The sequence below is a fragment of the Ranitomeya imitator genome, chromosome 4 (genome assembly GCF_032444005.1).
Source record: "Ranitomeya imitator isolate aRanImi1 chromosome 4, aRanImi1.pri, whole genome shotgun sequence".
NCBI classification, from domain to species: domain Eukaryota; kingdom Metazoa; phylum Chordata; class Amphibia; order Anura; family Dendrobatidae; genus Ranitomeya; species Ranitomeya imitator.
In genome coordinates, this window is record NC_091285.1 from 337,251,053 (window position 1) to 337,323,141 (window position 72,089).

Below are 72,089 nucleotides of genomic sequence, written 5' to 3' on the forward strand. Positions count from 1 at the left end.
TATAATGTGTGACTAGTGCTGTAGGATAAGTCGGGCGCTAGGTAGCAGCCATACACCTTCCGCGAACAGTCATACTATAGGGTAGGGGTATCCAAGGACGACTTGCACTCACAACATACACACATTAGCAATTGTTTGACAATACTAGCGCATGGCCGTGCGGTCATGCGCAGTTTGTATAACTGCAGCACAGGAAGTGGCCACAGCACCTTTGCCCTTCCAAGACCTGCCAAGAGGACCAATGGAATGTGCTGCAGAGCCTGAGCACATGACCCTCGATCTCCAACGGGAGATCTTACCCTGGGCATGCTCAGTACGTGCAGACAAGGACTTAGTCCCAGAGAAGTCCGCTCGCTGCTGACCAGCACTGACTTTAATGGCAGAGACTGGAGAAGCAGCAGTAACTCTCAGAACAGAGTGAGAACGAGCAAGACGCTGGGACCGACGTCCTTGCTGAGCAGGCTCCACTGCGGCTGGACAAGAATGGGAAACCGCAGCGGAGGTGGCTCGAGATTCCCCCTGTGCAGAAGCGGGAACTTGACCCCTAACAGTGGGCCATAGAAAGCCTATTTATTATTTTTTTTATTGGGTTTATAAATTTTCCCTGAAAAAAAAAAAAAAAGTGGGAGAATAATATTGGCCTCTGGGCTTGTGTGCCAGTCCTGAGCGTTCCATCTCTCTCACAAATAGTGGGCCATAGAAAGCCTATTTATTTTTTTTTGTGTGTTATAAATTCTCCCTGAAAAAAAAAAAGGGCGATTAATATTGGCCTTTGGGCTTGTGTGCCAGTCCTAAGCGTGCAATCTCTCTCTCTCAGATAGTGAGCCATAGAAAGCCTATTTATTTTTTTTTGGTTGATTTGGGTTCTAAATTCTACCTGAAAAAATCAATAAATCAATCAGTGGGAGATAAATATTGGCCTCTGGGCTTGTGTGCCACTCCTGACTCCTGTGTGCGTCATCTCTCACACAGTGGGCCATAGAAAGCCTATTTTTTGTTTTATTTGTTTTCTAAATTCTCCCTGAAAAAATCATTTTATTTTATTTGGTTTCTAAAATCTTCCTGAAAAAAATCATTTTTTTTTATTATTTTTTTTTTCTAAAGTCTTTCTGAAAAAAAAAAAATCAAATCAGTGGGAGATTAATATTGCCCTTTCTGCTTGTGTGCCAGTCTTGACTCCTGGGTGTGCCATCCCTCTCTCTCTCCAATTGTGGGCCATAGAAAGCCTATTATTTTTTTAGCTTGATTTGGGTTCCAAAATCTACCTGAAAAAATCACTACATCAATCATTAGGAGAAAAATATTGGCCTCTGGGCTTGTGTGCCACTCCTGACTCCTGTGTGCGTCATCTCTCACTCAGTGGGCCATAGAAAGCCTATTTTTTGTTTTATTTGTTTTCTAAATTCTCCCTGAAAAAATCATTTTATTTTATTTGGTTTCTAAATTCTTCCTGAAAAAATCATTTTATTCTATTATTTTTTTTTTCTAAAGTCTCCCTGAAAAAAAAAAAAAATCAGTGGGAGATTAATATTGCCCTTTCTGCTTGTGTGCCAGTCTTGACCCCTGGGTGTGCCATCTCTCTCTCTCTCCAATTGTGGGCCATAGAAAGCCTATTATTTTTTTAGCTTGATTTGGGTTCCAAAATCTACCTGAAAAAATCACTACATCAATCATTGGGAGAAAAATATTGGCCTCTGGGCTTGTGTGCCACTCCTGACTCCTGTGTGCGTCATCTCTCACTCAGTGGGCCATAGAAAGCCTATTTTTTGTTTTGTTTTCTAAATTCTCCCTGAAAAAATTATTTTATTTTATTTGGTTTCTAAATTCTTCCTGAAAAAATCATTTTTTTTAATTATTTTTTTTTCTAAAGTCTCCCTGAAAAAAAAAAAAATCAAATCAGTGGGAGATTAATATTGCCCTTTCTGCTTGTGTGCCAGTCTTGACTCCTGGGTGTGCCATCTCTCTCTCTCTCCAATTGTGGGCCATAGAAAGCCTATTATTTTATTAGCTTGATTTGGGTTCCAAAATCTACCTGAAAAAATCACTACATCAATCATTGGGAGAAAAATATTGGCCTCTGGGCTTGTGTGCCACTCCTGACTCCTGTGTGCGTCATCTCTCACTCAGTGGGCCATAGAAAGCCTATTTTTTGTTTTATTTGTTTTCTAAATTCTCCCTGAAAAAATCATTTTATTTTATTAGGTTTCTAAATTCTTCCTGAAAAAATCATTTTATTCTATTATTTTTTTTTCTAAAGTCTCCCTGAAAAAAAAAAAAAAATCAGTGGGAGATTAATATTGCCCTTTCTGCTTGTGTGCCAGTCTTGACTCCTGGGTGTGCCATCTCTCTCTCTCTCTCCAATTGTGGGCCATAGAAAGCCTATTTTTTTTTAGCTTGATTTGGGTTTCAAAATCTACCTGAAAAAATCACTACATCAATCATTGGGAGAAAAATATTGGCCTCTGGGCTTGTGTGCCACTCCTGACTCCTGTGTGCGTCATCTCTCACTCAGTGGGCCATAGAAAGCCTATTGTTTGTTTTATTTGTTTTCTAAATTCTCCCTGAAAAAATCATTTTATTTTATTTGGTTTCTAAATTCTTCCTGAAAAAATCATTTTATTCTATTATTTTTTTTTTCTAAAGCCTCCCTGAAAAAAAAAAAAAATCAGTGGGAGATTAATATTGCCCTTTCTGCTTGTGTGCCAGTCTTGACTCCTGGGTGTGCCATCTCTCTCTCTCTCTCCAATTGTGGGCCATAGAAAGCCTATTATTTTTTTAGCTTGATTTGGGTTCCAAAATCTACCTGAAAAAATCACTACATCAATCATTGGGAGAAAAATATTGGCCTCTGGGCTTGTGTGCCACTCCTGACTCCTGTGTGCGTCATCTCTCACTCAGTGGGTCATAGAAAGCCTATTTTTTGTTTTATTTGTTTTCTAAATTCTCCCTGAAAAAATCATTTTATTTTATTTGGTTTCTAAATTCTTCCTGAAAAAATCATTTTTTTTTATTATTTTTTTTTCTAAAGTCTCCCTGAAAAAAAAAAAAAATCAAATCAGTGGGAGATTAATATTGCCCTTTCTGCTTGTGTGCCAGTCTTGACTCCTGGGTGTGCCATCTCTCTCTCTCTCCAATTGTGGGCCATAGAAAGCCTATTATTTTATTAGCTTGATTTGGGTTCCAAAATCTACCTGAAAAAATCACTACATCAATCATTGGGAGAAAAATATTGGCCTCTGGGCTTGTGTGCCACTCCTGACTCCTGTGTGCGTAATCTCTCACTCAGTGGGCCATAGAAAGCCTATTTTCTGTTATATTTGTTTTCTAAATTCTCCCTGAAAAAATCATTTTATTTTATTTGGTTTCTAAATTCTTCCTGAAAAAATCATTTTATTCTATTATTTTTTTTTTCTAAAGTCTCCCTGAAAAAAAAAAAAATCAGTGGGAGATTAATATTGCCCTTTCTGCTTGTGTGCCAGTCTTGACTCCTGGGTGTGCCATCTCTCTCTCTCTCTCTCCAATTGTGGGCCATAGAAAGCCTATTATTTTTTTAGCTTGATTTGGGTTCCAAAATCTACCTGAAAAAATCACTACATCAATCATTGGGAGAAAAATATTGGCCTCTGGGCTTGTGTGCCACTCCTGACTCCTGTGTGAGTCATCTCTCACTCAGTGGGCCATAGAAAGCCTATTTTTTGTTTTATTTGTTTTCTAAATTCTCCCTGAAAAAATCATTTTATTTTATTTGGTTTCTAAATTCTTCTTGAAAAAATCATTTTATTCTATTATTTTTTTTTCTAAAGTCTCCCTGAAAAAAAAAAAAAAATCAGTGGGAGATTAATATTGCCCTTTCTGCTTGTGTGCCAGTCTTGACTCCTGGGTGTGCCATCTCTCTCTCTCTCTCTCTCTAATTGTGGGCCATAGAAAGCCTATTATTTTTTTTGCTTGATTTGGGTTCCAAAATCTACCTGAAAAAATCACTACATCAATCATTGGGAGAAAAATATTGGCCTCTGGGCTTGTGTGCCACTCCTGACTCCTGTGTGCGTCATCTCTCACTCAGTGGGCCATAGAAAGCCTATTTTTTGTTTTATTTGTTTTCTAAATTCTCCCTGAAGAAATCATTTTATTTTATTTGGTTTCTAAATTCTTCCTGAAAAAATCATTTTATTTTATTTTGTTTCTAAAGTCTCCCTGAAAAAATAAATAAAATAAAAAAAAACAGTGGGAGATTAATATTTACATTTGTGCTTCAGTGACAGTCCTGCGTGTGTGGCATCTCTCTCATTTGTTGCCACCAAAAACAGAGTGTGTAACATTGTGCCTGATTTTCGTTGTGGTCTCACCCACCTGCAAAGGGGTAGCTAAATCATACTGAAGTTATAGCTCACCGTGTAAGTTGTGTGACAGCAACAAATACCGTTAGTTTGGTTACGTTTTTAAAACAATGAGGAAGTCTGGTGGAAGAGGTCGTGGCCGGGGGCGTTCATTGTCAGCTGGTAATGAGGGTAGTGGTAGTGGTGGAGCATCAGGTGGTCGTGGGAAAAAAAATATTCCACCTAAGTCTGGAGCTGTGGAGCCAGGTTCGTCGTCTGGCTACACAAGGCCTCGAACGCTCCATTTTCTGGGAGTAGGAAAACCGCTTTTAAAGCCGGAGCAGCAAGAGCAAGTTTTGGCTTATCTTGCTGACTCAGCCTCTAGCTCTTTTGCCTCCTCTCGTGAAACTGGTAAATGTAAAAGCAGCGCGTCGTTAGTGGATGTTCACGGTCAGGGACAAGTCGCTTCCTTGTCCTCTTCAGCAAAAACAACAACAGAGAAGAATGCAGAAGGCGACACAACGGGTTACTCCATGGAGCTCTTTACACATACCGTCCCTGGCTTAGAAAGTGAAACAGTTAACAGTCCATGCCCATTACAAGTTGAATCTGACATGGAGTGCACTGATGCACAGCCACAGCCAGACTACTATGCTGGTCCTTTGACTCAGACCACAACATTGCCCTCGCAGGGTAATGATCAAGAATCAGACCCTGATGAGACTATGTTGCCCCATCACGAACGCTATACCACCGACCGACACGGTGACACAGACGAAGTTGCACACGAGCTACAAGAAGAGGTAATAGATGACCCAGTTGTTGACCCCGATTGGCAGCCATTGGGGGAACAGGGTGCAGGCGGCAGCAGTTCTGAAGCGGAGGAGGAGGGGCCGCAGCAGGCATCAACATCGCAACAGGTTCCATCTGCCGGGCCCGTATCTTGCCCAAAACGCGTGGCAAAGCCAAAACCTGTTGGAGGACAGCGTGGCCATCCGGTTAAAGCTCAGTCTGCAATGCCTGAAAAGGTATCCAATGCTAGAAAGAGTGCAGTCTGGCATTTTTTTAAACAACATCCAATTGATCAGCGCACAGTCATCTGTCAAAAATGTTCAACTACCTTAAGCAGAGGGCAGAATCTGAAAAGTCTCAATACAAGTTGCATGCATAGACATTTAACCACCATGCATTTGCAAGCTTGGACTAACTACCAAACGTCCCTTAAGGTTGTAGCACCCTCGGCCAATGAAGCTAGTCATCAACGCAACATCCCTTCCGGCAGTGTAGGGCCACCATTTTCCGCACCACCTGCAGTATCTGTGCAGGTTTATTTGCCAGGCCAAAGCAGTCAGGGTCAGGGAATCACCAGTTTCGTAGTAGGAAACACTGCATCTAGGGCACCGGCGGCAACAATACCATCTCCCACCGTCTCTCAGTCTGCCATGTCCACCGGCACCCCCGCTAGTTCCACGATCTCCAGCTCTCCAGTCCAGCTCACCCTACATGAGACTATGGTTAGAAAAAGGAAGTACTTAGCCTCGCATCCGCGTACATAGGGTTTGAACGCCCACATAGCTAGACTAATCTCGTTAGAGATGATGCCCTACCGGTTAGTTGAAAGCGAAGCTTTCAAAGCCCTGATGGACTACGCTGTACCACGCTACGAGCTACCCAGTCGACACTTTTTTTCCAGAAAAGCCATCCCAGCCCTCCACCAGCATGTTAAAGAGCGCATCGTCCATGCACTCAGGCAATCTGTGAGCACAAAGGTGCACCTGACAACAGATGCATGGACCAGTAGGCATGGCCAGGGACGTTACGTGTCCATCACGGCACACTGGGTGAATGTTGTGGATGCAGGGTCCACAGGGGACAGCAAGTTTGGGACAGTTCTGCCTAGCCCACGGTCTAGGAAACAGTTGGCTGTAGCCGTTCGCACCCCCTCCTCCTCCTCCTCATCCTCCTGCAGAAGCGAGAGCTCGTCCACAGACCGCAGTCGCACAACCACTCCATCCGCAGCTGCCACTGTTGCACACCAGGTCTCCCATTATGGGGCAGCTACTGGCAAACGTCAGCAGGCTGTATTGGCTATGAAGTGTTTGGGCGACAACAGACACACCGCGGAAGTTCTGTCCGAGTTCTTGCAGAAAGAAACGCAGTCGTGGCTGGGCACTGTAGATCTTGAGGCAGGCAAGGTAGTGAGTGATAACGGAAGGAATTTCATGGCTGCCATCTCCGACCTGCTCCTCAAAGTGCGTGGACTTTGCTCACATATCCGCCTTTCGCCCGTACACTCCAGCCGTATGCAGACCTATCAGCTTCTTTGAACCTTCCCCAGCATCGCCTAATCATATACGTTGCAACAAGGTGGAACTCAACACTGCACATGCTTCAGAGACTGTGCGAACAGAGGCGGGCTGTTATGTTTTTGTGGGAGGATAATAATATAATAATAATTTTTATTTATATAGCGCCAACATATTCCGCAGCGCTTTACAAATTATAGAGGGGACTTGCACAGACAATAGACATTACAGCATAACAGGAATACAGTTCAAAACAGATACCAGGAGGAATGAGGGCCCTGCTCGCAAGCTTACAAACTATGAGGAAAAGGGGAGACACGAGAGGTGGATGGTAACAATTGCTTTAGTTATTCGGACCGGCTATAGTGTAAGGATCGGGTGTTCATGTAAAGCTGCATGAACCAGTTAACTGCCTAAGTATGTAGCAGTACAGACACAGAGGGCTATTAACTGCATAAAGTGAATGAGAACAATTTTTTTTTTTTTTTAAATAGGCCACACAGGGATCCTTACATTAATGCATTGAGGCGGTAGGCCAGTCTGAACAAATGAGTTTTTAGGGCACGCTTAAAACTGTGGGGATTGGGGATTAATCGCATTAACCTAGGTAGTGCATTCCAAAGAATCGGCGCAGCACGTGTAAAGTCTTGGAGACGGGAGTGGGAGGTTCTGATTATTGAGGATGCTAACCTGAGGTCATTAGCGGAGCGGAGGGCACGGGTAGACCGAGACCAGAGAGGAGATATAGGGTGGTGCTGAGCCATGGAGTGCTTTGTGGATGAGGGTAGTAGTTTTGTACTGGATTCTGGAGTGGATGGGTAACCAGTGTAATGACTGGCACAAGGTAGAGGCATCGGTGTACCGATTGGTGAGGAATATGATCCTGGCAGCAGCATTCAGGACAGATTGGAGCGGGGAGAGTTTGGTAAGAGGGAGGCCGATTAGTAGAGAGTTACAATAGTCCAGACGAGAATGAATAAGTGAAACAGTAAGAGTTTTTGCAGAGTTGAAAGTAAGAAAAGGGCGAATTCTAGAAATGTTTTTGAGATGCAGATAAGAAGAGCGAGCCAGTGATCGGATGTGGGGGGTGAATGAAAGGTCAGAATCAAGGATGACCCCAAGGCAGCGGGCATGTTGCTTTGGAGTAATGGTGGAACCGCACACGGAGATGGCAATGTCAGGCAAAGGTAGGTTAGTAGAAGGAGAGAACACGAGGAGTTCAGTTTTTTAGCATGGGAATCGTGACAATCTGTTGGCAGTTTTTTAGCATCCCATAGCAGGCAGCCTTCCTGGCGACTAATTACCCAGGGTGCAGTACCTAATCTGACCTGAAAGTAAGGGGGCGCCAGAGAGCTGCAAGTGTTAAGTGGAACTGTAAGCGGGATATACATAAATCCCTGCAGTTTGTGGTATATTGAAAGCAGTGGGATACCTAGAATAAGCCCCTGCTGTAAGCAAGAGGTCAATAGCCTTGTGTGTGGTTTTTCATCACATCGTGGAGTGGAGGGATAACTAAGATAAGCCCCCCTGCACATGTGATAGCCGTCTGCTGGCCTAAAGTCACCCCGACCCGTGACGTAGGGGTGACGGTCACGGTGTGAATCCTGACCCATTGGTGACAGCGGTCAGGGGAATCGTGACAATTGGTTACGATCACGTAACAGGGGAATCGTGACAATCCTCATATACTATGAGGATACACATACACGGGCAGGCAGTAGGATGGCAGACATGGAGTTGTCAGGTGTGCAGTGGTCGAAGATTCAAGACATGTGTCAAGTCCTTCAGTGTTTTGAGGAATGCACACGGCTGGTTAGTGCAGACAATGCCATAATAAGCATGAGCATCCCCCTAATGCGTCTGCTGATGAAAAGTTTGACGCACATAAAGGATCAGGCGTCTGCAGCTGAGGAAGAGGAAAGCCTTGATGACAGTCAGCCATTGTCTGGCCAGGGCAGTGTACAGGACGAGGTAGCGGGCGAAGAGGAGGAGGAGGATGAGGAGGATGATGGGGATGATTATATTTTTAATGAGGAAACTTTTCCGGGGCCACTAGAAATTGTTGGCGCGGCAAGGCCGGGTTCTGGTTTTTGGAGGGACACAAGTGACGTGGATTTGCCTGAAACTGCCCCTCAACCAAGCACAACCGCAGATTTGAGAACTGGAACTTTGGCCCACATGGCGGATTATGCCTTACGTATCCTCAAAAGGGACACACGCATTACTAAAATGATGAACGATGACGATTACTGGTTGTCCTGCCTCCTTGATCCTCGCTATAAAGGCAAATTGCTAAATATAATGCCACATGAGAACTTGGAAATAATATTAGCAACCAAACAATCAACTCTTGTTGACCGTTTGCTTCTGGCATTCCCTGCACACAGAGCCCGTGATCGTTCTCACACGAGCTGCAGGGGCCAGCAGACCAGAGGTGTTAGAGGGGCAGAAATCAGAAGTGGCGTTGGCCAGAGGGGTTTTCTGACCAGGTTGTGGAGTGATTTTGCTATGACCGCAGACAGGACAGGTACTGCAGCATCAATTCAAAGTGACAGGAGACAACATTTGTCCAGTATGGTTACAAACTATTTTTCATCCCTTATCGACGTTCTCCCTCAACCGTCATTCCCATTTGATTACTGGGCATCCAAATTAGACACCTGGCCAGAATTGGCAGAATATGCATTGCAGGAGCTTGCTTGCCCGGCAGCTAGTGTCCTATCAGAAAGAGTATTCAGTGCTGCAGGTTCAATACTAACAGAAAAAAGGACTTGTCTGGCTACCCAAAATGTAGATGATCTAACCTTCATTAAAATGAACCACAACTGGATTTCGAAATCTTTTGCCCCACCTTGCCCGGCTGACACCTAGCTTTCCTATGAAAAGGTCTTGCCTGTGGACTATTATGAATGACTTTTCCAATATCGTAATTTGCTGCACCTGATTGTCCAGCATACGACATGTTTACACCTCCCTAAATGGCCAAACTCCCCACACGGGGCCGTGGTATCGCCACTTGGCGCCAGCACCCGTGAGAGTGCTGTTTGTCTGAAGAGGTGGGTGTGCCGCTTTTGGTTGACGGCACTGCCACTGGGTCCCTCATAGTACAATAAAGTGTCTCTGGCGGTGGTGGTGCGCACCCAACGTCAGACACACCGTTGTAATATGAGGGGCCCTGGGCCTGTACCGCCGGCAACAAGACAGTTTCCCCCCCAGCTCAAACAGTGCTCTACCACTTGCAAAATTATCTCTCACAGCTCCACCAATGTTTAGTCTATGCGCTGACATCCTTCAATGCCTGGCACTGACAATACCATTGTATTGACATTTTTGTTATGTTAGGCCTTCGAAGCTTGTCTGTGGTCCCTCCTTCCACTAGGCCTCCACTGACCATTGTACTGCTGCCCGTGTACCCCTGGAACCAATTTTAAATTGCCAACAGCCCAATTTTGTTATGTTAGGCCTTCGAAGCCTGTCTGCAGTCCCTTCTTTCTACTACTACTACACTGACCAGACCACTGCTGCCCGTGTACCCCTGGAACCAATGTTAAATTGCCTGCACCCCTATTTTTGTTATGTTAGGCCTTCGAAGCCTGTCTGCGGTCCCTCCTTCCACTAGGCCTCCACTGACCATTGTACTGCTGCCCGTGTACCCCTGGAACCAATTTTAAATTGCCAACAGCCCAATTTTGTTATGTTAGGCCTTCGAAGCCTGTCTGCAGTCCCTTCTTTCTACTACTACTACACTGACCAGACCACTGCTGCCCGTGTACCCCTGGAACCAATGTTAAATTGCCTGCACCCCTATTTTTGTTATGTTAGGCCTTCGAAGCCTGTCTGCGGTCCCTCCTTCCACTAGGCCTCCACTGACCATTGTACTGCTGCCCGTGTACCCCTGGAACCAATTTTAAATTGCCAACAGCCCTATTTTTTATGTTAGGCCTTCGAAGCCTTTCTGCGGTCCCTCCTTCCACTTGGCCTCCACTGACCATTGTACTGCTGCCCGTGTACCCCTGGAACCAATGTAAAAGTGCCTACAGCCTGTCCAATTTGTTATGTTAGGCCTTCGAAGCCTGTCTGCGGTCCCTTCTTTCTACTACAACTACACTGACCAGACCACTGCCGCCCGTGTACCCCTGTAACCTATTTTAAAGTGCATACAGCCAATTTTTTTTCTCTATTTTACAATTATAAAGCCCAGATGGACTACGCTGTACCACGGTAAGAGCTACCCAGTCGTCACTTCTTTTGCAAGAAAAGCCATCCCAGCACTACAGCATCATGTAAAAATCTGCATTGTCCATGCTCTCTGGCTATCTAATAGTAGAAAGGTGCACCTGACAACAGATGCATGGACCAGTAGGCATGTCCACGAAAGGTTAGATGTCCATTACGGTGCACTGGGTTAATGTTGTGGATGCATGGTCCACAGGGGACAGCCTACAAAGTCTGTCTGCAGTCCCAAATATAAATTGTCCTCCGCTTACCACACCAATGCTGCCTGTGTACCCCTGGAACATTTCATAAACTCCATTGACCAAAATTTGGGGTTTACAGCCTGCTACCAGTGTCTGCCGCTCCAAGGTGTTCCCCGGGTTGCCTTTTCTGAGCTTTGATCTTCAGGCTCTTCTTAAGTAGTTGTTGAAAACAACACTGCATTCGGCCTACAAGTTGGGTCTGGGGTGTAGAGATGGTGTGTTCCACTCCAAGGTGTTCCCCAGGCTTCCTCGCCATTGCTGCGATCTGAATGCTCTCGTTTAGTAGTTGTTGGAAACTACAGTGCATTAGGCCTACAAATTGGGTATGGGGTGTAGAGAGATGGTGTGTTCCACTCCAAGGTGTTCCCCAGGTTTCCTCTCCATTGCTTCGATCTTCCTGCTCTTGTTTAGTAGTTGTTGGAAACTACAGTGCATTAGGCCTACAAATTGGGTATGGGGTGTAGAGAGACGGTGTGTTACACTCCAAGGTGTTCCCCAGGTTTCCTCTCCATTGCTTCGATCTTCCTGCTCTCGTTTAGTAGTTGTTGGAAACTACAGTGCATTATGTTAGGACTGGCGGAACGCACCAAGACAGATGATAAAGGTGCGTTCGCAGTCCGGGGTCCACCGTGCAGGTGAGAACCTGCTGCTAGCAATTTTTCAGACCATATGGCGGTACACTAAAGTATACACGCGTGGGTTAAACCTCACCCAGCGTGAAGAAAGCGATCCTGTTAATTCACAGGACCGCAGTACCGCACTAGTGCGCGAGCAAGTGGTCAGCGGACTTAACCCCAGAAGGGATTGGAGCCCGATTAGACCCTTGCTGGCGTAACACCGCAACTGGGTGTGTAGAGAACCTTAAGAAATCTATGTGCACAAGAGTGCGAGCGATGCCGCACTAACGGACGCCACTAACCACCCAGACTCGGGTATGGAAAGCGCAAGGCAGGCGCACGGCGCCGTACTGGCAGGCACAGCTACAGGACGCTGTGATGTGTGTTTAGTGCTGTAGGCTAAGTCGGGCGCTAGGTAGCAGCCATACACCTTCCGCGAACAGACATTCAATAGGGTAGGGGTTTCCAAGGACGACTTGCACTCACAACATACACACATAAGCAATTGTAAGACAATACTTGCGCATGGCCGTGCGGTCATGCGCAGTTTATATAGCAGCAGCACAGGAAGTGGCCACAGCACTTTTGCCCTTCTAGGACCTGCCAAGAGGACCAATGGAATGTGCTGCAGAGCCTGAGCACATGACCCTCGATCTCCAACGGGAGACCTTACGCTGGGCATGCTCAGTACATGCAGACAAGGACTTAGTCCCAGAGAAGTCCGCTCGCTGCTGACCAGCACTGACTTTAATGGCAGAGATTGGAGAAGCAGCACTAACTCTCAGAACAGAGTGAGAATGAGCAAGACGCTGGGACCGACGTCCTTGCTGAGCAGGCTCCACTGCGGCTGGACAAGAATGGGAGACCGCAGCGGAAGTGGCTCGAGATTCCCCCTGTGCAGAAGCGGGAACTCGACCCCTAACATTACCCCCCCTCCTAGGGCCCCCCCTCCTTGGGCCTCGCTACGTTCGAAGGCAGCAATGAGCTGCGGAGCCGGAATGTGCTCAACAGGCTCCCAGGACCTGTCCTCGGGGCCATAACCCTTCCAGTCCACCAAATAAAATTTTTTACCACGCACCACCTTGCACCCCAAAATAGCGTTCACCTCATAATCGTCCGTAGACGAACCCGATGTCCCAGCAGATGACTCGGAAAACCGGGACATATACACGGGTTTCAAGAGGGACACATGAAAGGTGTCGGTGATACCCAGGCGTGGTGGAAGGGCCAAACGATAGACCACAGGATTAACCTGCTCGAGGACCTTGAATGGACCCAAGTAGCGAGGAGCAAATTTAGTGGACTCAACTAGCAGCCTGATGTTACGGGCGGAGAGCCACACCAAGTCGCCAGGAGCAAAGGTCGGAGCGGGGCGCCGATGAGCATCAGCGGAGGACCTCATTCTCTCCTTAGAGGCCCGAATGGCATCCTGAGTGCGGTCCCAAGTATCCCGTGCCTCCACAGCCCAGTCTGCCACCCTGGAGTCGGCGGAAGACACGGGCCTAGGCACAGGTACCCGTGGATGCTGACCATAGTTGAGGAGGAATGGGGTTTGTCCAGTGGAGTCGGCTACGGCGTTGTTCAGTGCAAACTCTGCCCATGATAGCAAGGATGCCCAGTCATCCTGCCTGGCTGAAACAAAATGTCGCAGGTATGTGACCAAGGTCTGGTTGGCCCTCTCTACCAACCCATTCGTCTCGGGATGATAAGCGGAAGAGAGATTCAACTCAATACTGAGAAGACGACAGAGCTCTCTCCAGAACCGAGACGCAAACTGGGGACCCCGGTCACTGACAATTTTGTCTGGCATACCATGTAGGCGGAAGATATGTCTAATGAACAACGCTGCCAAGGCCCGTGCAGAAGGTAACCGCGGCAGCGGCACCAAATGCACCATTTTTGAGAAATGATCGGTGATGACCCAAATGATGGTACAGCCGCGAGACTTGGGCAAACCCACAACAAAGTCCATCCCGACCATCTCCCAGGGCCTATCTGCCACCAGCAAGGGATAGAGCAAACCAGCTGGCCTTTGACGCGGAGATTTATTTTTGGCGCAGGAGACACACGCCAGAACATAATCCCTGACATCCCGGACCATATGCGGCCACCAGTACGTCCTCGCCAGTAGCTCAGATGTCCTCTTTGTCCCAAAGTGTCCACCCACCCTGGACGAATGAGCCCAAGAGAGAACCTCCGGTCGCAAATTAATGGGCACAAAAGTCTTGCCCGGAGGCACAGACTCTAGCGAAACCGGCGCCACGGTTCTCAGGCTCTCGGAAGGGACAATAAGCCGAGGCTCCTCTTCCTCCTCCTCAGTTGACATAAGGGAGCGAGAGAGAGCGTCAGCACGGATATTCTTCTCCCCGGCGAGATAATGAAGGGAAAAGTGGAACCGGGAGAAGAACAGGGACCATCTGGCCTGGCGAGAATTTAGCCGCTGGGCTGTCTGCAAATAGACCAAATTTTTGTGGTCCGTGTAAACTTGGAAGGGAAACCGCGCACCTTCCAGAAGGTGTCTCCACTCCGAAAAGGCCAACTTCATTGCTAGCAACTCCCTGTCCCCGATGGAGTAGTTCCTCTCCGCTGGCGTGAAGGTCTTGGAGAAGAAGAAGCATGGATGCTTCCGACCTTGAGCATCCTTTTGGTAGAGGACTGCTCCAGCACCAACTGACGAGGCATCCACCTCCAGTAGGAATGGCTTATCCACATCGGGACGATGTAAGATGGGAGCGCTAGCAAAGTGGGACTTAATAGAAGTGAAGGCCTTGGAGACCTCTTCCGACCACAATTTGGGATTCGCTCCCTTCTTGGTGAGGGCTACCAAGGGAGCTACCAGAGTTGAGAAGTGGGGAATGAACTGACGGTAATAGTTTATGAACCCCATAAAGCGCTGCACCGCTTTAAGAGAATGGGGCTCTTGCCAGTCCATCACAGCCTGTAGTTTGGCAGGATCCATAGCCAATCCCTGGGCGGAGATGATATAGCCCAGGAAAGGTAAGGACTCCTGCTCAAACACACACTTCTCCAACTTTGCGTAAAGAGAGTTTGCCCGTAGGAGGTCGAAGACTCTGCCAACATCTCTCCGGTGGGAGTCAATATCTGGAGAAAAGATGAGAATATCATCCAGATAGACTACAACCGAGGTGGAAAGCATATCCCGGAAGATGTCGTTGACAAAGTCTTGAAAAACGGCAGGTGCATTACAGAGCCCGAAGGGCATCACCAGATACTCATAATGCCCATCTCTGGTGTTAAATGCCGTTTTCCACTCGTCCCCCTCACGGATGCGAATCAGGTTGTAAGCACCCCGCAGATCTAGTTTCGTAAACACTCGAGCTCCCCGAAGCCTATCGAAAAGCTCAGATATCAACGGCAAAGGGTACTTGTTCTTAACTGTGATAGCATTAAGACCCCTGTAGTCTATGCATGGACGTAGTTCTCCATTCTTCTTCTGCACGAAGAAGAACCCTGCCCCAGCAGGTGACACTGACTTCCTGATGAACCCTCTTGCCAGATTCTCTTGTATGTACTGAGACATTGCCTCCGTTTCCGGGAGAGATAATGGATAGACTCGACCCCGGGGAGGCTCAGCACCAGGCAAGAGATCGATAGGACAGTCATAGGGGCGATGGGGCGGAAGGGTCTCCGCCGCCTTCTTGGAGAACACGTCTGCATAAGACCAATATTGCTTGGGGAGAGAGGATAGATCTGCGGGTACCTCAGTAGTAGCAACCTGAACGCACTCTCGGTGACACCTACCCCCACATGATTCACCCCATCCCAGAATTCTGCCTGAGGACCACTCGATGTGAGGAGAGTGGTACCGTAGCCAAGGTATCCCCAACAGGACCTCATCAATACCCTCAGGAATGACGAGCAGAGAAATAATCTCCTGATGGGATGGCGACAGGGACAGAGTAACAGGGATGGTCTGATGTGTTATCTGTGCGGGGAGTGTTGACCCATTCACCACTCGTACCGTTACTGGTTGGGATAGCATAACCAGGGGTATTGCGTGACGTTGGGCGAAGGCAGAAGACATAAAATTGCCCTCCGCCCCAGAATCCACGCAGAGGTCTACCGAGTGGGAGGATGAGCCAAAGGTAATTGTCCCCTTAAAGGACAATTTGGAGGCAAACGTCGCAGTGTCTAGTGCACCTCCACCTACTACCACTAGACGCTGACGTTTCCTCGACCGCTGATGACATCTGGTGGCAAGATGTCCTGACTGTTGGCAAACATGGCAACCCTGGAGTGCACGAGCAGTCTGGGACTTAGATCCCGCTCGTGACACCACCTTAGGTTCTTGGAACTCAGGAGCCTGAACTGGAGATTCCAAAGGTTTGGCGAAGGTGGGAGCCAGCCGAAACCTCTGCCTACACTGGGCTCGCTCTAACCTCCGCTCGTGAAAACGGAGGTCAATGCGAGTAGATACTGCTATTAACTCCTCCAGTGTGGCGGGAATCTCCCTAGTGGCCAGAGCATCCTTAACGTGGTCAGCCAGCCCCCTCCAAAATATAGGGATAAGGGCTTTATCCGACCACTCCAGCTCAGATGCCAGAGTGCGGAAATGGACGGCAAAAAGGCTGACCAAGGACGAGCCCTGAGTCAGTGCCAACAGTTGGAGCGCCGTGTCATGGGTGACACGAGGTCCTAGAAAGACCTGTTTCAGAGTGCTCAGGAATAACGGAGCACTCAGCACCACATGATCGCCACGCTCCCACAGCGGCGTAGCCCACTGCAACGCCCTGTCCGACAATAAGGAAATTATAAAGCCCACCTTAGCCCGCTCTGTAGGGAAACGAGAGGCCAGAAGCTCGAGATGTATTGAGCACTGACTCACGAAACCCCTACAGGACTTACTGTCACCAGAAAATTTATCTGGTAGCGGGAGGCGAGATAGCGTCGGTACAGGAGCGGCAGTGGACAAGGTAGCTGCAGCCACACTTGCAGCCTGAACAGCGACAGCAGTAACATTCACAGCTGAGGTTGAACGCTCAAGAGCCGCCAACCTTCCCTCCAGCTGCTGGATGTACCGCTGTAAACGCTGATCGTCTGCCATTTTACTAGCCAGACCCTGGCGCTAGTATTCTGTTAGGACTGGCGGAAAGCACCAAGACAGATGATAAAGGTGCGTTCGCAGTCCGGGGTCCACCGTGCAGGTGAGAACCTGCTGCTAGCAATTTGCAGACCATATGGCGGTACACTAAAGTATACACGCGTGGGTTAAACCTCACCCAGCGTGAAGAAAGCGATCCTGTTAATTCCCAGGACCGCAGTACCGCACTAGTGCGCGAGCAAGTGGTCAGCGGACTTAACCCCAGAAGGGATTGGAGCCCGATTAGACCCTTGCTGGCGTAACACCGCAACTGGGTGTGTAGAGAACCTTAAGAAATCTATGTGCACAAGAGTGCGAGCGATGCCGCACTAACGGACGCCACTAACCACCCAGACTCGGGTATGGAAAGCGCAAGGCAGGCGCACGGCGCCGTACTGGCAGGCACAGCTACAGGACGCTGTGATGTGTGTTTAGTGCTGTAGGCTAAGTCGGGCGCTAGGTAGCAGCCATACACCTTCCGCGAACAGACATTCAATAGGGTAGGGGTTTCCAAGGACGACTTGCACTCACAACATACACACATAAGCAATTGTAAGACAATACTTGCGCATGGCCGTGCGGTCATGCGCAGTTTATATAGCAGCAGCACAGGAAGTGGCCACAGCACTTTTGCCCTTCTAGGACCTGCCAAGAGGACCAATGGAATGTGCTGCAGAGCCTGAGCACATGACCCTCGATCTCCAACGGGAGACCTTACGCTGGGCATGCTCAGTACATGCAGACAAGGACTTAGTCCCAGAGAAGTCCGCTCGCTGCTGACCAGCACTGACTTTAATGGCAGAGATTGGAGAAGCAGCACTAACTCTCAGAACAGAGTGAGAATGAGCAAGACGCTGGGACCGACGTCCTTGCTGAGCAGGCTCCACTGCGGCTGGACAAGAATGGGAGACCGCAGCGGAAGTGGCTCGAGATTCCCCCTGTGCAGAAGCGGGAACTCGACCCCTAACACATTAGGCCTACAAATTGGGTATGGGGTGTAGAGAGATGGTGTGTTCCACTCCAAGGTGTTCCCCAGGTTTCCTCGCCATTGCTGCAATCTTAATGCTCTCGTTTAGTAGTTGTTGGAAACTACAGTGCATTAGGCCTACAAATTGGGTATGGGGTGTAGAGAGATGGTGTGTTCCACTCCAAGGTGTTCCCCAGGTTTCCTCGCCATTGCTGCGATCTTAATGCTCTCGTTTAGTAGTTGTTGGAAACTACAGTGCATTAGGCCTACAAATTGGGTATGGGGTGTAGAGAGATGGTGTGTTCCACTCCAAGGTGTTCCCCAGGTTTCCTCGCCATTGCTGCGATCTTAATGCTCTCGTTTAGTAGTTGTTGGAAACTACAGTGCATTAGGCCTACAAATTGGGTATGGGGTGTAGAGAGATGGTGTGTTCCACTCCAAAGGGGTTCCCCAGGTTTCCTCGCCATTGCTTCGATCTTCCTGCTCTCGTTTAGTAGTTGTTGGAAACTACACTGCATTAGGCCTACAAATTGGGTATGGGGTGTAGAGAGATGGTGTGTTCCACTCCAAGGTGTTCCCCAGGTTTCCTCGCCATTGCTTCGATCTTCCTGCTCTCGTTTAGTAGTTGTTGGAAACTACAGTGCATTAGGCCTACAAATTGGGTATGGGGTGTAGAGAGATGGTGTGTTCCACTCCAAGGTGTTCCCCAGGTTTCCTCGCCATTGCTTCGATCTTCCTGCTCTCGTTTAGTAGTTGTTGGAAACTACACTGCATTAGGCCTACAAATTGGGTATGGGGTGTAGAGAGATGGTGTGTTCCACTCCAAGGTGTTCCCCAGGTTTCCTCGCCATTGCTTCGATCTTCCTGCTCTCGTTTAGTAGTTGTTGGAAACTACACTGCATTAGGCCTACAAATTGGGTATGGGGTGTAGAGAGATGGTGTGTTCCACTCCAAGGTGTTCCCCAGGTTTCCTCGCCATTGCTGCGATCTTAATGCTCTCGTTTAGTAGTTGTTGGAAACTACAGTGCATTAGGCCTACAAATTGGGTATGTGGTGTAGAGAGATGGTGTGTTCCACTCCAAGGTGTTCCCCAGGTTTCCTCGCCATTGCTGCGATCTTAATGCTCTCGTTTAGTAGTTGTTGGAAACTACAGTGCATTAGGCCTACAAATTGGGTATGGGGTGTAGAGAGATGGTGTGTTCCACTCCAAGGTGTTCCCCAGGTTTCCTCGCCATTGCTGCGATCTTAATGCTCTCGTTTAGTAGTTGTTGGAAACTACAGTGCATTAGGCCTACAAATTGGGTATGGGGTGTAGAGAGATGGTGTGTTCCACTCCAAGGTGTTCCCCAGGTTTCCTCGCCATTGCTGCGATCTTAATGCTCTCGTTTAGTAGTTGTTGGAAACTACAGTGCATTAGGCCTACAAATTGGGTATGGGGTGTAGAGAGATGGTGTGTTCCACTCCAAGGTGTTCCCCAGGTTTCCTCGCCATTGTTGCGATCTTAATGCTCTCGTTTAGTAGTTGTTGGAAACTACAGTGCATTAGGCCTACAAATTGGGTATGGGGTGTAGAGAGATGGTGTGTTCCACTCCAAGGTGTTCCCCAGGTTTCCTCGCCATTGCTGCGATCTTAATGCTCTCGTTTAGTAGTTGTTGGAAACTACAGTGCATTAGGCCTACAAATTGGGTATGGGGTGTAGAGAGATGGTGTGTTCCACTCCAAGGTGTTCCCCAGGTTTCCTCGCCATTGCTGCGATCTTAATGCTCTCGTTTAGTAGTTGTTGGAAACTACAGTGCATTAGGCCTACAAATTGGGTATGGGGTGTAGAGAGATGGTGTGTTCCACTCCAAGGTGTTCCCCAGGTTTCCTCGCCATTGCTGCGATCTTAATGCTCTCGTTTAGTAGTTGTTGGAAACTACACTGCATTAGGCCTACAAATTGGGTATGGGGTGTAGAGAGATGGTGTGTTCCACTCCAAGGTGTTCCCCAGGTTTCCTCGCCATTGCTGCAATCTTAATGCTCTCGTTTAGTAGTTGTTGGAAACTACAGTGCATTAGGCCTACAAATTGGGTATGTGGTGTAGAGAGATGGTGTGTTCCACTCCAAGGTGTTCCCCAGGTTTCCTCGCCATTGCTTCGATCTTCCTGCTCTCGTTTAGTAGTTGTTGGAAACTACACTGCATTAGGCCTACAAATTGGGTATGGGGTGTAGAGAGATGGTGTGTTACACTACAAGGTGTTCTCCAGGTTGCCTTTCCTGAGCTTCTATCTTCAGGCTCTCATTAAATTGTGGTTAAATGGAACAACTGCATTTGGCGTACTAGTTGGGTTGGGGCCTACTATCGGTGTCTGCCACTCCTTGCTGTTCTCCTGGTTTCCTGTCCTGAAATTCCATTTTCAGGCTCTCATTAAGTAGTTGTTAATGTTAGACTGCTTTTGGCCTACTAGTTGGGTTGGGGCCTACTATCGGTGTCTGCCACTCCTTGCTGTTCTCCTCCACTGAACAAAGCTGTGCCGCCTGTTTACTACGGTTGCCAATTTTGAACTGCATTTTGACTACTTACTGATTTGGGCCTACTCTCTGTGTCAGCCTCTCATTCCAGTTGTCCTCCACTGCAATGAACCCTGGTTAGTCCTGTGTTACCAATTTTGAACTGCATTTAGCCCACTTTATTCTTTGGGCCTATATCTGTGTTTCCTCCTCATCCTGCCCATTGCCCAGCCAGTGATAGATGAGTCTGCTGGTACATTGACCCAGAATGCTAAATTCCCCGTGCACGCTACACAGCAAGATTGTGACCCTGCTGAAAGTCAGGTTCCTCTTCCCGCATACCATACCACCTTACACGGGGACAAAGAGGAAGGTGCAGATGAAAGTGCAGGTTCCTTCATCAGGTGGGGGGAAGAATACTAGTTGGCGACGTCACTGGCACAGGGCCTCTCATAGTACCCAAAAGTGTTGCTGCCGGTGGGAGGCGCCCCCGCCGTGCAAACACACCGCTGTACTTTGAGGGGCCCTGTGCCAGTGCCAGTGCCAACGAGTGCGCCCCCCTGCTTGCTCAGGATCACAGCACTTGCAAAGTTGAAATACTTTCCTCTCCCTGCTCCACTGCCGTGACGCGTTCCAGATTTCCTGGGCCCACTAATTACTTGAACCAGCCCTACCCCCCACAACTTTAGCCAAATGACCCCCAATTTCAAATGCCTTCCAATTATTATAAGCTAAATTACGATTGACAAGCTTCAGTAAAATGAATGGATGTTTTTGCCATTAAAATGGGCAGTATAGGTGTTTTCCTGGCCTCCACTCACTGCCGACTATGCTCCCCCATTGACTTGCATTGGGTTTCGTGTTTCGGGCGATACCCGACTTTTCGCGATAATCGGCCGATTCCACTCGACTCGACTTCTAAGATAGTCGGGTTTCGCGAAACACGACTCGACTCTAAAAAGGTCAAGGTCGCTCAACCCTAGTGACATTGTGTCACATAACCACTGTGTTAGGGTTGGCGAAACGCACCTAATATATTTACTAAATGAGATAGGTGCATTCGCAACCCGGGATCCACCGTGCAGGAAAGAACCTGCTGCTAAGCAAGGCGGCGAAGCAAATTAGTATAAACTAACTCTGTTAATTCACAGAGCCTGTAATAAAGAGAATGCTGTGCCCTGTTTCGCTCACAGGGGACACAGCTACTGTGTAGAGCCGACTGTGGTCATGCAGTCCAGCCAACACGCAGCTCCTCTCCGGTGGAGCCGGAATTGTAATGGCTATTAGCCAGCCCTGAATTCAGACATAAACTCCTCGCCGGAGGTGCCAGAATTCTAGGGGCTTATTTCAGCCGGGTCCCTGACTCCATAAACAAAACTCCTCGCCGGAGGTGCCAGCATTCTAGGGGCTTATTTCAGCCAGGTCCCTGACCACACACATGACCACACTGGCACTGAGCTCGTACATATTTGATACTAGCGCATGACCGTGCAGTCATGAGAACCTTTTATGGCTGTAGCACCTACAGGACCTTCCAAGAAGGACCAATGGAGGGCTGCCACAGAACTTGATCAGGTACAGGACCTTCCTGGAGGACCAATGGAAGTTGCTGCAGTACCTGAGCATGTGACCCTTGATCTCCACTGAGAGATCTTACCCTGGGCATGCTCAGTCTGTGCAAAGCAGGATTTAGTCCCAGAAAAGCCTGCTCGCCGCAGACCAGTGCAGGGTACAGTAGCAGAGCCTGGAGAGGAAGCAGTAACCCTTTGCACAGTATCAGATTCAGTGAGATGCTGGGACCAATATTAATCTCCCACTGATTTTTTTGATTTTTCCTGGGAGAATTTAGAAACCAAATAAAAAAAAAAATAGGCTTTCTATGGTCCACTATTTGAGAGAGAAAGATGGCACACCCAGGAGTCATGACTGGCACACAAGCAGAAAGGCCAATATTAATCTCCCACTGATTTTTTTTTAATTTTTTCAGGGAGAATTTAGAAACCAAATAAAAAAAAATAGGCTTTCTATGGCCCACTATTTGAGAGAGAGAGATGGCACACCCAGGAGTCAGGACTGGCACACAAGCAGAAAGGCCAATATTAATCTCCCACTGTTTTTTTTTATTTTTTCAGGGAGAATTTAGAAACCAAATAAAAAAAAAATAGGCTTTCTATGGCCCACTATTTGAGAGAGAGAGAGATGGCACACCCAGGAGTCAGGACTGGCACACAAGCAGAAAGGCCAATATTAATCTCCCACTGATTTTTTTTTAATTTTTCCAGGGAGAATTTAGAAACCAAATACAAAAAAAATAGGCTTTCTATGGCCCACTATTTGAGAGAGAGAGATGGCACACCCAGGAGTCATGACTGGCACACAAGCAGAAAGGCCAATATTAATCTCCCACTGATTTTTTTTTATTTTTTTCAGGGAGAATTTAGAAACCAAATAAAAAAAAAATAGGCTTTCTATGGCCCACTATTTGAGAGAGAGAGATGGCACACCCAGGAGTCAGGACTGGCACACAAGCAGAAAGGCCAATATTAATCTCCCACTGTTTTTTTTTATTTTTTCAGGGAGAATTTAGAAACCAAATAAAAAAAAAATAGGCTTTCTATGGCCCACTATTTGAGAGAGAGAGATGGCACACCCAGGAGTCAGGACTGGCACACAAGCAGAAAGGCCAATATTAATCTCCCACTGATTTTTTTTTAATTTTTCCAGGGAGAATTTAGAAACCAAATAAAAAAAAAATAGGCTTTCTATGGCCCACTATTTGAGAGAGAGAGATGGCACACCCAGGAGTCAGGACTGGCACACATGCAGAAAGACCAATATTAATCTCCCACTGATTTTTTTTTATTTTTTCAGGGAGAATTTAGAAACCAAATAAAAAAAAAATAGGCTTTCTATGGCCCACTATTTGAGAGAGAGAGATGGCACACCCAGGAGTCAGGAGTGGCACACAACCAGAAAGGCCAATATTAATCTCCCACTGATTTTTTTTTATTTTTTCAGGGAGAATGTAGAAACCAAATAAAAAAAAAATAGGCTTTCTATGGCCCACTATTTGATAGAGAGAGATGGCACACCCAGGAGTCATGACTGGCACACAAGCAGAAAGGCCAATATTAATTTCCCACTGATTTTTTTTTATTTTTTCAGGGAGAATTTAGAAACCAAATAAAAAAAAAATAGGCTTTCTACGGCCCACTATTTGAGAGAGAGAGATGGCACACCCAGGAGTCAGGAGTGGCACACAAGCAGAAAGGCCAATATTAATCTCCCACGGTTTTTTGTTATTTTTTCAGGGAGAATTTAGAAACCAAATTTAAAAAAAAAAAAAAAAAATAGGCTTTCTATGGCCCACTATTTGAGAGAGAGATGGCACACTCAGGACTGGCACACAAGCCCAAAGGCCAATATTAATCTCCCACTGTTTTTTTTTTTTCAGGGAGAATTTATAAACCCCCCCCAAAAAAAAACCAGAAAAATAAAAAGGCTTTCTGTGGCCCACTATCTGAGAGAGATGGCACACACAGGGATGGCACTCTAGCAGAAATGCCAATCTTAATCTCCCACAACTTATTTTTTTAGGGAGAATTAAAAAAAAAAAAAAAAAAGGGACTGTCCTACAATTACTATCTCCCTGCAGTAATCTCAGCCCGGTATGGCAGGCAGCAATAAGGACTGGAATGATGCACAAATTAAGTAAAAAGTGTGGACAAACAAAAAAGATAGCTGTGCAGAAAGGAAGGAACAACAGGATTTGTGCTTTGAAAAAAGCAGTTGGTTTGCACAGCGGCGTACACACAGCAATGCAGCTATCAGGGAGCCTTCTAGGGCAGCCCAATGAGCTACAGCGCTGAGGGAAAAAAAATGTAGCTTCCACTGTCCCTGCAAACAAAAGGTGGTGTTGGACAGTGGAAATCACTACAGCACAAGCGGTTTGGTGGTTAATGGACCCTGCCTAACGCTATCCCTGCTTCTGATGAAGCGGCAGCAACCTCTCCCTAGGCTCAGATCAGCAGCAGTAAGATGGCGGTCGGCGGGAACGCCTCTTTATAGCCCCTGTGACGCCGCAGACAGCAAGCCAATCACTGCAATGCCCTTCTCTAAGATGGTGGGGACCAGGACCTATGTCATCACGCTGCCCACACTCTGCGTCCACCTTCATTGGCTGAGAAATGGTGCTTTTAGCGTCATTGAAACGCGACTTTGGCGCGAAAGTCGCGTACCGCATGGCCGACCCCACACAGGGGTCGGGTCGGGTTTCATGAAACCCGACTTTGCCAAAAGTCGGCGACTTTTGAAAATGAACGATCCATTTCGCTCAACCCTACTCAGCATAATTAGACCCAGTGATTAGAGGGTCTCCTACGTGTGTCCGTGCTGTAAGAGCTGCTATATTACAGCTAGGCATGTGAGCTCACACTGACTTTTTCTTTTTGACAATTTGTTCCCCACATGACATTAATGCCATACTCATACAAGTTCATCCAAAACACCTGTCTAAGGAAAGACAGATCAGACTTGAATGTGCTCTAATACTAATTCCTGAATACGCCACCCTCAAAAGACATAATGTTCTGAATCCAGCCACTCATCTGCCTGTGGATTCAGAAAAGGGGGAATTGGTGACAGCATTGGCGGGTGGGAAAGAGAACATGACATGACGTTGACAAGATGCACGAACATGACTGCATAGGAACTGATGAGTCAGGAGACAGTGGGTTTTACATATGTTCGTGGGAAGAAAAAACCTGTTCCTAATGCATGTTTTGAGTTTTTTTATTTTTGTAGATGGCTCCAGATACCACCAGGATGGGCAACTCCTCATTGGATATGCAGTAGTATCCTCGCATGAGGTAATCTGAGCTGAACCACTCGCTCCTCACATGTCGGTGCAGGAGGCAGAGTTGAAGGCACTCACTGAGGTGCTGCAGGTAAAGTCGTTAACAGTTACACAGATTCGAATTGTGCATGGGAAATATCCCATGATTATTGCCCTATCTGGAGAAGCAGAACGTTTCTTACATCAGCCGGTAAGCCCATTAAAAATGCAGAGCTGGTGAAACAATTAGTAGTGGAGGCATTGATGTTACCAGTCCAGGTTGGCATCGTCAAGGTAAAATCACACACGAACGGTAATTCTGTGGAGGTAGAGGGCAACAGAAGAGCGGACGAGGCTGCTAAAGTAGCAGCAAGGCGGCCTAGGGAGCAGTGGATGGTGGCGGGGAGTCAGAGTATTCCAGCCACACTGAGCCTAGATGTCCTGAAATCCCTCCAGCTGCCCAAACAGAGAAGGAACACTGGGAGAGAATGTGAGCTGAGCTGAACTCAGAAAGAGTATGGGAGAATAAGGATAAATCATATATACCAAGATCCCTGCTCCCAATCTTGGCGCAAGCAACACATGGCCCCACTCACACCTCAAAATGTCACACGTGTCTAAGGTAGATGCCTTCTGGATCGCTCCTGGTTTCAGTTACGCAGCCGCAAAGCTCGTACAGTCATGCCTCATATGTGCACAGCACAACCAAGGTAAAACAGTAAAAATTCCGAAGAAAGCGACACTCAGGCCTCTCTACATGTTCCAGAGACTGCAGACTGACTACATACAGCTACCCAAGATAGGAGTGTGTGACAAATATCCTAGTATGTGTAGATCTCTTTGGTTGGCTGGAAGCCTATCTGGTAAAATCTGCAAATTCTAAAGCGACTGAAGACAAACTGATGAAAGAGCTGATCTGCAGGTATGGTGTCCCAGAAACCATAGAAAGTGATAAGGGTACACACTTCACGGGAGAAATAATGAGGGAAGTCATGCAGGCCCTGGGAGTACAGCAAGCATAACATGCACCATATAGACCACAAAGTAGTGGGAAAGTGGAGAGACTAAACGGGACACAAACTGAAAAATCAAAGGCCACGGCAGACACAGGAAAGAGCGGGGTAGAGTGCTTGTCTCTTGCACTCTTGTCAGTCAGACACACTCTAAATAGAAAGACAGGCTTGTGTCCTTTTGAAGTCCTGTTTAGTAGTTTGCCAAAGGCTGGTCTGTACTTCCCACAGGTGCTACAAATGCAACACGGTGCTATGACAGCCCATGTCCAGGCCTTGCAGAAAAGACTTAATGTGGTGCATAAACATGTGTTTTCAACCATTCTAGATCCTAATGCCAGTGCAGACGTATATCAGCTGAATCCAGGTGATTGGGTGGTCATACACAGACACGTGAGAAGGGGCCTAGATCCACGGTTTGACGGCCCGTTTTAAAGTCCAGCTGACCACATTCACCTCAGTGAAACTTGAGGGAAAGCCCACCTGGATCCTTGCCAGTCACTGCAAAAAGATCTTTTCACCAGCAGAATGACGGTTCTCCTAATCACCTTGCTGGCAGTGGTAGGATGTTTGCACCTTACAGAGACACTGGATACACTTTTAAATGTTGACAAGGACAACAACTTATTCAACATCTTGCTTTTCTTATAAAAGACGCGGAAGGACAAAAACTGCTGGACTGTTGAATCTGTATACACAGCCCAGTATCTGCAAGGACTATGCTGTACTTAGCCTTTACCCCTGGAGCCAAGGAAGGTATTAACACCACACCGCATACACAATGAGACTTGGACTCAGATTTTCCAGGTCCCTTGAGGTTCTTAATGAGACTAATACGATATAGAGACTCCTTTTTAAATCCAGCTAATTGGCTTAGTGGCCTAGCGGGATGGATTATTTTTGGTATTATACATACTTGTATGCAAATTTTGTTGCTTTGCTTATTGTTTTATGTAGCCGTAAAAAGCGCTAATATATTTATTACCTAAGCTATGGAATAATGTATGTGTAGAAAAAAATCTAAGGTTGAACCTTCTGTAGTGTATCATAGGCCCCGTGTAGCCACTGCTGACGGGGGAGGTGAGTGTCCACACTGAGGGTGGATGGGCGAAGCAGGTAGAAAGCCTCCTTGTGGGTACTAGACCCATGAGACAGTAGCTCCTTTGTGGACATCAACTGACCCGGTAGCAGAGGTTATACCATTTACAAAAGGGGGAAATTGATATAGAAGGGTGAATAGTTTGCCTTTAAGTGCCTTTTGCCTTTAATTGTTAGAATTTCTAGAATCTATTGATGCAGTAGTCTCATAGTCTCCACTTCAAGGAGACTACACTTCTTATCATGTATGTTCTCAATAGTCAGTCACAACATGTTATTTGATAGACATAAAGAAACCAAGAGCTTTTAAATCCCAAAGTATAAAAATAATATATCTATTAGTAAATGAAAATAATCGCAAATGTCCAGCAAATAACTATCAAAATAACTTTTATTATAATACAAAACACAAACTAGACATAAAAAGTACATACAATACAATACAAAAAGAGAAGAGATCACTGGATAGGTCTAATGGACGATAATGCAAACTGGCAGGGGTGAGCAATCCACATAAAGGGAGGCACTCAGCAGTATGAGAAATATATCCCAGCAACCATGTGTTAAAGGCTGGGTAACGCAATTACGTACACATAAAAAGAAGAGTAGCCAAAAAATGACCCTAATATGAATGGGCAAAAACACCAAGGATCATGGGAACCACTACATTACAATATATGCCATGTGGCAGAGTTACCATATCCCCATGAATCCTAAAGTTAAAGTGCCAATAGTGCGCATATTTAAGAACATGTCTTACCCATGGAAGCCAAACACCCACCGCACAGGTACCCCAGTTCTGGTATGTTATTACAACATGTTATTTGGTACGTGAGAGAATAAAGGTCAGTATGACCCTGGGTGATGGTGGTGGCTACATGAATTGCATTAAGAGTTACATTTGTTGTAAATGGTATAAAATACTGCCTTTTGCATTATATCAGATAAAAGTGACTTGCTCACAGAATGTGTGAGGTGTCTTTTTGTCTCCAAGCGCGCTTGTAAAATGACGGGCGTAATTCCACAATTTGGCCTCACTGGTGATCTGTCAGCTGACATTGGGTCAGAACGAAAACAGCTACGACACCTACTAGCTTGTAAATATAATATTTAGGAGACAAAACCAATTAGAAGGTTCCTTGGGTTAACAATAAGTCTGATAATATATTTTGTATTGCTTAGATTTTCTCACTTAGGTGGTGTTAAAGGCTAATGTTCTAGAAGTTTGTATACTGTGCCTCAAATACTAAACTAGTAAGCTCCTAAACTCGAATTCTGGAAACCATTGACACCCCCAAGTGTAGCCCTTTATGTCATCTAATAAAAATCCTTCTGTAAAATGATTATGTCTCTGAAAATAGGTTGTTTTGTTACAAAATTAGTTTACTTTGCCTTCTTGTCATTTTCTGATACTTTCCATATTTTTAATCCTCTTATTGTTATTATGTTTAGCTGAAGCACTTGATATTTTTTCTAGGGCAAGTTACTTTTTCTTAATAATATTTTATTTATTTGGAATGAAACACTTATTGGAGCAATTTTCAAGTCCTGTGCATCAAAACCTATTGATATTTGTACTTGTAAAAAGCTTTTTTCAGACATTGCACATATTACTGTAAAATACATAATGTTGGCAATTCATAATTGATGCATCTGATAAAGTAAAAGGTTTATAATGTTTTATGCATACAATTATAGTGTTGTCTCCAACTTTTAAATATCTAATGCCATGAATTCTCCTGCGCATCAAGTACTGTACATCACAGTAGCTACTGGGAGCAATTTAAAACAATGAGTAGGAAATAAGCCTCAAAATATCCATCTATAGAAGATGCAAATAAAAGCTTTTACAGGAATACTGCAGTGTATTTGGAAGCTAACCTTTAATGACATATTTGAACAGTGGCATCATATGGATGCTCTACCAAGAAAACTGCAAAGATGAGACCTCTGAAGTGAAGCATCAAACCTCAAAGCAATTGCATTATCACTATGCTAATGCTTATATTATACCATTCTTTCCACAATGTGTTTTAACACCATTATAGAAAAAAACCACATTAAACATCTAGGATACCGACCGATATTTTTTAAACTTTATTTAATTACATTTTATGATTGTTTTAGAATTTCAGATAATAGCACTTCAATAACCCACTATTTGCAATTAAAACTCAATTTTGTGTTCTGAACTCAAAAAGATTAGTTGTCATTATATTACTATGGCTCCTAATGCTCCCATTTGTATTAGACTAACATGTGTAAAGGCATTGATATCAAAAGATTTGTCTGACAGTGTAAAGTGGTGGGACCTAGATTCTCTCACGACAGATTGTGTGTGCACTGCTGTGTGTAGGAGAGTTGAACGACATAGCCACAGGTCAAATGTTTGGATCATCGTTTGCCTGACATCAAATAATAACATTTTTCTAAATCCCTTTTTCTAAATACATGGTTCATACAGTAAAATATGGCGGTGGCAGTGTCCTTATGTGGGGCTGAATGAGTGATCCCAATGTTGGGGAGCTACATTTAATTGATAGCATCATAGATTCACAGATGTACTGCTCTATATTGAAAGAGAAGATGCTACCGTCTCTCTGTGGACTTTGTAGATGTGCACTTTTACAACATCATAATGAGCCAAAAAACTCATCCATTGCTTTTCTGAAGAAGGACAGGGTGAAATAGTTTGAGTGGTCAAGTGTCTCTATGGAACTCAGTCTTGTTAACCTAATAGAAATTGTTCTAGTATTCAGTAAGACATTGATTAAAATCTTAATTTTCAAAAGGGATGTACTCATTTGTGCTGAGTACTGTCTATATACAAATATATATATATATATATATATATATACAGTACAGACCAAAAGTTTGGACACACCTTCTCATTTAAAGATTTTTCTGCATTTTCATGACTATGAAAATTGTACATTCACACTGAAGGCATCAAAACTATGAATTAACACATGTGGAATTATATACTTAACAAAAAAGTGTGAAACAACTGAAATTATGTCTTATATTCTAGGTTCTTCAAAGTAGCCACCTTTTGCTTTGATGAATGCTTTGCACACTCTTGGCATTCTCTTGATGAGCTTCAAGAGGTAGACCGGGAATGGTCTTCCAACAATCTTGAAGGAGTTCCCAGAGATGCTTAGCACTTGTTGGCCCTTTTGCCTTCACTCTGCAGTCCAGCTCACCCCAAACCATCTTGATTGGTTTAAGGTCTGGTGACTGGAGGCCAGGTCATCTGGCGAAGCACCCCATCACTCTCCTTCTTGGTCAAATAGCCCTTACACAGCCTCGAGGTGTGTTTGAGGTCAATGTCCTGTCAGAAAATAAATCATGGTCCAACTAAACGCAAATCGGATGGAATAGCATGCTGCTGCAAGATGCTGTGGTAGCCATGCTGGTTCATTATGCCTTCAATTTTGAATCCCCAACAGTGTCACCAGCAAAGCACCACTACACCATCACACCTCCTCTTCCATGCTTCACGGTTGGAACCAGGCGTGTAGAGTCCATCCGTTCACCTTTTCTGCGCCGCACAAAGACACGGTGGTTGGAACCAAAGATCTCAAATTTGGACTCATCAGACCAAAGCACAGATTTCCACTAGTCTTATGTCCATTCCTTGTGTTCTTTAGCCCAAACAAGTCTCTTCTGTTTGTTGCCTGTCATTAGCAGTGGTTTCCTAGCAGCTATTTTACCATGAAGGCCTGCTGCACAAAGTCTCCTCTTAACAGTTGTTGTAGAGATGTGTCTGCTGCTAGAACTCTGTGTGGCATTGACCTGGTCTCTAATCTGAGCTGCTGTTAACCTGCGATTTCTGGGGCTGGTGACTCAGATAAACTTATCCTCAGAAGCAGAGGTGACTCTTGGTCTTCCTTTCCAGGGGCTGTCCTCATGTGAGCCAGTTTCTTTGTAGCGCTTGATGGTTTTTGCCACGGCACTTGGGGACACTTTCAAAGTTTTCCCAATTTTTCAGACTGACTGACCTTCATTTCTTAAAGTAATGATGACCACTCGTTTTTCTTTACTTAGCTGCTTTTTTCTTGCCATAATACAAATTCTAACAGTCTATTCAGTAGGACTATCAGGTGTGTATCACCAGACTACTGGACAACACAACTGATGGTCCCAACCAAAGCAAAAGGTGGCTACTTTGAAGAACCTAGAGTATAAGACATAATTTCAGTTGTTTCACACTTTATTGTTAAGTATATAATTCCACATGTGCTAATTCATAGTTTTGATGCCTTCAGTGTGAATTTCCAATTTTCAAAGTCATGAAAATACAGAAAAATCTTTAAATGAGAAAGTGAGTCCAAACTTTTGGTCTGTACTGTATATATATATATATATCTATATATATAATTGTCTAAGGGTTTTTCCGTCTGTCTGTCTGTCTGTCTGTCTTTCTTTCTGTCTTTCTGTCTATCTGTCCTGGAAATCCCGCGTCTCTGATTGGTCGAGGCCGCTAGGCCTCGACCAATCAGCGACGGGTACAGCTTCGACGTAGAAATCCTGCGTCTCTGATTGGTCGAGGCCGCCAGGCCTCGACCAATCAGCGACGGGCACAGCGACGATGATGTCATAAAGGACATTGACATCCCGCGTCTCAGATTGGTCGAGGCCGCCAGACCTCGACCAATCAGCAATGGGCACAGCGACGATGATGTCATAAAGGACGTAGAAATCCCACGTTTCTGATTCAGCGACGGGCACAGTATCGACGTAGATGTCAATGGTTGCCATGGCGACGATGATGTCATAAAGGTTGCCTCGACCAATCAGCGACGGGCACAATCTGCCGCGAATTCTGGAATCATCATTGTCCATATACTACGGGGACATGCATATTCTAGAATACCCGATGTCAGGCCTCGACCAATCAGCGATGGGCACAGCGACGATGATGTCATAAAGGACGTAGAAATCCCACGTTTCTGATTCAGCGACGGGCACAGTATCGACGTAGATGTCATAATGTTTGCCATGGCGACGATGATGTCATACAGGTTGCCTCTACCAATCAGCGAGGCCACAATCGGGCCACAATCTAGTATATATATATATATAGTATGTATATATATATATATATACTAGATTGTGGCCCGATTCTAACGCATCGGGTATTCTAGAATATGCATGTCCCCGTAGTATATGAACAATGATGATTCCAGAATTCGCGGCAGACTGTGCCCGTCGCTGATTGGTCGAGGCAACCTTTATGACATCATCGTCGCCATGGCAACCATTATGACATCTATGTGCCCATCGCTGAATCAGAGACGCGGGATGTCTACGTCCTTTATGACATCATCGTCGCTGTGCCCATCGCTGATATATATATATATATACTAGATTGTGGCCCGATTCTAACGCATCGGGTATTCTAGAATATGCATGTCCCCGTAGTATATGGACAATGATGATTCCAGAATTCGCGGCAGACTGTGCCCGTCGCTGATTGGTCGAGGCAACCTTTATGACATCATCGTCGCCATGGCAACCATTATGACATCTATGTGCCCGTCGCTGAATCAGAAATGTGGGATTTCTACGTCCTTTATGACATCATCGTCGCTGTGCCCGTTGCTGATTGGTCGAGGCCTGGTGGCCTCGACCAATCAGAGACGCGGGATTTCTACGTCTTTTATGACATCATCGTCGCTGTGCCCGTCGCTGATTGGTCGAGGCCTGTCGGCCTCGACCAATCAGAGACGCGGGATTTCTGTGTCGATACTGTGGCCTGGCGGCCTCAACCAATCAGAGAGGCGGGATTTCCAGGACAGACAGACAGACAGACAGACGGAAAAACCCTTAGACAATTATATATATAGATATAAATATATATTATACATTTTTGTCTTTTCTATGTAAATCACAAATCGCCAGCATCTAAAATTAAAATTCAACTGCCTATCTCACAAAGTGAGCATGTTATTAGCATTTTTCATTTTTGTTCATACTTGTTTGTTGTAATAGTCCAATATTGGACCTGTATCGCCACCTCAATGCAGCGGCCTATTGCAGGTACTTGTTTTTTGGACACAAAACTAACAAGCTTTTCTTGTCCTGATTTTTTTTTTTAAAGTGCTGGGGCTGAATATCGACCATTTAATGAGCCTTGCCATATGACTTAGGATAAAAGTCAAACTAGAGTCTCCATTTGCAGACAGTGTGTTGGGGTATTGCCCCTCATCAGTGCAAAGTATGAGATATGATTTGGCTACTTGAGAGGTTTATTTACAGATACATATATAAGAAAAAAAGGCAACAAAAATAGTATTTCTGTTTATTTTATTTTTTTTGCCTCCCTAATGAAAAACGATCAAAAAATCACATGTACCATGTCATAGAAAATATTTGATCCATAACAAAGCTCCCTCTCACATAGAATCACTCTGGAGGGACAAGAGCTTACACTCCTGAAGTAGAATTACAGAGTTTAACATATGGGAAGTGAGGAAATTACATACGGCTGAAAGTTGAGATAGCTAATTAAAACTCCCTTTTAAGCAGAGGACACCTGGAGGGCCAAGCAGGATGTCTATTGTGAGGAAGACTGAGAATTATAGATTGGAGAGAAAGATAAGCAGGAAATCTAATACTGATATGGAGAACTATTGTCATATTTCCTCTGAAGGGAACATTAATAGCAAAACACTGGGGCACCATTGTGAAGTTATGAATTTTGGGGTTTGTATTGACCCGATATTTATGAGATATATATTTTCAGCATTGCAGCAATTGTTTAGACATGACGCACTCAATCATGTCACCATGGGCTCACTAGAATGCTTCCAATTAAATAACCACTTGATAGATGATGCAAACCAGATCATGCTTGGACTTTTCGTAAAAGTAAAATAATGATAAAAATGTAACGGTAATATATCTCGCCTGTGACCCCAGGGGTAAAAATATCTTTGAAATTATAACTCTCATAATCTTCTGAAACTGAAGCCACATCCCAGGACCAGCCCTGTTATAAGTCATCAAGGGGAGGTGTGTGGGTGTAACGTAAGTGATGATAAAAGGTCAAGGCAAATTATGCTCTGGATTTTTGCAGAAAGATACATATCAGTGCATGCATGATTCCTGTTCACTCTGTTTCCAATCAAAATGCTCTCCTTCGCTAAGCTTAGCCACTTCTATGGCCAGCATACTATGTTTCTTTTTGTTTCTCCTTTTATTTTAAGTAATTGTATATGCTGTATTGTTTTGTCCCCTTTGTAAAATATTTTTGTATATTTTTATAAACACTGTTTATCATTCTGGATTAAATATAAAGTTTAAAGTTATGTTCCTTTTGTTCTGTAAACCACTCTCTTTAATGCCATACGCTACCATAAACCACGTGTCTGAGTGGCCTATAAACAATTGATGGTGGCAATGAGTAATTCTTTGGTTATCATGGAGTTAGCAATGACTGTACCATCGTATATATATATACATTCCATGAGTTGGAATCAGAGGTGTATATACCATATGCTCACTGTTAGTTCTCCAATAAAAGGTCTATTAGTGGTAACTGTTGCAGCCTCATGCATTAATTGTTGGCAAATCGTGTAATTGTCCTGACGAAAGGGGGCAGCAGAAGGCTGTATATGAAAAAAAAAGACGTAACAGCGGGTTGGTTCAACATTAGGGTTGAGCGACTTTTAATATTTTAGGATCGAGCCGGGTTTCGCGAAACCAGACTATCTCAAAAGTCGAGTGAAATCGGCCGATGATCGCAAAAAGACGGGGATCGACAGAAACACGAAACCCAATGCAAGTCAATGGGGAAGCATAGTCGGCAGTGAGTGGAGGCCAGGAAAACACCTACAGTGCCCATTTAAATGGCAAAAACATCCATTCTTGGTACTAAAGCTTGTCAATCTTAATTTACCTTATAATAATAGGCATTGGACATTGGGGGTCATTTGGCTAAAATTGTGGGGGGTATGGCTGGTTCAAGTATTTAGTGGGCCCAGGAAATGTGGACCACGTCACGGCAGTGGAGCAGGGAGAGGTAAGTATTTCAACTTTGCAAGTGCTGTGATCCTGAGCAAGGAGGGGGGGCCCACTCGTTCGCATTGGCACTGGCACAGGGCCCCTCAAAGTACGGTGGTGTGTTTGCACGGCGGGGGCGCCTGCCACCGGCAGCGACACTTTTGCATACTATGAAGGGCCCTGTGCCAGTGACATCGCCAACGAGTATTCCCCCACCTGATGATGGAACCTGCACTTTCATCTGCACCTTCCTCTTTGTCCCCGTGTAAGGTGGTATAGCATGCGGGAAGGGGAACCTGACTTTCAGCAGGGTCAGATTCTGGCTGTGTAGCGTGCAAGGGGAATGTAGCAGTCTGTGTCAATGTACCAGCAGACTCATCTAGCACTGGCTGGGCAATGGGCAGGATGAGGTGGAAACACAGATATAGGCCCAAATAATAAAGTGGGCTAAATGCATTTCAAAATTGGTAACAAGAATAACCAGGCGGTATTGCTTTGGTCAGTGGAGGACAACTGTAATGAGAGGCTGACACAGTGAGTAGGCCCGAATCAGTAAGTAGTCTAAATGCAGTTCAAAATTGATAACAGTGGTAAACTGGCGGCACTGCTTTGTTCAGTGGAAAACAGCAAGGAGCGGCAGACACCGTTAGTAGCCCCCAACCAAACTAGTAGGCCAAATGCAGTGTTATATTAAAAACTACTTAATGAGAGCCTGAAGATTGAAGCTCAGGACAGTAAACCTGGAGAACACCTTGGAGCGGCAGGCACCGTTAGTAGGCCCCAACCAAACTAGTAGGAGAAATGCAGTGTTTTATTAAAAACTACTTAATGAGAGCCTGAAGATTGAAGCTCAGGACAGTAAACCTGGAGAACACCTTGGAGCGGCAGACACCGTTTGTAGAACCGAACCAAACTTGTAGCCCCAATGCAGTTTTCAAATTCCGATAGGCTGAAAACCTGACAATTGCAGCTCAGCTTTTTTAAGAGGAGGACAGCTGTATTGAGTGGCGCAGACACTAGTAGTAGGCCTTACACCACAAAGTTGGCTCAATGCAGTTTAAAAAAGGTTACAGGGGTACACGGGCAGCATTGGTGTGGTCAGCGGAGGACAATTGGCAGGAGGGACCGCAGACAGACTTACTAGGCCTAAAATAAAAAAGTAGGCTCAATGCAGATCTAAATAGGTTCCAGGGGTACACAGGCAGCGTTGGCGTGGTCAGTGGAGGACAATTGGCAGGAGGGATCGCAGACAGACTTACTAGGCCTAAAATAAAAAAGTAGGCTTGATGCAGTTTTAAATAGGTACACAGGCAGCATTGGTGTGGTCAGCGGAAGACAATTGGAAGGAGTGTCTGACACAGGTAGTAGTCCAAAATAATAAATAGATGTTAATGTCTGGCAAAAAAACAAATTAACAAATAAACAGGTGGCATACCTGGGTGCAGGGGTGGGCTCCTCTGCTGACTTGCAGACAGTGGTATTTGGCGCAAAGTTTTAACTGGTGTAAATGTAGGACAGGGCCCCTGAATATTTTTGCTAGCATCATCTATGTCAAGAAATTGGTATTGGCAGTGCCATTGAAGGATTTAACTGCATAGACTAAACAGTGGTGGAGCAGTGAGAGATAATTTTGCAAATGGTAGAGCACTGTTTGCGCTTAAAATAAAAAAGTAGGCTCAATGCAGATCTAAATAGGTTCCAGGGGTACACAGGCAGCATTGGCGTGGTCAGTGGAGGACAATTGGCAGGAGGGATCGCAGACAGACTTACTAGGCCAAAAATAAAAAAGTAGGCTTGATGCAGTTGTAAATAGGTTCCTGTGGTACACAGACAGCATTGGTGTGGTCAGCGGAAGACAATTGGAAGGAGTGTCTGACACAGGTAGTAGTCCAAAATAATAAATAGATGTTAATGTCTGGCAAAAAAACAAATTAACAAATAAACAGGTGGCATACCTGGGTGCAGGGGTGGGCTCCTCTGCTGACTTGCAGACAGTGGTATTTGGCGCAAAGTTTTAACTGGTATAAATGTAGGACAGGGCCCCTGAATATTTTTGCTAGCATCATATATGTCAAGAAATTGGTATTGGCAGTGCCATTGAAGGATTTAACTGCATAGACTAAACAGTGGTGGAGCAGTGAGAGATAATTTTGCAAATGGTAGAGCACTGTTTGCGCTTGGGCGGGACACTCTCTCGTGGCCGGCGGTACTGGCACAGGGCCCCTCATGTTACAACGGTGTGTCTGACGTTGGTGGCGCACCACCACCGCCAGAGACACTTCATTGTACTATAAGAGACCCTGTGCCAGTGCCGTCGCCCAAAAGTGGGCACACCCACCTTTTCAGATAAACGGCACTCTCACGGGTGCTTGCGCCAAGTGGTGACCACGGCCCCGAGAGGGGAGTCTGTTGTGAATTCTGTGGCAGAGCTCCCTCTTGTGGTCACAAGTGGTACTTCGGCTGATTCTCTCTGTGAGCTTCCGTTGGTGGAGGAAAGTGGTACTGCGGCTTCTGAGTTTCCTTCCTCAGGTGATATGGTGAAGTCGTTAGGTGCTGCTCTATTTAACTCCACCTAGTGCTTTGATCCTGGCCTCCAGTCGATGTTCTAGTATTAGACCTGTTTCCTCCTGGATCGTTCCTGTGGCCTGCTGCTCTGCATAGCTAAGTTCCGCTTTGCTATTTTGTTTGCTGTTTTTTTCTGTCCAGCTTGTCTATTTGTTTTTTCTTGCTTGCTGGAAGCTCTGGGACGCAGAGGGTGTACCTCCGTGCCGTTAGTTCGGTACGGAGGGTCTTTTTGCCCCCTTTGCGTGGTTGTTTGTAGGGTTTTGTGTTGACCGCAAAGTTACCTTTCCTATCCTCGCTCTGTTTAGTAGGTCGGGCCTCACTTTGCTAAATCTGTTTCATCTCTACGTTTGTCTTTTCATCTTAACTCACAGTCATTATATGTGGGGGCTGCCTTTTCCTTTGGGGTATTTCTCTGAGGCAAGCTAGGCTTATTTTCTATCTTCGGGCTAGCTAGTTTCTCAGGCTGTGCCGAGTTGCATAGGGAGCGTTGGGCGCAATCCACGGCTGCCTCTAGTGTGGTTGGAGAGGATTAGGGATTGCGGTCAGCAGAGTTCCCACGTCTCAGAGCTCGTTCTATGTTTTTGGGTTATTATCAGATCACTGTATGTGGTCTGACTTCTATGTCCATTGTAGTACTGAATTACCCTTTCATAACAGTACTGGAGGACCAAAAGTACTAATGATTCTCAATAGAGGGAAAAAAGAAGTTCTGAGACCATTTTTTTTTCTTTGCACTGTGTTTTGCCTTTTTTTTTCCCCTAGACATTTGGGTAGTTCAGGACACAGGTGTGGACATGGATATTCAGGGTCTGTGCTCTTCAATGGATAATCTCGTTATAAATGTACAAAAGATTCAAGATTTGGTGGTTCAGAAGCCTATGTTAGAACCAAGAATTCCTATTCCTGATTTGTTTTATGGTGATAGAGCCAAGTTTGTGAATTTCAAAAATAATTGCAAACTGTTTCTGGCCTTGAAACCTCGCTCCTCTGGTGATCCAGTTCATCAAGTGAGAATTGTTATTTCTTTTTTGCGTGGCGATCCTCAGGACTGGGCATTTTCCCTTGCGCCAGGGGATCCTGCATTAAGTAATATTGATGCGTTTTTCCTGGCACTCGGATTGCTGTACGATGAGCCTAATTCAGTGGATCAGGCAGAGAAGAATTTGCTGGCTCTGTGTCAGGGTCAGGATGAGATAGAGGTATATTGTCAGAAATTTAGAAAGTGGTCTGTACTCACTCAGTGGAATGAAGGTGTGCTCGCGGCTATTTTCAGAAGAGGTCTCTCTGAAGCCCTTAAGGATGTCATGGTGGGATTTCCTATGCCTGCTGGTCTGAATGAGTCTATGTCTTTGGCCATTCAGATCGGTCGACGCTTGCGCGAGCGTAAATCTGTGCACCATTTGGCGGTATTACCTGAGCTTAAACCTGAGCCTATGCAGTGCGATAGGACTTTGACCAGAATTGAACGGCAAGAACACAGACGTCTGAATGGGCTGTGTTTCTACTGTGGTGATTCCACTCATGCTATCTCTGATTGTCCTAAGCGCACTAAGCGGTTCGCTAGGTCTGCCACCATTAGTACGGTACAGTCAAAATTTCTTCTGTCCGTTACCTTGATCTGCTCTTTGTCATCGTATTCTGTCATGGCATTTGTGGACTCAGGCGCTGCTCTGAATTTGATGGACTTGGAGTATGCTAGGCGTTGTGGGTTTTTCTTGGAGCCCTTGCAGTGTCCTATTCCATTGAGAGGAATTGATGCTACGCCTTTGGCCAAGAATAAGCCTCAGTACTGGACCCAGCTGACCATGTGCATGGCTCCTGCACATCAGGAGGTTATTCGCTTTCTGGTGTTGCATAATCTGCATGATATGGTCATGTTGGGGTTGCCATGGCTACAAGTCCATAATCCAGTATTAGATTGGAAATCCATGTCTGTGTCCAGCTGGGGTTGTCAGGGGGTACATGGTGATGTCCCATTTCTGACTATTTCGTCATCCACCCCTTCTGAGGTTCCTGAGTTCTTGTCTGATTACCGGGATTTATTTGATGAGCCCAAATCCGATACCCTACCTCCGCATAGGGATTGTGATTGTGCTATCGATTTGATTCCTGGTAGTAAATTCCCAAAAGGTCGACTGTTTAATTTATCTGTGCCTGAGCACGCCGCTATGCGGAGTTATGTGAAGGAGTCTTTGGAGAAGGGGCATATTCGCCCGTCATCGTGGCCATTAGGAGCAGGGTTCTTTTTTGTAGCCAAGAAGGATGGTTCACTGAGACCTTGTATAGATTACCGCTTTCTAAATAAGATCACGGTTAAATTTCAGTACCCTTTGCCATTATTATCTGATTTGTTTGCTCACATTAAGGGTCTAGTTGGTTTACCAAGATAGATCTTCGTGGTGCGTATAATCTTGTGCGTATTAAGCGAGGCGATGAGTGGAAAACTGCATTTAATACGCCCAAGGGCCATTTTGAGTATCTAGTAATGCCATTCGGACTTGCCAATGCTCCATCAGTGTTTCAGTCCTTTATGCATGACATCTTCCGAGAGTACCTGGATAAATTCCTGATTGTGTACTTAGATGACATTTTGATCTTCTCGGATGATTGGGAGTCTCATGTGAAGCAGGTCAGAATGGTGTTTCAGGTCCTGCGTGCTAATTCTTTGTTTGTGAAGGGATCAAAGTGTCTCTTTGGTGTCCAGAAGGTTTCATTTTTGGGGTTCATCTTTTCCCCTTCTACTATTGAGATGGACCCTGTTAAGGTCCAAGCCATCCATAATTGGACTCAGCCGACATCTCTGAAAAGTCTGCAAAAGTTCCTGGGCTTTGCTAATTTTTATCGTCGCTTCATCTGCAATTTTTCTAGTATTGCTAAACCATTGACCGATTTGACCAAGAAAGGTGCTGATGTGGTCAATTGGTCTTCTGCTGCTGTGGAAGCTTTTCAAGAGTTGAAGCGTCGTTTTTCTTCTGCCCCGGTGTTGTGTCAACCAGATGTTTCGCTTCCGTTCCAGGTCGAGGTTGATGCTTCTGAGATTGGAGCAGGGGCTGTTTTGTCGCAGAGAAGTTCTGATTGCTCGGTGATGAAACCATGCACCTTCTTTTCCAGGAAGTTTTCGCCTGCTGAGCGAAATTATGATGTGGGCAATCGAGAGTTGCTGGCCATGAAGTGGGCATTCGAGGAGTGGCGTCATTGGCTTGAAGGAGCTAAGCATCGCGTGGTGGTCTTGACTGATCATAAGAACTTGACTTATCTCGAGTCCGCCAAGCGGTTGAATCCTAGACAAGCTCGTTGGTCGTTGTTTTTTGCCCGTTTTGACTTTGTGATTTCATATTTTCCAGGCTCTAAAAATGTGAAGGCGGATGCTCTGTCTAGGAGTTTTGTGCCCGACTCTCCGGGTGTATCTGAGCCGGCGGGTATCCTCAAAGAGGGAGTAATTGTGTCTGCCATCTCCCCTGATTTGCGGCGGGTGCTGCAAAAATTTCAGGCTGATAAACCTGATCGTTGCCCAGCGGAGAAACTGTTTGTCCCTGATAGGTGGACGAATAAAGTTGTCTCTGAGGTTCATTGTTCGGTGTTGGCTGGTCATCCTGGAATCTTTGGTACCAGAGAATTAGTGGCTAGATCCTTTTGGTGGCCATCTCTGTCGCGGGATGTGCGTACTTTTGTGCAGTCCTGTGGGATTTGTGCTCGGGCTAAGCCCTGCTGTTCTCGTGCCAGTGGGTTGCTTTTGCCCTTGCCGGTCCCGAAGAGACCTTGGACACATATCTCTATGGATTTTATTTCAGATCTTCCCGTCTCTCAAAAGATGTCAGTCATTTGGGTGGTCTGTGATCGCTTCTCTAAGATGGTCCATTTGGTACCCTTGTCTAAATTGCCTTCCTCCTCTGATTTGGTGCCATTGTTTTTCCAGCATGTGGTTCGTTTACATGGCATTCCAGAGAATATCGCTTCTGACAGAGGTTCCCAGTTTGTTTCGAGGTTTTGGCGAGCCTTTTGTGGTAGGATGGGCTTTGACTTGTCATTTTCCTCGGCTTTCCATCCTCAGACTAATGGCCAGACCAAACGAACCAATCAGACCTTGGAAACATATCTGAGATGCTTTATTTCTGCTGATCAGGATGACTGGGTGTCCTTTTTGCCTTTGGCTGAGTTCGCCCTTAATAATCGGGCCAGCTCGGCTACCTTGGTTTCACCGTTTTTCTGCAACTCTGGGTTCCATCCTCGTTTCTCTTCAGGGCAGGTTGAGTCTTCGGACTGTCCTGGTGTGGATACTGTGGTGGACAGGTTGCAGCAGATTTGGACTCATGTAGTGGACAATTTGACCTTGTCCCAGGAGAAGGCTTAACGTTTCGCTAATCGCAGACGCTGTGTGGGTCCCCGACTTCGGGTTGGGGACTTGGTTTGGTTATCTTCTCGTCATATTCCTATGAAGGTTTCCTCTCCTAAGTTTAAACCTCGTTTCATTGGTCCGTATAGGATTTCTGAGGTTCTTAATCCTGTGTCTTTTCGTCTGACCCTTCCAGATTCTTTTTTTATACATAACGTATTCCATAGGTCATTGTTGCGGAAATACGTGGCACCCGTGGTTCCATCTGTTGATCCTCCTGCCCCGGTTTTGGTGGAGGGGGAGTTGGAGTATATTGTGGAGAAGATTTTGGATTCTCGTGTTTCTAGATGGAAACTCCAGTATCTGGTTAAGTGGAAGGGTTATGCTCAGGAAGATAATTCCTGGGTCTTTGCCTCTGATGTCCATGCTCCCGATCTTGTTCGTGCCTTTCATATGACTCATCCTGGTCGTCATGGGAGCTCTGGTGAGGGTTCGGTGACCCCTCCTCAAGGGGGGGGTACTGTTGTGAATTCTGTGGCAGAGCTCCCTCTTGTGGTCACAAGTGGTACTTCGGCTGATTCTCTCTGTGAGCTTCCGTTGGTGGAGGAAAGTGGTACTGCGGCTTCTGAGTTTCCTTCCTCAGGTGATATGGTGAAGTCGTTAGGTGCTGCTCTATTTAACTCCACCTAGTGCTTTGATCCTGGCCTCCAGTCGATGTTCTAGTATTGGACCTGTTTCCTCCTGGATCGTTCCTGTGGCCTGCTGCTCTGCATAGCTAAGTTCCGCTTTGCTATTTTGTTTGCTGTTTTTTTCTGTCCAGCTTGTCTATTTGTTTTTTCTTGCTTGCTGTAAGCTCTGGGACGCAGAGGGTGTACCTCCGTGCCGTTAGTTCGGTACGGAGGGTCTTTTTGCCCCCTTTGTGTGGTTGTTTGTAGGGTTTTGTGTTGACCGCAAAGTTACCTTTCCTATCCTCGCTCTGTTTAGTAGGTCGGGCCTCACTTTGCTAAATCTATTTCATCTCTACGTTTGTCTTTTTATCTTAACTCACAGTCATTATATGTGGGGGCTGCCTTTTCCTTTGGGGTATTTCTCTGAGGCAAGGTAGGCCTATTTTCTATCTTCGGGCTAGCTAGTTTTTCAGGCTGTGCCGAGTTGCATAGGGAGCGTTGGGCGCAATCCACGGCTGCCTCTAGTGTGGTTGGAGAGGATTAGGGATTGCGGTCAGCAGAGTTCCCACGTCTCAGAGCTCGTTCTATGTTTTTGGGTTATTATCAGATCACTGTATGTACTCTGACTTCTATGTCCATTGTGGTACTGAATTACCTCATCATAACAGGAGTCAGCCCATTTAGGGAGGTGTAAAAATGTCATATGCTGGACATACAGCAGCTGCAAATGGAGAAATTGGAACACTCAGTAAGACCAGTCCAAAAGCAAAACCTTTTTACAGGAAAGCTAGGTGTCAGCCGGGAAAGGTGGGGCAAAATAATTAGAAATCCATGATTGGTTCATTTTTAATGAAGGTTAGATCATCAACATTTTGGGTAGCCAGATGACTCCTTCTTTCGGTCAGTATTGAACCAGCAGCACTGAATACTCTTTCTGATAGCACACTAGCTGCTGGGCAAGCAAGCTCCTGCAATGCATATTCTGCCAATTCAGGCCAGGTGTCTATTTTGGATGCCCAGTAATCAAATGGGAATGACGGGTGAGAGAGAGCATCGATAAGGGAGGAAAAGTAGTTCATAACCATACTGGACAAATGTTGTCTCCTGTCACTTTGAATTGATGCTGCAGTACCTGTCCTATCAAAATACAGATACAAAAGGCAGAAACAACCAATCTCGGCCAGAAGCATTCTCATAATCACTTCTCCATTAGTAATATCCAACCATATGAAAAATAGTGGACAAATACATATGACTACCAAAAAATGAGTATAATGCAGTACCTGTCCTGTCTTCGGTCATTGCGAAATCACTCCACAACCTGGTCAGAAAACCCCTCTGTCCAACGCCACTTCTGATTTGTGCACCTCTAACACCTCTGTCATGTTGCCCCCTGCAGCTCGTGTGAGAACCATCATCGCCGCTGTGTGCTGGGAATGCCTGAACCAAATGGACTACAAGAGTTGCTTGTTTGGCAGCCAATATTTGCTCAAGGTTCTCATGTGGCATGATATTTTGCGATTCCCCTTTGTAGCATGGATCCAGGAGGCAGGTCAACCAGTAATCGTCATGGGTCATGATTTTTATAATGCGTGGGTCCCTTTTTAGGATTCACAAGGCATAATCCGCCATGTGGGCCAATGTTCCAGTTGTCAATTCACTGCTTGTGCTGGGTTGAGGAGCACTTTCTGGCAAATCAACGTCACTTGTCTCCCTCAAAAACCCTGAACCTGACCTTGCAACGCCACCAGTTTCTATTGCCCTGAGAAGCTTCCTCATCCAAAAAGTATTCATCCCCATCATCCTCCTCATCCTCTTCCTCTTTGCCCGCCACCTTGTTCAGTAGACTTCCTTGACCAGACAATGGCTGACTGTCATCAAGGCTTTCCTCGTCCTCGGCTGCAGACGCCTGCTCCTTTATGTGCGTCAAACTTTGCATCAGCAGACGCATTAAGGGGGATGCTCATGCTTATTATGGCATCATCTGCACTAACCAGGCGTGTGCATTCCTCAAAACACTGAAGGACTTGACACAGGTCTTGTAGCTTCAACCACTGCACACCTGACAACTCCATGTCTGCCATCCAACTGCCTGCCCGTGTATGTGTATCCTCCCACAAATACATAACAGCACGCCTCTGTTCGCACAGCCTCTGAAGCATGTGCATTGTGGAGTTCCACCTTGTTGCAACATCGATTATTAGGCAGTGCTGGGGAAGCTTCAAAGATCGCTGATGTTTCTGCATACGGCTGGAGTGTACAGGCGAATGGCGGATGTGCGAGCAAAGTCTGCGCACCTTCAGGAGCAGGTCGGGTAACCCCGGATAACTTTTCAGGAAGCACTGCACCACCAGGTTCAAGGTGTGAGCCAGGCAAGGAATGTGTTTCAGTTGTGAAAGGGCTATGGCAGCCATAAAATTCCTTCTGTTATCACTGACTACCTTGCTTGCCTCAAGATGTACACTGCCCAGCCATGTCTGAGTTTCTTGCTGCAAGAACTCAGACAGAACTTCCGCGGTGTGTCTGTAGTCGCCCAAATACTTCATTCCCAACACAGCCTGCTGCCGCTTGCCACTAGCTGTTCTATAATGGGACACCTCATGTGCAACAGTGGCAGCTGCGGATGGAGCAGTCGTGTGACTGCGGTCTGTGGACGAGCTCTCGCTCCTGCTGGAGGATGAGGAAGAGGCGGAGGGGGGGCAAACGCCTACAGCCAACTGTTTCCTAGACCGTGGGCTAGGCAGAACTGTCCCAATATGGCTGTCCCCTGTGGACCCTGCATCCACCACATTAATCCAGTGTGCCGTGATGGACACGTAACATCCCTGGCAATGCCTACTGGTCCATGCATCTGTTGTGAGGTGCACCTTTGTACTGACAGATTGCCTGAGTGCATGGACAATGCGGTCTTTTACATGCTGGTGGAGGGCTGGGATGGCTTTTCTTGCAAAGAAGTGTCGACTAGGTATGTCGTAGCGTGGTACTGCGTAGTCCATCAGGGCTTTGAAAGCTTCGCTTTCAACTAACCGGTAGGGCATCATCTCTAATGAGATAAGTCTAGCAATGTGGGCCTTCATACCCTGTGTATGCGGATGAGAGGATGAGTACTTCCTTTTCTTAATGAGGGTCTCTTGTAGGGTGAGCTGGACTGGAGAGCTGCATAAGGTGGAAATAGCGGGGGTGGTGGTGGACATGGCAGACTGAGAGAGGGTTGGTGATGGTATTCTTGCAGTTGGCCTACATACAGTGTTTCCTACCAAGAACCTGGTGATTCCCTGTCTGCTTTGGCCTTGCGACGATACCTCCACATTTGCTGCAGGTGGTGTGGTAAACGGTGTGCTTACAGTGAGGGAAGGAATGTAGCGTTGCTGACTAGCTTCATTTTGAGCGGGTGCAACAACGTTACGGGACGTTTGGTAGTTGTTAACCCAGGCTTGCAAGTGAATGGTGGTTAATGTCTACGCATGCAAGTTCTATTTAGATTTTTCACATTCTGACCTCTGCTAAAGGTCCTTGAGCATTTCTTACCGATGACTTTGCAATGATCATTCGGATCTTGGTTAAAAAATTGCCAGACTGCACTCTTCCTACTATCGAATACCTTTTCAGGCATTGCACACTGAGCTACTTTAACCGGATGGCCATGCTGTCCTACAACTGTTTTTGGTTTTGACACACGTTTTTGCCCAGATATGGGCCTGCCAGATGAAAGCTGTTGCGATGTTGATGCCTGCTGCGGCTCCTCCTCCTCCGCTTCAGAGCTACTGCCGGCGGCACCCTGTTCCCACAATGGCTGCCAATCGGGGTCAACAACTGGGTCATCTATCACCTCCTCTTCTTTGTCCTGTGCACCTTCCTCTGTGTCACCGTGTAAGCCGGTGCTATAGCGTTCGGGACGGGGCACCATAGTCTCATCAGGGTCAGATTCTGGCTCAGTACACTGCGAGGGCAGTGTTGTGATCTGAGTCAATGGAACAGCACTCCATGTCCGATTCATCTTGTAATGGGCATGGCCTGTTAACAATTTCCCTTTCTAACCCAGGCACGGTATGTGTAAAGAGCTCCATGGAGTAACCTGTTGTGTCGCCTGACGCATCCTTCTCTGTTGTTCTGGGTGAAGGACACAAGGAAGCAACTTGTTCCTGAACAGGAGCATCCACTGACGACGCGCTGCTTTTAAATTTTGCACTTTCCGAAGAGGAGGCGAAAGAGCTAGAGGCAGAGTCAGCAAGGAAAGCCAAAACTTGTTCCTGCTGCTCCTGCTTTAAAAGCGGTTTTCCTACTCCCAGAAAAGGGAGCGTTCGAGGCCTTGTGTAGCCAGACAATGACACTGGCTCAACAACTCGAGACTTAGGTGCTATATTGCTTTTCCCACGACCACCTGATGTTCCACCACCACTACCATCATTACCAGCTGGCAATGACCGCCCATGGCCACGACCTCTTCCACCAAACTTCCTCATTCTTGGAAAAATGTAACCAAACTAACAAACGTTATATGGTACAGTAAAACCAGTTAGAAGGTGTACGTAAACTTGTTGTGAGTTTAAATCTCCCTTTATAGGTGTGTGAGACAGCAGGAAAAAATAATCAGGCCCACTGTATTACACAACAGTTTGAGTGGCAGAAAGTGGATGACAGATGCCACAAACAGGACTGACGCAGATGCACTCAGTGGCAATATAAATCTCCCTTTTTTATGTGTGGGAGACAGCAGCAAGAAATCAGGCCCACTGTATTACATAACAGTTTGAGTGGCATAAAGTGGATGACAGATGCCACAAACAGGACTGATGCACATGCACTCAGTGGCAAAACAAATCTCCCTTTTTTATGTGTGGGAGACAGCAGCAAAAAATCAGGCCCACTGTATTACACTACAGTTTGAGTAGAAGAAAGTGGATGACAGATGCCACAAACAGAACTGACGCAGATGCACTCAGTGGCAATACAAATCTCCCTTTTTTATGTGTGGGAGACAGCTGGAAAAAATCAGGCCCACTGTATTACACTACAGTTTGAGTGGCAGAAAGTGGATTACATATATATCAAAAAATACAAGGGCTGTAGTCGAAAGGACAAGTATGGCAGCAATAAAATGGACTGCTGCACACAAGAGTGTGGACAAAGAAACAAGAAAACTGAGCAGAAAAGAAGGAGCAACAGGATTTTTGCTTTGAAAAAAAGCAGTTGGTTTGCACAGCGGCATACAAACAGCAATGCAGCTATCAAGGAGCCTTAGAATGCAGCCTAATAAGCTACAGAGCTGATGCACCCAAAAAAAACCTCCACTGTCCCTGCAAAGAAAAGGTGGTGTTGGACAGTGGAAATCGCTACAGCACAAGCGGTTTGGGGGTTAATATTCCCTTCCTAACAATATCCCTGCTTCAGACGAAGCTACAGCAACCTCTCCCTATGCTCAGATCGGCAGAAGTAAGATTGCGGTCGGCGTGCACGCCCCTTTATAGCCCCTGTGACGCCGCAGAAAGAAAGCCAATCACTGTAATGTCCTTCTCTAAGATGGTGGGGACTGAGACCTATGTCATCACGCTGCCCACACTCTGCGTCCACCTTCATTAGCTGAGAAATGGCGTTTAACGCGTCATATGAAACGCTACTTTGGCGCGAAGATCGGCGACCGAGTGGCCGATCCCACACTGGGATAATGAAACCCGACTTTGCCGAAAGTCGGTGACTTATGAAATTGACCGATCCGTTTCGCTCAACCCTATTCAGCATGACTCCCCTGGCAGTGATTCCTGATAACTTGTAGCAGCAGCGGGATCTGCATGATCCCTCCACTGTCATCATTGACACACCACAACATGACTCGAATTAAAACTACAGCATGTGCAGCTAAAAATAAACCCTCAAATTGCTCTGATGTCAGAAAATGTTGAAACTTACAGCTCTCAGCTTTGTTTACCTCACAACAAATGATTTTTTTTGAAAAGTATATTAATTGTACAGAAGTAATTAAATGAAATATAACTATTGAGCAACAAAAGGAAAAAGTGAGCAGCACAGCCTAACTGTCCAGAGATTAACAGCAGTGTGTGATTAACACAACAACAGGTCGTCCGATGATAAGAGGAGGTGATCGCGTGGAATGAACTGTGAATCATACGGACATAAAAGAAGAAACGCGGCAGCCCTCAGAGTCACCACTCTTGCAGTTTAAGTGTCATTTATTGCAACACACGGGAACACATCTTCACGGCTCGGGGGAATGAAACAGACAAGGAGTGCGGCAGACAGGACGATGGCCGTTTCGCGCTGAACAAGAGCGCTTCTACGGGTCCACTTGTAGCAGCAGCGGGATCTGCATGATCTCTCCACTGTCATCATTGACACACCACAACGTGACTCGAATTAAAACTACAGCATGTGCAGCTAAAAATAAACCCTCAAATTGCTCTGATGCCAGAAAATGTTGAAACTTACAGCTCTCAGCTTTGTTTACCTCACAACAAATGATTTTTTTTTCAAAAAGTATATTAATTGTACAAAAGTAATTAAATGAAATATAACTATATGAATTTGGTATCCCCATATTCATAATGAGCTACAAAATAAAGTAGACACTTTATTTAGGCAGTGCAATGAACAGCATAAAATATAAAATAAAATTTAAAAAAAAGTTATTTGTGGCCAACACATTTTGTTTAAGGATTCAATTATTATACCTGTGTCCGAAATGTATGGTAAACTAAAGCATGGCACTGGCAATAGACGTAGTATATTGAGAGAAAAAACTTTCCATACAGCACTAGCAGCAGCACCACTGGAACGTTTCACAGCTACTGTCCCCAAAGTGATAGTGTGAATTGCAGGTCATAATTGGCCTACCTTGCATCTGATAAGTGTATAAGTTGGGGGGGTTAAGCAGAGGAAGTTATGGTATAATTAGTGGGGAAAATAAGTAGTTGATACATTGCAGATTTAGCAAGTTTTCCCACCTACAAAGAATGGAGAGGTCTGTAATTTTTATCAATGACCATAAGAGAGCTGGAACCAAAGTCTCAAACATTAGTTAGCAACACACTACGACGTCATCAATTAAAATCCTGCAGGGCATGCAAGGTCCCACTGCTCATGCCAGCACATGTCCAGGCCGTTTGAAGTTCACCAGTGACCATCTGGATGATCCAGAGCAGACATGGGAAAAGGTTATGTGGTCAGATGAGAAAAAAATTCAACTTTTTGGTATCAAGTCAACTTGTTGTGGTTGGAGGAAGAAGAAGGTTAAGTACAATCCCAAGAACACCATCCCAACCATGAAGTATGGTGAAGCAAACATCATAGTTTGGGAATGCTTTTCATCAAAGTCGACAAGATGACTGCACCGTATTGAAGGGAGGATAGATGGGTCATATATCACAAGATTTTGATCAACAACCTCCTTCCCTCAGTAAAAGCATTGAAGATGGGTCCTGACTGGGTCTTCTAGCATGACAAATACCTAAAACACACTGTTAGGACTGGCGGAACGCACCAAGAAAGATGTAATGGATGCGTTCGCAGTCCGGGGTCCACCGTGCAGGTGAAACCTGCTGCTAGGACATGACAGACGATATGGCGGTACTCATAAGTATACACGCGTGGGTTAAACCTCACCCAGCGTGAAGAAAGCGATCCTGTTGCGTCACAGGATCGCGGTACCGCACATAGAGCGCGAGCAAGTGGTCAGCGAACTAGACCCCAACAGGGATAGTAGTCCGATTAGACCCTTGCTGGCACTACACCACAACTGGGTGTGAAAAGTATATACAATAGAGGCACCGAAGTGCAAATTGTGCCGTGCTGGCAGGCACCACTAAGTACCCAGACATGGGTCAGGAAGCGCACACAGGCGCGTGGCGCCGCACTGGCGGTCACAGCAGAGGACGCTGACACGTGTGTGACACGTTGAGTGTTAAGTCGGGCGCTAGATAGCAGCCATACACCATACGCGAACAATCATACAGTAGGGTAGGGGTATTTAAAGGACGACTTGCACTCACAACAAACACACGTATAAAGTTGTACACTAGCGCATGGCCGTGCGGTCATGCGCAGTTTATATAGCTGCAGGACAGGAAGCGGCCACAGAAACTTTGCCCTTCCAAGACCTGCCAAGAGGACCAATAGAATGCGCTGCAGAGTCTGAGCACATGACCCTCGATCTCCAACGGGAGATCTTGCCCTGGGCATGCTCAGTGTGCGCAGACAAGGACTTAGTCCCAGAGAAGTCCACTCGCTGCTGACCAGTATTGGCTTTAAAGGCAGAAGCTGGAGAAGCAGCAGTAACTCTTCTCACAGAGTCAGACTGAGCGAGACGCTGGGATCGACGTCCCTGCTGAGCAGGCTCCACTGCGGCTGGAGGAGAATGGGAGACCGCAGCGGAGACGGATCGAGATTCCCCCTGTGCAGCAGAGGAAACTCGACTCCTAACATTACCCTCCCTCCTAGGGCCCCCCCCTCCTTGGGCCTCGCTACGTTCGAAGGCAGCAATGAGCTGTGGGGCCCGAATGTTTTCAGCAGGCTCCCATGACCTGTTCTCTGGACCATAACCCTTCCAATCCACCAGATAGAACATTTTGCCGCGTACCACCTTACACCCCAAAATAGCGTTCACCTCGTAATCGTCCGTAGACGAACCCGATGTCCCGGCAGATGACTCGGAAAACCGGGACATGTATACGGGTTTCAAGAGGGACACATGAAAGGTGTCGGTGATACCCAAGCGTGGAGGAAGAGCCAGGCGGTAGACCACAGGATTAACCTGTTCGAGAACCTTGAAGGGACCCAAGTAGCGAGGAGCAAACTTAGTGGACTCAACTCGCAGCCTGATGTTACGGGCGGAGAGCCACACCAAGTCGCCAGGGACAAAAGTCGGAGCAGGGCGCCGATGAACATCGGCGGAGGACCTCATTCTCTCCTTGGAGGCCCGAATGGCATCCTGCGTGCGATCCCAAATGTCCCGTGCCTCCACAGCCCAGTCTGCCACCCTGGGATCAGCGGAAGACACAGGCATGGGCACAGGAACACGCGGATGCTGGCCGTAATTTAAGAGGAATGGAGTCTGACCGGTGGAGTCGGCTACGGCATTGTTAAGTGCAAACTCTGCCCACGGTAGCAAGGATGCCCAGTCATCCTGTCTGGCAGAAACAAAATGTCGCAGATATGTGACCAAGGTCTGGTTGGCCCTTTCTACCAACCCATTCGTCTCGGGATGATATGCCGAAGAGAGATTTAACTCAATACTGAGTAAACGACATAGCTCCCTCCAGAATCGAGACGCAAACTGGGGACCCCGGTCACTAACAATTTTGTCTGGCATACCGTGTAAGCGAAAGATATGCTTGATAAACAAGACAGCCAACGCCCGTGCAGATGGTAGCCGTGGAAGAGGCACCAAATGCACCATTTTGGAGAAATGGTCGGTGATCACCCAGATAATGGTGCAATTACGAGACTTGGGTAAGCCCACCACAAAGTCCATCCCGACCATCTCCCAGGGCCTGTCAGCCACGGGCAGAGGGTAAAGCAAACCAGCTGGCCGTTGCCGAGGAGTCTTGTTCCTGGCGCAAGAAACACACGCCCGAACGTACTCCGCGACATCACGAGCCATATGCGGCCACCAGTATGTCCTCGCCAGTAACTCAGATGTCCTTTTAGTACCAAAATGTCCACCCACCCTGGACGAGTGCGCCCAAGAGAGAACCTCCGGCCGCAAACTAGATGGAACAAAAGTCTTGCCCGGGGGCACAGACTCCAGCGAAACCGGGGCCACGGTTCTCAAACTCTCGGTGGGGACAATAAGCCGAGGCTCCTCCTCCTCCTCCGCAGATGACACAACGGAGCGAGAGAGAGCATCGGCCCGAATGTTCTTCTCCCCAGAAAGGAAATGGAGGGTGAAATGAAACCGGGAGAAGAACAAGGACCATCTGGCCTGGCGAGAATTCAACTGCTGAGCTGTCTGCAGATACACCAAATTTTTGTGATCTGTGAAGACTTGGAAGGGAAAACGTGCTCCCTCCAAGAGATGTCTCCACTCCGAGAAAGCCAACTTCATGGCTAGCAACTCCCTGTCCCCGATGGAATAATTCCTCTCTGCTGGTGCGAAGGTCTTGGAGAAAAAGAAGCAAGGATGCTTCCGACCTTGAGCATCCTTTTGGAAGAGGACTGCTCCAGCACCAACAGAAGAGGCATCCACCTCCATGATAAATGGCTTATCAACATCGGGGCGATGAAGTATGGGAGCGCTAGCGAAGTGTGACTTTATAGAGATAAAGGCCTTGGAGACCTCCTCAGACCACAATTTAGGATTTGCCCCCTTCTTGGTGAGGGCAACCAAGGGAGCTACCAAAGTGGAGAAATGCGGGATGAACTGGCGACAATAATTGATGAACCCCATAAAGCGCTGCACCGCTTTAAGAGAATGAGGTTCCTGCCAGTCCATCACAGCCTGTAGTTTGGCAGGATCCATAGCCAATCCCTGGGCTGAGATGATGTAGCCTAGGAAAGGTAAGGACTCCTGCTCAAACATGCACTTCTCCAACTTGGCATAGAGGGAGTTTGCCCGTAGGAGGTCGAAGACTTTGCAAACATCTCTCCGGTGGGAGTCAATATCTGGAGAGTAGATGAGAATATCATCCAGATAGACTACGACCGAGGTGGAAAGCATATCCCGGAAGATATCGTTCACAAAGTCTTGGAAAACGGCTGGGGCATTACAGAGCCCAAAGGGCATCACCAGATATTCATAGTGCCCATCCCTGGTGTTAAAAGCCGTCTTCCATTCGTCCCCCTCACGGATGCGAATCAGGTTGTAAGCACCCCGCAGATCTAATTTAGTAAATACCCTTGCTCCCCGAAGCCTATCGAACAGTTCAGATATCAAAGGCAAAGGGTATTTATTCTTAACGGTGATGGCGTTAAGACCCCTGTAGTCTATGCATGGACGCAATTCCCCACTCTTCTTCTGCACGAAGAAGAATCCTGCCCCAGCAGGTGACACTGACTTCCTGATGAACCCTCTTGCCAGATTTTCCTGTATGTACTGTGACATTGCCTCCGTCTCCGGGAGAGATAGCGGATAGACTCGACCCCGGGGAGGCTCAGCACCAGGCAAGAGGTCAATAGGACAGTCATAGGGGCGATGGGGCGGAAGGGTCTCCGCCGCCTTTTTGGAGAATACGTCTGCATATGACCAATACTGCTTGGGGAGAGAGGATAGATCTGCGGATACCTCAGTAGTAGCAACCTGAACGCACTCCCTCTGACACCTACCCCCACAAGATTCACCCCAACCCAGAATTCTGCCTGAGGACCACTCGATATGAGGAGAGTGGTACCGTAGCCAAGGTATTCCCAACAGGATCTCATCAATTCCTTCCGGAATGACGAGCAGAGAAATTATCTCCTCATGAGATGGCGACATGGACAGAGTAAAAGGGATGGTCTGGTGTGTTATCTGTGAGGGCAATGTCGACCCATTCACCACTCGCACCGTTACTGGTTGAGCAAGCATAACCAAGGGTATTGCGTGACGTTGGGCGAAGGCAGAAGACATAAAGTTGCCCTCCGCCCCAGAATCCATGCAGAGCTCTACCGAGTGGGAAAATGAGCCAATAGTAATTGCCCCCTTAAAGGACAACTTAGAGGCAAACGTCGCCGTGTCTAGTGTACCTCCACCAACTACCACTAGACGCTGACGTTTCCTCGACCGCTGAGGACATCTGGTGGCTAGATGTCCTGACTGCTGGCAAACATGACAGACCCTGAGTGCACAAGCGGTCCGGGACTTAGATCCTGCTTGTGACACCTCCCTGGCCTCATGTGACTCAGGAACCAGGACTGGAAATTCAAGAGGTTTGGCAAAAGTAGGAGCCAGCCGAAACCTCTGCCTACACTGGGCTCGCTCTAACCTCCGCTCGTTAAAACGGAGGTCAATTCGAGTGGAGACAGTTATTAACTCCTCCAGTGTGGCAGGAATCTCCCTAGTGGCCAGAGCGTCCTTTACGTGGTCAGCCAAGCCCCTCCAAAATATGGGGATAAGAGCTTTATCCGACCAATCCAGCTCAGATGCTAAGGTGCGGAATTGGACGGCAAAATGACTGACCAAGGACTCACCCTGAGTTAATGCCAGCAATTGGAGCGCAGTATCATGGGTGACTTGAGGTCCTAAAAAGACCTGTTTCAGAGCGCTCAGAAACAGCGGAGCACTCTGCACCACATGATCGCCACGCTCCCACAGCGGCGTAGCCCATTCCAACGCCCTGTCCGACAATAGAGACAAAATAAATCCCACCTTAGCCCGCTCTGTGGGAAAACGTGTAGCCAGGAGCTCGAGATGAATAGAGCACTGACTCACAAATCCCCTACAAAACTTGCTATCACCAGAAAATTTTTCTGCCAGCGGAAGGTGAGATAATGTCGGAACAGGGGTGGCAATGGACATAGTAGCTGCAGCCACGCTGGCAGCCTGTACAGCTACTGCAGTAACATCCACAGCTGAGGTCGCGCTCTCGAGAGCCGCCAACCTACCCTCCAGCTGCTGGATATGCCGCAGAGATTGCTGTATGTCTGTCATCACTAGCCAGACCCTGGCGCTAGTGTAATGTTAGGACTGGCGGAACGCACCAAGAGAGATGTAATGGATGCGTTCGCAGTCCGGGGTCCACCGTGCAGGTGAAACCTGCTGCTAGGACATGACAGACGATATGGCGGTACTCATAAGTATACACGCGTGGGTTAAACCTCACCCAGCGTGAAGAAAGCGATCCTGTTGCGTCACAGGATCGCGGTACCGCACATAGAGCGCGAGCAAGTGGTCAGCGAACTAGACCCCAACAGGGATAGTAGTCCGATTAGACCCTTGCTGGCACTACACCACAACTGGGTGTGAAAAGTATATACAATAGAGGCACCGAAGTGCAAATTGTGCCGTGCTGGCAGGCACCACTAAGTACCCAGACATGGGTCAGGAAGCGCACACAGGCGCGTGGCGCCGCACTGGCGGTCACAGCAGAGGACGCTGACACGTGTGTGACACGTTGAGTGTTAAGTCGGGCGCTAGATAGCAGCCATACACCATACGCGAACAATCATACAGTAGGGTAGGGGTATTTAAAGGACGACTTGCACTCACAACAAACACACGTATAAAGTTGTACACTAGCGCATGGCCGTGCGGTCATGCGCAGTTTATATAGCTGCAGGACAGGAAGCGGCCACAGAAACTTTGCCCTTCCAAGACCTGCCAAGAGGACCAATAGAATGCGCTGCAGAGTCTGAGCACATGACCCTCGATCTCCAATGGGAGATCTTGCCCTGGGCATGCTCAGTGTGCGCAGACAAGGACTTAGTCCCAGAGAAGTCCACTCGCTGCTGACCAGTATTGGCTTTAAAGGCAGAAGCTGGAGAAGCAGCAGTAACTCTTCTCACAGAGTCAGACTGAGCGAGACGCTGGGATCGACGTCCCTGCTGAGCAGGCTCCACTGCGGCTGGAGGAGAATGGGAGACCGCAGCGGAGACGGATCGAGATTCCCCCTGTGCAGCAGAGGAAACTCGACTCCTAACACACACTGCCAGGGCTACTAAGGAGTGACTCTGTATGAAGCTTTTCAAGGTTCTGGCACGGCCTAGTCAGTCTCCAGACCTGAACCCAATAGAACATTTTTGGAGGGAGCTGAATCTCAATGCTGCCCAGCGAAAGCCCAGAAACCAGAAAGATCTGGAGGAAATCTGTATGAAGGAGTGGGCCAAAATTCCAGTTGCAATGTGTGCAAACTTGGTCAAGAACTGCTCTGTAATTGCAAACATAGGTTTCTGTACCAAGTATTAAGTTCTGTTTTTCTCTTGTATCAAATACTTATTTCATGCAATAAAATGCAAATCATACAATGTCATTTTCTGGATTTTTATTAAAGATTTTGTCTCTCACAGAATCCTTTGTTAGACTTCTCCATTCTTTCTAAGTGAGAAAACTTGCAAAATTAGTATCAAATACTTATTTTCCCCACTGTTTGCCACCATGCTCATCTCAGTCACAGCAGGATGATGTAGCTTCTGACAACAATATCACTATTTCGAGTCAGTGTTCTGCACAGTCCATCTGCTCCTCTGCTAAAACACTTAATGTTTTACATAGCAGAATTTCCATTCTGTCAATGACATCTATTTCTGTTATGCCTCTAAGTACCATAAACTACAGTATCACAGGGGATAAGTAAAATAGTACACCAGCACAAATTCTTCAGTTAGTTTATTGGAATATATCAAAAGTCAGCCTTTGTACTCAGAAAGCATAGGGCCAGAGATGACCCAATTCTAACACCAAGCTATATTGCTAGCATTGTGAGCTGTGGTATTAGAGATACTAGCATTGGTAGTGGCTCACTAAGGCAGGGAAAATATCGAAGTGGGAATCAGACAGGGGAGGGGAGTGGTGAAGGGCAAAGAGGACAGGCTATTTCCCACAAAGAGTCAATTGTCAACTGAATGAATATGGAATAATGACGATGATTCTGTGGTGTACAAGACCTTGAACCACATGGCTGTGTTAGCTTTGGCATTACACAGTTCTTGCAACATGTGTCTAGAAAGGGTAATATCTGTTTATTCTACTATCACCTCTGAATCAGATGATGCCACATATGCTGTTGTTGAAGATTCAAAGCTTGAAAGGTCTGTTGGTGCCAATGGTTAGTCGTATGTACGAGCATTTCGTCTGTAAGAATTATTTTCCATTCTCCCACCAGAAAATTATTTGGAAATCTGCAGGTTAGCAAAGAAAAATAAGCTGTATTCATATATGCTTTGCATAGACTAGGAACTATGAATGTTCATCAGCACATGAAACATCACTTGCTAATTTGGAGAAAGCCAAGTGACCATCAAAAAGAGCAAGCCAGATGTTGACCTACTCCCCATTTTTGTCACGCTGGTTTTTTGACTACCAAACTGCATTCTCATGTAGAAGCTGGCCAGTGTCATCTTCACCATCATCATTATCATCACCACTAGTGTTTTGTTGCACTCGGAGTACGCCTCCTCCTTCTCTATGAACCCGCAAATATCAATGTCTGATTGTGTGTCGAAGAAACAGCTGTACACACTCAGTCATCCTCCAATTTGCCGACTAAACTCTCACCTGGTCAAGTTGCTTGTAGTACAGTCGCTTCTGTACAACCATATGGAGTTTGGTGCCTTTTGAGTAATTATGGTATGCACTGAGCCTTGATAAAAGGGGTGCCTGTTTTATATTCTTATATGCAGGAGAGGACAGGCCGCTCTCCTGACTTGATTTGAGCTCCAAAATGTACTGCACCATAGACACGTGGAGCAGCAACTATGGGCAAAGACAAGACTTGTATTTAATGGCCTACTGAGTGAATGTTGGAAGCAACAATGATGCTTCACCGCAACTACAACAAGTGGTGAAGCTTTGGCAGCTTAGCAGCTTGGAGCTACAGTATGTCTGTTTCCACAGCAAGATAACTGTTTCTCCTCCTCCTACCTCTACGTGATCAAACACAAACAGCCAGAGGGTATAGTGCAGATTCCACACATTAACTCACTCATTTCGCTCATGCAAGGTAAAGTGCTATTGCCAGTTATTCTTTTACCACATATTCAATACAACACTATTCAGTAGCATGGAAATGTTCGGGCACTCCTGGTCAAAATTACAGTTATTGTGAACAGTTAAGCAAGTTGAAAATTAAATAATCTCTAAAAGTCTTAACGTTAAAGACGACTCATTTCCTTGGTATTTTAGTCACACAAAAAATATATATACGCTCATCTTTTACATTTTAAAAATTACTAAAAGGAAAATCAGCCAATGCAAAAGTTTGTGCAACATGCAGCACCCCTTTTGAAAGTATCACATAGTAACATAGTAACATAGTTATTAAGATTGAAGAAAGACTTTAAGTCCATCTAGTTCAACCCATAGCCTAACCTAACATGCCCTAACATGTTGATCCAGAGGAAGACAAAAAAAAACCCATGTGGCAAAGAGTAAGCTCCACATTGGGGAAAAAAAATTCTTTCTTGACTCCATATATGGCAATCAGACTAGTTCCCTGAATCAGCACCCTATCAAGGAATCTAGTATATATAACCTGTAACATTATACTTTTCAAGAAAGGCATCCAGTCCCCTCTTAAATTTAAGTAATGAATCACTCAATACAACATTATATGGCAGAGAGTTCCATAGTCTCATTGCTCTTACAGTAAAGAATCCGCATCTGTTATTATGCTTAAACCTTCTTTCCTCCAGACGTAGAGGATGCCCCTTGTCCCTGTCTCAGGTCTATGATTAAAAAGATCATTAGAAAGGTCTTTGTACTGTCACCTCATATATTTATACATTAAAATAAGATCACCCCTTAGCCTTCGTTTTTCCAAACTAAATAGCCCCAAGTGTAATAATTTATCTTGGTATCTCAGCTTGTAAATGCTTTTTATAGCCAGCCAAGAGTCTTTAAGCTATTGTTTGAGGAATTTTTATCCATTCTTTCTTGAAAAATTATTTAAGTTCTGTGGGGCTCCTGTCTCATCTTGCATACACTGCTATTTTGAGGTTTAACCACAGATTTTCAATGATGTTCAGATCAGGGGACTGTGAGGGCCATTGTAACACTTTCAACATACGCCTTTTGAGATAGTCTATTGTGGATTTTGACTTGTTTTTAGGATCATTGTCCATTTGTCGAAGCCATCCTCTTTTCAACTTCAGTATTTTAAGAGATGGTGTTTTATTTTCATCAATAATGTGTTGAAATGTGATTGAATACATTCTTCCTTCTAAATGTGAAATGTTCCCCCTGCCATTGGCTTCAAAACACAACCACATAGCCTGATTGATCCACTGTCATGATTAATGATTGGTGAGATATTTTTTTCCTGAAATTCTGTGCCCTTTTTTCTCCACCCATACCTTTGATCATTGTGGCCAAAAAGCTCTATTTTAACTTCATTGATCCACATGACAAGCAGGGGTTCTGATTTGCTTCTCTAGTAATATAACAAGCAGCTCTCACAGAAATTTTGCTTGGTCTTAACATTTCAAACTGTGGAAAGGGCAACTTGAAAACACTTTGCAATCTTCTTATAGCCTTCTCCTGCTTTGTGGGCCTCCATCATTTTAATTTTCAGAGTGTTAAAAGCTGCTTAGAAGAGCTGTGCTGCTTTTTGACACTAGGTTAGAGGAGGCTATGTTTTTATAAAGCTGGGTAATTTGCATCACCTGGCTTTTCCAAATGATGATAGTGAGCAAGCCATAAGCTTTAGGCTATGTGCCCACGTTGCATTTTTTAAGCCTTTTCACTGTTAGGACTGGCGGAACGCACCAAGAAAGGTGATATAGATGCGTTCGCAGTCCGGGGTCCACCGTGCAGGTGAAAACCTGCTGCTAGTAAATACAGGCTATATGGCGGTACACTAAAGTATATACACGTGGGTTCAACCTCACCCAGCGTGAAGGGAGCAATCCTGTTGCGTCACAGGATCGCGGTACCGCACCTAAAGCGCGAGCGAGTAGTCAGCGTACTTAACCCCAACTGGGATTGAAGTCCGATTAGACCCTCGCTGGCACTACACCGCAACTGGGTATGTAAGGTAACTAAATATAAATATATGAATGCACAGGAGTGCGAGCAATGCCGCACTGACGGACGCCACCAACCACACTGGCTTGGGTATGGAAAGCGCAAGGCAAGCGCACGGCGCCGTACAGGCGGACACAGCAAGAGGACGCTGCAATGTGTGTTTCGTGCTGTTGGATAAGTCGGGCGCTAGATTAGCAAACATACACCTTCCGCGAACAGACATTCAATAGGGAGGGTTATTTAAAGAGCGACTTTCACTCACAACACACACACATATTTACAAGACAATACTAGCGCATGGCCGTGCGGTCATGCGCAGTTTATATAGTTGCAGCACAGGAAGTGGCTACAGAACTTTTGCCCTTCCAAGACCTGCCAAAAGGACCAATGGGATGTGCTGCAGCACCTGAGCATGTGACCATCGATCTCCAACAGGAGAACTTGCCCTGGGCATGCTCAGTGCGTGCAAACAAGGACTTAGATCCAGAAACATCCACTCGCCGCTGCCCAGCACTGGCCTTAATGGCAGAAGCAGGAAAAGCAGCAGCAACTCTCCGCACAGAGTCAGACTGAGCGAGACGCTGGGATCGACGTCCCTGCTGAGCAGACTCCACTGCGGCTGGAGGAGAATGGGAGACTGCAGCGGAGACGGATCGAGATTCCCCCTGTGCAGCAGAGGAAACTCGACTCCTAACATTACCCCCCCTCCTAGGGCCCCCCCCCTCCTTGGGCCTCGCTACGTTCGAAGGCAGCAATGAGCTGCGGAGCCCGAATGTGCTCAACAGGCTCCCAGGACCTGTCCTCGGGACCATAACCCTTCCAGTCCACCAAATAAAATTTTTTACCACGCACCACCTTGCACCCCAAAATAGCGTTCACATCATAATCGTCCGTAGACGAACCCGATGTCCCAGCAGATGACTCGGAGAACCGGGACATATACACGGGTTTCAAGAGGGACACATGAAAGGTGTCGGTGATACCCAGGCGTGGCGGAAGGGCCAAACGATAGACCACAGGATTAACCTGCTCGAGGACCTTGAATGGGCCCAAGTAGCGAGGAGCAAATTTAGTGGACTCAACTCGCAGCCTGATGTTACGGGCGGAGAGCCACACCAAGTCGCCAGGAGCAAAGGTCGGAGCGGGGCGCCGATGAGCATCGGCGGAGGACCTCATTCTCTCCTTAGAGGCCTGAATGGCATCCTGAGTGCGGTCCCAAATATCCCGTGCCTCCACAGCCCAGTCTGCCACCCTGGAGTCGGCGGAAGACACGGGCATAGGCACAGGTACCCGTGGATGCTGACCATAGTTGAGGAGGAATGGGGTTTGTCCAGTGGAGTCGGCTACGGCGTTGTTCAGTGCAAACTCTGCCCATGATAGCAAGGATGCCCAGTTATCCTGCCTGGCTGAAACAAAATGTCGCAGGTATGTGACCAAGGTCTGGTTGGCCCTCTCTACCAACCCATTCGTCTCGGGATGATAAGCGGACGAGAGATTCAACTCAATACTGAGAAGACGACAGAGCTCTCTCCAGAACCGAGACGCAAACTGGGGGGTCCCTGACAATTTTGTCTGGCATACCATGCAGGCGGAAGATATGTCTAATGAACAACGCTGCCAAGGCCCGTGCAGAAGGTAACCGTGGTAGCGGCACCAAATGCACCATTTTTGAGAAATGATCGGTGATGACCCAAATGATGGTACAGCCGTGAGACTTGGGCAAACCCACAACAAAGTCCATCCCGACCATCTCCCAGGGCCTATCTGCCACCGGCAAGGGATAGAGCAAACCAGCTGGCCTTTGACGCGGAGATTTATTTTTGGCGCAGGAGACACCCGCCAGAACATAATCCCTGACATCCCGGACCATATGCGGCCACCAGTACGTCCTCGCCAGTAGCTCAGATGTCCTCTTTGTCCCAAAGTGTCCACCCACCCTGGACGAATGAGCCCAAGAGAGAACCTCCGGTCGCAAATTAATGGGCACAAAAGTCTTGCCCGGAGGCACAGACTCTAGCGAAACCGGCGCCACGGTTCTCAGGCTCTCGGAAGGGACAATAAGCCGAGGCTCCTCTTCCTCCTCCTCAGTTGACATAAGGGAGCGAGAGAGAGCGTCAGCACGGATATTCTTCTCCCCGGCGAGATAATGAAGAGAAAAGTGGAACCGGGAGAAGAACAGGGACCATCTGGCCTGGCGAGAATTTAGCCGCTGGGCTGTCTGCAAATAGACCAAATTTTTGTGGTCCGTGTAAACTTGGAAGGGAAACCGCGCACCTTCCAGAAGGTGTCTCCACTCCGAAAAGGCCAACTTCATTGCTAGCAACTCCCTGTCCCCGATGGAGTAGTTCCTCTCCGCTGGCGTGAAGGTCTTAGAGAAGAAGAAGCATGGTTGCTTCCGACCTTGAGCATCCTTTTGGTAGAGGACTGCTCCAGCACCAACGGACGAGGCATCCACCTCCATTAGGAAAGGCTTATCCACATCGGGACGATGTAAGATGGGAGCGCTAGCAAAGTGGGACTTAATAGAAGTGAAGGCCTTGGAGACCTCTTCCGACCACAATTTGGGGTTCGCTCCCTTCTTGGTGAGGGCTACCAAGGGAGCTACCAGAGTTGAGAAGTGGGGAATGAACTGGCGGTAATAGTTTATGAACCCCATAAAGCGCTGCACCGCTTTAAGAGAATGGGGCTCTTGCCAGTCCATCACAGCCTGTAGTTTGGCAGGATCCATAGCCAATCCCTGGGTGGAGATGATATAGCCCAGGAAAGGTAAGGACTCCTGCTCAAACACACACTTCTCCAACTTCGCATAAAGAGAGTTTGCCCGTAGGAGGTCGAAGACTTTGCCAACATCTCTCCGGTGGGAGTCAATATCAGGAGAAAAGATGAGAATATCATCCAGATAGACTACCACCGAGGTGGAAAGCATATCCCGGAAGATGTCGTTGACAAAGTCTTGGAAAATGGCAGGTGCATTACAGAGCCCGAAGGGCATCACCAGATACTCATAGTGCCCATCTCTGGTGTTAAATGCCGTTTTCCACTCGTCCCCCTCACGGATGCGAATCAGATTATAAGCACCCCGCAGATCTAGTTTAGTAAACACTCTAGCTCCCCGAAGCCTATCGAAAAGCTCAGATATCAACGGCAAAGGGTACTTGTTCTTAACTGTGATAGCATTAAGACCCCTGTAGTCTATGCATGGACGTAGTTCTCCATTCTTCTTCTGCACGAAAAAGAACCCTGCCCCAGCAGGTGACACTGACTTCCTGATGAACCCTCTTGCCAGATTCTCTTGTATGTACTGAGATATTGCCTTCGTTTCCGGGAGAGATAATGGATAGACTCGACCCCGGGGAGGCTCAGCACCAGGCAAGAGATCAATAGGACAGTCATAGGGGCGATGGGGCGGAAGAGTCTCCGCTGCCTTTTTGGAGAACACGTCTGCATAAGACCAATATTGCTTGGGGAGAGAGGAGAGATCTGCGGGTACCTCTGTAGTAGTAACCTGAACGCACTCTCGATGACACCTGTTCCCACAAGATTCACCCCATCCCAGAATTCTGCCTGAGGACCACTCGATGTGAGGAGAGTGGTACCGTAACCAAGGTATCCCCAAGAGAACCTCATCAATTCCCTCAGGAATGACGAGTAGAGATATAATCTCCTGATGAGATGGTGACATGGACAGAGTGAAAGGGATAGTTTGATGTGTAATCTGTGTGGGCAGTGTCGACCCATTCACCACTCGTACCGTTACTGGTTGAGATAGCATGACCAGAGGAATTGCGTGACGTTGGGCGAAGGCTGAAGACATAAAATTGCCCTCCGCCCCAGAATCCACGCAGAGTTCTACCGAGTGAGAGGATGAGCCCAATGTTATTGTCCCCTTAAAGGACAATTTGGAGGCAAACGTCGCCGTGTCTAGTGCACCTCCACCAACTACCACTAGACGCTGACGTTTCCTCGACCGCTGGAGACATCTGGAGGCAAGATGTCCAGACTGTTGGCAAAGATGACAAATCTGGAGTGCACGAGCGGTCCGGGACTTAGATCCTGCTCGAGACTCTACCACAGGCTCATGGGGCTCAGGAGCCTGGTCTGGAGATTCCAAAGGTTTGGCGAAGGTGGGAGCCAGCCGAAACCGCTGCCTACACTGGGCTCGCTCTAACCTCCGCTCGTGAAAACGGAGATCAATTCGAGTGGATAGAGTTATTAATTCCTCCAGTGTGGCGGGAATCTCCCTAGTTTCCAGGGCGTCCTTAACGTGGTCAGCCAGCCCCCTCCAAAATATTGGAATGAGGGCTTTATCCGACCACTCCAGCTCAGATGCTAAGGTGCGGAAGTGGACGGCAAAATGACTGACCAAGGACGAGCCCTGAGTCAATGCCAACAATTGGAGCGCCGTATCATGGCTGACACGAGGTCCCAAAAAGACCTGTTTCAGAGTGCTCAGAAACAACGGAGCACTCTGCACCACATGATCGCTATGCTCCCATAGCGGCGTAGCCCACTGCAACGCTCTGTCCGACAGAAGAGACACTATAAATCCCACCTTAGCCCGCTCTGTAGGGAAACGAGAAGCCAGAAGCTCGAGATGGATAGAGCACTGACTCACGAAACCCCTACAAGACTTACTGTCACCAGAGAATTTCTCTGGAAGCGGGAGGCGAGTTAGAGTCGGGACAGGAGCGGCAGTGGACAAGGTGGCTGCAGCAACACTAGCAGCCTGTACAGCGACAGCAGTGACATCCACAGCTGAGGTTGAACGCTCAAGAGCCGCCAACCTTCCCTCCAGCTGCTGGATGTACCGCTGTGAACGCTGATCGTCCATCATTTACTAGCCAGACCCTGGCGCTAGTATTATGTTAGGACTGGCGGAACGCACCAAGAAAGGTGATATAGATGCGTTCGCAGTCCGGGGTCCACCGTGCAGGTGAAAACCTGCTGCTAGTAAATACAGGCTATATGGCGGTACACTAAAGTATATACACGTGGGTTCAACCTCACCCAGCGTGAAGGGAGCAATCCTGTTGCGTCACAGGATCGCGGTACCGCACCTAAAGCGCGAGCGAGTAGTCAGCGTACTTAACCCCAACTGGGATTGAAGTCCGATTAGACCCTCGCTGGCACTACACCGCAACTGGGTGTGTAAGGTAACTAAATATAAATATATGAATGCACAGGAGTGCGAGCAATGCCGCACTGACGGACGCCACCAACCACACTGGCTTGGGTATGGAAAGCGCAAGGCAAGCGCACGGCGCCGTACAGGCGGACACAGCAAGAGGACGCTGCAATGTGTGTTTCGTGCTGTTGGATAAGTCGGGCGCTAGATTAGCAAACATACACCTTCCGCGAACAGACATTCAATAGGGAGGGTTATTTAAAGAGCGACTTTCACTCACAACACACACACATATTTACAAGACAATACTAGCGCATGGCCGTGCGGTCATGCACAGTTTATATAGTTGCAGCACAGGAAGTGGCTACAGAACTTTTGCCCTTCCAAGACCTGCCAAAAGGACCAATGGGATGTGCTGCAGCACCTGAGCATGTGACCATCGATCTCCAACAGGAGAACTTGCCCTGGGCATGCTCAGTGCGTGCAAACAAGGACTTAGATCCAGAAACATCCACTCGCCGCTGCCCAGCACTGGCCTTAATGGCAGAAGCAGGAAAAGCAGCAGCAACTCTCCGCACAGAGTCAGACTGAGCGAGACGCTGGGATCGACGTCCCTGCTGAGCAGACTCCACTGCGGCTGGAGGAGAATGGGAGACCGCAGTGGAGACGGATCGAGATTCCCCCTGTGCAGCAGAGGAAACTCGACTCCTAACATTCACTGTGTTTTTCTGCTGCGGAAACACTTAAAAATCGCTCACAAAACGCATCCCATTAATTTTAATAGCATTCTGAAATTTCTGTGCCCATGCTACATATTTTTCCGCAGGGGAATTGCATTGCGGAAAAATATGCAGCATGTTCAATAATTTTGCTGGATCGCGGCAATTCCACCATCATAGAGTTTTATAGGAAAATGCTTGTGAAAAATGCGACTAAAAAGCGTCAAAAATGCTTGAAAACTGCGACAAAAAAGCATTAAAATCCGCAAGCATTTTCCTTGGCAAGGGAGTGCAGATTTGAAGCAGAAAAATTTGCTTCTATTCTGCAACGTGGGCACTTAGCCTAAAAGGTTAATTAAGGTCTGAAGCATTGGTCAAAGTTATCTGAGCACAAAAATCTACAAGGGTGCTCAAACTTTTTGCATCAGCCCATTTTCCTTTTACATCCAGACAATTTTACATGCACAGGAGCTGTGCATACTTGATCACGATCAGGTGTCAACTGATTGTTACAGCTGACATCCAGCACTTCAGCCCCCAAAATACTGTGAGTGCTTGCAATCAATGCATTTAGCAAGTATGTAGAGGGGAGAGCCTCTGCTGCTCTCTGATCTTGGGGGCCAGATCAATGCCGTGGTTACCCGTTGTCGTCATGAAGACATCCGGGTCACCAGGATATGGCAAGCCGCTCAAACCATGTGAATGATCATGCAGCACTAACAGTTATAATTAATTGAAATGCTCCTGGATTACAATGGATTAGAACAACAATCAGGCAGCTGAAAGTGAAAGTCCCGTAGTTGAAAAAAGTAAAAAAAAGTAAACAAAAATGCAAAAATTATTTTGTAAAATTAAAAAAAATAATGTAATATATATAGCATGTCTATAGTACAGATATATGTATATTTTTATGAAAAAAAAACAAACAAAAAAATTACAGATTTAGTATTGCCGTGTGCGGGACGACCTGCTCCATAAAACTATCCCAATAGTTAACATCTTCAGTGAACACTGTAAAAAAAATAAAAAAAAACAGGGCAAAAAACAATGCTTTTCCTTATATCACCTAACAAAAAGTGGAATAGAATGAGACCAAAAAGACATATGTAAATAAAAATGGTTGTTGGGGCTGATGGATGCACTAAATAAAATATAAATTAAAGTGCAATTGCAACTCGGGATCCACCGTACAGAGATGTATAACTGCTGCAAATGTGAACAATGATGAAACAAAACAGCAAGCATTACCTTAAACACACTGTGTTAAAGGGAACCTGTCACCCCCAAAATCGAAGGTGAGCTAAGACCACCAGCATCAGGGGCATTCTGGAATGTTGTAGATAAGCCCCCGATGTATCCTAAAAGATGAGAAAAAGAGGTTAGATTATACTCACCCAGGGGCGGTCCCGGTCCTGGTCTGGTCCGATGAGTGTCGCAGTCCGGTCCGGCGCCTCCTATCAGATGACGTCCTCTTCTTGTCTTCATGCTGCAGCTCTGGGGCAGACATACTGCAGTGCGCAGGCGCCGGGCCTCTCTGACCTTTCCTGGCGCCTGCACACTACAATACTTTGCTCTGCCCTCAACAGGGCAGACAAAGTACGCCGGAGCCGCAGTGTGAAGACAAGAAGAGGACGTCATCGTAAGAAGATAGGAGGCGCTGGACCTGGACCGCGACGCCCATCATACCGGGACCGCCCCTAGGTAAGTATTATCTAACCTCTTTTTCTCATCTTTTAGGATACATCGGGGGCTTATCTACAGCATTCCAAAATGCTCTAGATAAGCCCCTGATGCCGGTGGGCTTAGCTCATCTTCGATTTTGGGGGTGACAGGTTCCCTTTAATTCTACACAGTATGAATAGGATGCAGAATACCTAGCTCTGTTAACTTCACAGAGAGGTAGAGCTCCAGTGTTTGCTAAGTATTATACCCTGTTAAATGTCACAGGGATGATAGCACAGTTTAGTTTGAGAGCAAGCTCTCTTCATGTGCTAACTGCACACATGAATGAAGCAGATGCTAAGCCAAGAGAAAGAACTCATATGACACTAGGTGCAATACCCTGTTGCCTTCACAGAGAAGTATAGTGTAATACGGGTTGAGCTTGCTCTGTAACTGACCTGTGCTAACCGCTCTCATGAACAAAACAGATGCAAAGCCAAGTGGCTAGCTACCCCAGTCCTGAATGCAGCTAAACCTGTAACTGAATGGCACCCATAGCATATAGCAGGCTAAAGATTCAGGCGCTGAGCCAGAGGTACGAAATAATACGGCATAAGTGTGCAACCTGCCTGCCAATGTGTACAGTCTCTGTGCATAGACTGACACACACAAATGTGCAGACAGAGTGGTAGAGTATCCACACACACCAAACATAAATGATACTAGTAAACCCACGTGCACTACTGAAAGCCTTTTAAACCTTAGGCTCCAACCCAAACACTCACGCTCAGCCGGCCGTGACATCGCCCGTGTGCCAATCCAGAGCCACCACATCATCAGAGCAGCTAAGCTCTGACCACCAATGAGAAGATGCCACATCACGGACATGCCCAGTAAGGTGATCTCTGGACTTAGACTCCAGAGCACAAGGCTGCACCTGCAAATCACTGGTTACTAGTGATGAGTGAGTGTACTTGTTGCTCTGCTCCGCTCGGGTGACCTCCAAGTATTTGTTAGTGTTCGGAGATTAAGTTTTCATCACCTCAGCTGAATGATTTACAGCTAGTAGCCAGGCTGAGTACATGTGGGGGTTTCCTGGTAGCTAAGGAATTCCCACATGTAATCAAACTGTCTAGTAGTCGTAAATCATTCAGCTGCTGCAAGGAACACTAAATTTCCAAGCAGTCATAAATACTCGGCGACCACCTGAGCGTGCTTGGGAAAACCCGAGCAACGAGAACACTTGCTCATCACTACTGGTTACCATAGACTTGGAGAGCCAACAGTAACCTAACGTATGCCATGAGCCTGAGCAAGATACTGGGACCGACATCTGGGCTGAGAAGCAATCCCAGTGGCTGGACTAGAATGAGAGACCACAGCACCAGGTGATATTTGGGATCTATCCGGTTCAGCGGGAGAACCCCGTCGCCTAACAATGATATAGCTGAAAACGTCATCTTTTCATGCAAAAAAATATCCACGATACAGTTCCATCAGTGGAAAAATAAAAAAGTGATATTTCTCAGAATGAAGAGATGCAAAAATAATAATTTTTTGAATAAAATAGTTTTTATTGTGTAAAAGCGCCAATCCATAAAAATAAGAAATACATATGGTACCGCTGTAATTGTACTGATCTGAAGAATAACACTGCCTTATCAATTTTACCACACATGGAATGACATAAAATAACAAAAAAAATTCCTTAATTGCTGGTTTTTGTTCATTCTGCCTCCAAAGATTCAAAGTCGAAAGCGATCATAAAATGTTATGTGACCTAAAATGGTACGAATAAAAATGACAATTCGTCCTGCAAGAAAGAAGCCATCACATGCCTCTGTTGGCAAAAGTATGGAAAAAAGTATTGCCTTCAGAATATGGTTTTGCAATGAAAATCAGTTTTTGTGTGTGACAGCATCCAAACATAAAAAAGATATAAATCTGCTATTTATGTAATCACACCAGCCCGAAAAATATAGTAGTCTAATCTCTTATACCACATTAGGAAAGGTGTAAAAAAAAAAAAAAATCAATTCTTCACCTGCTGTTGATTTTTTCATTCTGCCTCCCAAAGAACACAGTAAGACTCGGCTCATACTTTGTTAGGGCTAGCGGAACGCACCAAATAATAAAGGAATTGATATGAGGTGCATTCGTAGCCCGGGGTCCACCGTGCAGATATGGTACCTGCTGCTATGTAATGGTGGATGGACACTTAGCTCACACGTGGGTTAGACTTCACCCCGTGTGAAATGGTAGTGAGCTCTGTTGCTTCACAGAGTTGCACAATACGCTGCACCCTGTTAGCAGTCACAAGGTGCAGCTACAAGACACTAGTGGGATCCCTAAGAATCACCCCCACTAATCTGGTGATTGAACTGGCTCTGACCCTCGGTGGCTTTTGAGCCCGCGCCTGAGGACTCCCCGAGTCAGATGCTCAGTTCAAGCGGGAATTCCCACCCTATACTGATGGTTGTCAGGAGAGCGCACAGATGGCGCATGGTGCCGTAGAGTCGGGCACTGCAACATGTGCTTAGTGAGCAGATAGCACTGTCGGGCGCTAGATAGCATGCATCCACCATTTGCAAGCAGTCAGCAACACTAGGAAAGGGGGATGATTAATGAGCGACAGTCACACATCTACACACACACATTTTCAAGTATACACTAGCGCATGGCGGAGTGGCCATGCAAACCTTTTATAGCAGCAGTGCTACAGGACCTTCCAGATGGTCCAATAGGAGCCGCCACAGGACCTGAGCATGTGACCTCCGACCTCCAATGGGAGGTCATCTGGTGGGCATGCTCAGTATGGGAAAAGCAGGACTTAGTCCCAGAAAGATCTGCTCGCTGCTGATCAGTATTGGCTACAAAGGCAGAGCCTGGAAAGGCAGCAGTAACCAGTCGCACAGTATCACCTTGAGCCAGATGCTGGGACCAACGTCTCCGCTGAGCAGACTCCACTGCAGCTGGAGAAGAATGGGAGACCGCAGTGGAGATGGTTCGAGATTCTTCCTGTGCAAAGGCGGTAACTCGACACCTAACATACTTATCCTGCACTCTGCACTGAGCTCTTGCACCAGGGTTTCCATGTAAATATTTTAAATATGTGATCCAGATAGGAACCCTGGCAGAAGTTTCCCTATAATGAGGCACCATCTGGCATTGTTTGTCATTTTAGGCTTGCATAAAAGCACGGTCTTCCACAGTTTTGTGCACTTTTGAAAAGAAGGAAACAGCTGAATAGAGGCCAGATGGAGTCAAGAGTAAATCTAGTGTTTCATTACAGTTAGTGGCTCCCTTGGTGTTTTCATCTGAATCACGTCACTCGGAGATTTAGATGGAAACCTTCAAAGTAAGAGCTCAGTGTAGAGTGCCTGTAAATTTGGTCCTAAATGTTATTTAAAATGTTCCCAATGAAAGCTTCAAATCAGTCCACAAAAATAGTAAGTCCCCACTCAGGTCTGTCATCTGTCAATGGAAATATAAGGGGCTTCCACGTTACTGGTAGTACAAAGGCTCTGGAAAAGTGCTCCTTGTACCCAAAAAGAAATCCAGCGAATTATGTGCTCCTAAACCCTAATGCCCCCTCCCTTCTGAGCTCTAGTGTGCCAAAAACTACATTTAGAGTCCACATGTTTTGCAATTCTGTAGAGATGATTGCCCACTAATTTATGCGTGTCTCCAGAAGCATGACCTGGGCATAATGTACTGGTCAATATAATGTACTGGTCACTACAACTTACTGGGCACTACAACAGCAATTTGCAATTTACTCAGCAACATCCACTGCATCTTGTTTCTGGAAAACACTTATGTAGTCAAAATCATCGCTACAACTGTAGAAACGTTCACAAAGAGGTATAATTTCCAACATGGGGTCACTTGAGTGGGGACTCTGCTCTTCTTGCACTTAGGGGCTCTTTATGTGGAGTCGGCAAACTATTCTAGGAAAATCTAAGCTCCGGGAGGCAAATAGCGCTCCGCCCTCCCAAGTCTCGTTGTATGGCTAAACAATACTGTCCAGCCACATAGATATCAGGAGAAACATTTTGGTGCCATTTTTACCCATTTCTCTTTATGAAAATGTAAAATCCGGTGCTAAAACATCATTTTTGTGGTAAAAATGTAATTATTTTGTCTTCACTGACTAATGTTATAAAATTCTGTGACAATTCTGTGACA